At 37.9% G+C, this 72,089-nt stretch overlaps 1 protein-coding gene and 2 pseudogenes across 1 annotated transcript; 2 read left to right on the top strand and 1 right to left on the bottom strand.

The window, feature by feature from the left end:
* Positions 1 to 16,473: 16,473 nt before the first annotated feature.
* LOC118854726 lies at positions 16,474 to 17,792 on the bottom strand (annotated as a pseudogene).
* A 5,283-nt stretch (positions 17,793 to 23,075) lies between these two features.
* Positions 23,076 to 24,539, top strand: LOC118855541 (annotated as a pseudogene).
* A 12,577-nt stretch (positions 24,540 to 37,116) lies between these two features.
* On the top strand, positions 37,117 to 55,491 carry LOC118853918 (serine/threonine-protein phosphatase 2A catalytic subunit beta isoform-like). The gene is made up of 3 exons (XM_036764162.1): positions 37,117 to 38,204; positions 41,429 to 41,512; positions 55,363 to 55,491. Exons 1-2 carry the CDS (start codon positions 37,272 to 37,274, stop codon positions 41,471 to 41,473), a joined length of 978 nt encoding a protein of 325 aa, XP_036620057.1. The 5' UTR covers positions 37,117 to 37,271; the 3' UTR covers positions 41,474 to 41,512; positions 55,363 to 55,491.
* The last annotated feature ends 16,598 nt before the right edge of the window (positions 55,492 to 72,089 follow it).

Here is a 72,089-nt window from a genome sequence, read left to right on the forward strand (position 1 = left end):
TGAATCGCTAATAATTAGACAAATGTAAATAAAAACAACTTTGGGGCACTACCTCACACCCACTGGATTAGTTATATAATAGAAAATGAAAATGACAAATATTGGAGGGGATGTGAGGTATTAGGGACATATGTGCATGGTTGATGAAACTATGAATTAGTTCATTCATTCTGAAAAGTCATTTGGGACCATGGTCCAAAAGCGTTTAAACTGTGCATATCTTTTGACCTAGCAAAACTACTCCTAGACCTCTACCACAAAGAGATAAAAGAAAAAGTAAAAAGACCAATATGTACAAAGATATTTATATCAGGTCTTTTTTGTGGTGGTAAAGAATTGGAAACTGAGGGAATATCCATTAATTAAAGAATGTCTGAACAAATAGGGTATCTGGTTGTGATAGAATACTATTATGCTTTAGGAAATGATGGAGATGGTTTCAGAAAAATCTGACACTGACACAAAATAAAGAACAGGACAACAATCTCCACAATAGAAAGGAGAGAATCTGAAACCGAAAATAAAATTGAATTTTAAAAAATGAAAGGTTCAAGAGAGATGAGACAAATCAGAAAATGATGGATATAGAAAATAAAATGTGTCTATAAAACTTTTCAAAATAAATTAAATGAAGTCTAGAGGCACCTTTAAAAGAAGGGAAAAAAAGGAAAGAAATGTCACCAATTGTTTGATATACAGACTAGTAAGTGGGAAGAAACAGGAAGTAGTACTTGAAAATTTTAATTCAAGCCATTCCTTATAACAAAGATGAGAGAGAGAAGGGGTGAGGGGGGCAGAAGAGAGAGAGAGAGAGAAACAGTTAAGCAAAACCAATCAACACATCAGTTGTGCCTGACCGTATGTCCAATATCCCACCCCAAATGTCTTCCCATTTCTGAAAAGAGGACATGGAAGTATATTTTTTCAACTATTCTCTGAAGCCAACCCTGATCATTATAAAGATGGTGTTTAGCTTTTGTTCTTGTTTTTGTTTATGCTGTTACAGTCACCATGTATATTGCTTTACAGATCTTACATATGTTACTCTGCATCAGTTGATGTAGGTCTTAGTCTGTTTCTATGCAATCTTATTTTTGGTGATTTCTTACTATGTTCATCTTCTACAATGTGTTAAGTCATTCTCCGACTGATGGGCATTTATTTGGTTTCCAGTTCTTTGCTAAAATATAAACGGTTCTTATAAAATGTATATGTAACTGATGTAGTCCAAATAGAGCTGCCCCTGGCTCCAATATTCTAATTTCATTACAACCCACTGTACCTACCTAGCCCTCCCCCGCCAATGTCCTAACTTCTTCATATATGCCTCACTGCTCACTAGAACAACAGGTGTGTCCCTGAACTCTTAGTCGCCGTAGAAACATCAGGTGTGACCATATGATGGGAGCCCAGCTGCTGCCTCTACCTAGCTACTGCCCACAGACTCATTCCCACATATTTGAACAGGTGTGTTCTTGTATTCAATCACAATCATATCATCCATCTAGCCCCAGATAGGACCACAATACCTAACTATCTGTCTTGACCAGACAGAACCACAATAGCTAGCCAATTGGAGGGCAACATGAGCAGAATGTTAAACCATGGAACCATAGATAGGGATCCCTCCTCCATTACCTACTCCCTTAAGAAATTCCTCCTGTATTTTTAATATTAATCATATTTCCATATTCTATGTAAATTCTGATTGTGTAATCAGCATCTTTACCCGATAAAAATTCATTTGGCTTTCTCTGAAGTTGCTGATTCTTCTTGCAACTTAGAATGCTTCATGAAAGGTGTCAATTTCAATAAATGCCTATACTTGGATTAGAGGTGGTCTGACTGAATTTTCCGAGACAGTTCCACCACAACACATCATGAAACAGAAACAGTTTTTGGCCCTGGGTGGGCAGAGTTTAAACCTCAACGTAATCATGGGCTCAAAGTCTCTGGGAAAATTCCATGTATTGTTACTGTGTAATTGGAATTTGTTGGCAAAATATGTAATATTCACTTGTAGTCAGGGGCAGCGTGGTAGTGCAGTGTCAAATGAGCTGGAGAAGGAAATGGAAAACCATTCCAGTATTTTTGCCTAGAATACCCAAAATGAGGTCACAAAGAGTTGGACATGACTGAAACAACTGAACAGCAGACATATTCCATGTCTCACTACCATACAGTAACGATAGTAGACTACTAGTATTAAAAAGATGATCCTTAACTTCCAGTAAGTGGAATCAATGCGGCAGAATAGAGAAAGCACTGAGTTGAGCTCTTCCAACATTACTCTATAAACAACTTTAAAATAATGGCTCAGATTGAATTCTAGTGTGACAGAGTCAACAAAGCATCAGAGTGAAACATTCTTCTAGCCCAAGACACTTATGACATCAAAAATAGAGATCTGTGACACAGGCATGGAGTCTGACCTGGAGGCCATATGTATGAACACTGAGGAGAGACTAGATGGTGGGAACAGAAGCAGCAGCAGCTTTGGGAGCTTTCAAGACAAGGAAGGGGTCCTGGCAGCTGGTCAGAAAGACAAAATGGGCGACTCCTGTGCTAGAAATGGATGCAGAACTAGATGCTATAGGATATTGGTCTATGCCCAGTTTCTGCCATACTGCTTTCCAGTTTTCCCAATTTTTTTTACCAAATGACAAATTCTTACACAAAAATCTCAAGTTAACTTGTCAAATACAATAACAGAAATGATTTTTAAGAGCAAATAAGTTATTTTGACTATTATAAATACCCAAATTAACTATAAAGCACACATAAAGAAAGATGCTATTGGCATCCAGAGAAAGAACTGATAAATGTTTGTATAGAATAATTTTACATATCTATCTATCTATCTATCTATCTATCTATCTATCTATCTATATCTATCTATCTGTGTGTCTAATGATAGCCATATCTAGGGAGAGGGGTGGAGAAGGAAGAAAAAAAATTTACATGATAACTTCATTATATACTTAATAGGAAAAACAAGTTGTACATAATAGATTTGTAGTTTCACTTGCAATCATCCTTTTTATTATACTATAATATGGAGATGTTTGTTTTATTCCATAAATTAAAAATAAAACAAATTTTAAAAAAAGAACTGGAAGTAGTTTGGCAACCCCATTGCCTATACTCATTTCTGGGTCATAGTTCAAGGATGGAGAGGAGCACATTTGGTCAAGAGAGAATGAGAAGAGCAGTATCACTTTGGGTCACAAGAAACAGTATCACTTCCGGTTCTAAGAGAGCATGGGTTCCAAGGAGGCAGTATCAATTGTAATCCCAAAGGATTAGGGGCCCTTCTTGGATAAGGATCAGAGTGCACACTAGGACAGCAGTGACCAAACTTCTCCCTAGATCACACCACACTGGAGGCACTGAAAACTTCCAACTCCCCAGAACTAGCTCTGCAAACATCAGTGCAAAAAAGCCTAAAGCTTGACATAGTGCCTCTCTAACCCTTCCCCTTATCCCACAGGAATAGAGCACAACTTTAACATAAAGTTAAAAATCAAGAAATATCATGGAAAGATGAGCAAACAACACCAAAAAAACAAACCTGATCATAAAAAGCTACTATGGTGACAGGGCTGATCAAGACACAAACTCAGAAGAAGACAATGAAGTCAAAAAACAGCTACAAACAGCCACAAAGAAAAATGCGTTTTGGGCACAAGCCTAACAAGAATTCCTGAAAGAGCTAAAAATAATTTTCAAAATCAAATAAAAGTGACAAAGGGAAAATTGAGCAAAGAAATGAAAGTACAGGAATAAATTATGAAAAGAAAATTAACAACTTGGTAAAGGAGGCATAACAAATACTGAAGAAAACATTACATTTGAAACAGAATAGGCCCAATCGAAAATGAGGAACAAAAAGTAACTGATGAAAATGACTTCTTAAAAAGCAGAATGGAACTAATGGAAAAAGATGTACAAAAGCCCACTAAAGAAGATAATCTCTTAAAAATTAGAATGGGCAACTGGAAAATAATAACTCCATGAGCCATTAAGAGACAATAAAACAAAGTCAAAAGAATAAAAAGATAATAGATGAAAAAGTGAAATATTGCATCAGAAAAGCAATTAACCTGAGAAACAGATCAGAGAGAGATAATTTAAAAATTTATTAGACTATGTGAAAGATGTGATCAAAGAAAGAACCTACACAGCACATTTCAAGGAATTATCAAGAAAAGCTGCCTTAATATCCTAGAACTGGAGGATAAAATAGAAATTGAAAGAATGCACCAATCACCAGCTAAAAGAGATTCAAAAATGAAAACTAACAGAAATATTATAGCCAGATTCTAGAGCTCACAGTTCAGAAAGAAAATACTTCAAGAAACCAGGAACAAAAACATTTAAATAACATGGAGCCACAGTCAGGATCACACAAATTTAGCAGCTACCATAAAAATATTTACAGCAGATCTTTTTGTGGTGGCAAAGAATTGGAAATAAAGGGTTTACCCATCAATTTGGGATTGGCTGAACAAGTTGTGATATATGATTGCAAAAGAAATACTATTGAACTATAATAAATGACAAATAGGAATTTTTTTAAAAATTGGGAAGAATTCTATGAATATACGCAAAGTGAAATGAGCAGAACCAGGAGAACATCATACATATTAACTGCAATATTGTAAGGATAATTAACTGTGAAAGACATAGTTACTCAGATCAAGACAATAATCTCAGACAATTCCAAAGGATCCATGATGAAAAATGCTATGCACCTTTAGTGAGAGAACTGATGAACCCTGAATGCAGAATGATGCATATTTTTTTAAACTTTATTTTTCTCCCTTTTCAGTCCACTTTCTTTTTCAATATGGCTAATAAGGGAATATGTTTTTACATTAGTTCACACATATAATTATATCAAATTGTCTTTTCAAGGAGGGGTGAGGAGCATGAGGGGCAGAGAGAATTTGGAACTCAAAATTTTTTAAAAAATGAATGTTAGACTGTTTCTACATATAATTGGAAAATAATGAAATAAGCAAAAATATATTTTAAAAATGAGCTTTTGTTTCTGAAAGAACTTTGAGGTGATTAAGAAGCTTTTACCTATCCTAAAGGTAATACAACCCTCTCCTGTCAGATTCAGGTTTACCTCATTATCTGTCTGTACTATCATTGCCAAATATTTCTTCAAAGGGAGCTAAATGGCTCAGTAGATAGAGCACTTAGTCCTGCTGTCAGGCACATCTGAGTTCAAATCTGACCTCAGACACTTACTGGTTGTGTTACTCTCTGTAAGTCAGTTAACTTCTGTCTGCCTGAGTTTCCTCAATTGTTAAATGGCTATAATAAAAGTACCTATCTCATGGTGTTGTTGTGAGTATCAAATGAGATATTTCCAAATTGCTTAGCATAGTAAGCACTTAATAAATGCTCATTTCTTTCCTTCCCCTAATTTTCCTCTTATATTGAGGATTCTTAGTTCCTTCAACAAATTTGCATTTCAAAAACTTCAAAAGTTCCTACATCATGAACTTCAGGGCCTTTATCACTTTGGTTGTTTTCCTACGAATAGGATTCAGCCTATCAATGTCTTTCCTAAAATGTGGGATCCATAACACGATATTCCAAATATAATATGGCCAGGAAAGAGCACAACAGAGTTATCATATCCTTCCACTGATACAGACCAAGGAAAAATTAACTTTATTGGTTGCCATATTTCATTGTTGTGTTGATTCAAAATGAATTTGCATTGCAACAGCTAAAAAATGAACAGCTTGCGTACTACATGGTTGTCACTAAAAATTAATTGGAAAAAGGTTTCTAGTGCATTCTGTGGATCAATGGACAGTTCAAGCATAGGGAAGGAAAAGAGACTGAGTGTGACTTGTGATGTGTTCATGCCCCGAAATGTACAAATATATTACTTTCCCATTGCCCTTCTTTATATTTGCTTAGAAGAAAGATGGAAAGACAGAGCTGGGTTGCTCCCAGAACTACATGAGAAAGTGATCTGACTGTTTGGGGGTTAGGCCTCCATCCAAAGAGGAGAGTCGCTCCGCTTTCTAATTCAAAATAAAGAATAGGGTGAATTGAACATAACACATCATATGGTTTCAATCACGTTTTAGTAATTAAGGAGACACAATTTCTTTCAGAGCTCTAGTATCTCTTAATTGAACAATAGCTGCATAAGCATTTAAAATAATATTTTCTGCCATACATCCACAACATTTCCCTTTAGTGCCACAAATTATACTTCCCTACAAGTCTATAGTTCTAGGTATTATTGTTTCTGGAACAAACAATAATAGACAATGAGGAAAATATATATTTTCCATGAATATTAGAGGAAACGTGCTGCTTTGAACATAAGTGGCTTTTCTTTCTTGTACCATTACCTAGATGCAAAATGAAATTGTATCCATTACCACAGAAATCCCAGTCTTTACTAAATGTACCGCATGTAAAAGAATATTTTACATATTGAGCTTTAGAAAAACCTTTCCTTTCTGTATAGAAGCTGCTGGTTTAGCTACCAAAAAAATTTCTGAACTGAATGGTTTTTTTCTGTCAAGATTTTAAAGAACCGGAACTGTGATGATGTGTGTACATTGCTCAAAGCTCACCAACCAACTAAGCCCCTCATGGGAAACTGCAATATGGGAATTGAGGCTGATGAGGGCTTCTATGAACAAGGAATTGAGTTCCCCTTTGCTTGTTCTAAATCAGCATGAGAGACTTAAGTTTCAAACATATAGCATGGACCTAATATTAAGTGAAGGCATGCCTCCTTAGAGGCAGAAGGAAGACGGGACACAAAACATTTCTATGAATACTTAAGTAATTTCAAAGCAAGGTATATTCCTAGTTTTATGGGGAGGTGAATTCAGGTTATCTGGTCCTGTTTTACCTGGGGCTGTTTGATAGGTGTCAGGGTATTTTTAATCCTGTTGTTGCTTTCAAGTACGCAGAAGAGGGTTTGCCCCATCACTGTCATGATGTAGTAAAAAGTATGCTAGATTTAAGTCAGAATACCCAAGTTCAAGTATCAGTTCTGCTGGCTGGGTGATCTTGAGGAAATCAGTAACCTTCTGTCCGTTTCCTCATTTATAAAATGAGTGCTAGAGAAACTCTAAATTCATTCTCAGGTCAAACATTCTATGATACTTTTCAAGGGAATGTCACTTAAGCTGGAGTCCAAAAGGGCAGGTGATTTTGCTCGTGCCTTACAAAACTGAAAAGGATCTATGGTTGTTGTATAAAAATTACTTATAAGACACTGGGTCTAGTTCAAGAGTTCCCATATTGATATACATGAAGCTTGTCAAGGGGTTATGGGGAATATTTGGTAACTACTGGAATATCTCACAACTAGAGTAATGTGAGAAAAAAGTTATGTTTTTATTATTTTGATCAATTATCTTCATTATTTATGTATTATTGCCAAATAGTATTTTCTTTATGAAATATAATATCTTTATTTTTGTCTCATGTGCTGCTGCTATGCATTTATTAAGCACTTGTTGTGTAACAGGCACTGTGCTAAACACTGGAGATAGAAAGAATGGAAAAAGACTGTTCCTGGTTTCAAGGAGCTCACAGTCTAAGGAAGAAGCAATATGCAAACAACTATGCTTATGCACAAATGTATTTATATGATAAACTGAGGATGATGAAGAGAGTGAAGGCCTGAGTGTTACAAGAAAGGCTACGAGAAGAATATGGGATCTTAGCTGGTACTTGAAGGAAGGCAGGGAAGCAAGAAAGCGGAGTTGAGTAGGGAGAAAATTCCAAGTATGGGAGACACTCAGTGAAAATGATCAGAAGAGAGAGATGGAGTGTCTTGTGTGAAGAATACGGGATCCCTAGTTTATGGAGTTTATGGGAGGGAGAGAGGTGTAAGAAAACTAGAAAGGTAGGAAGTAGTGAGGTTATGAAAGCTTTGAATGCCAAAAAGAGGATTTTATATTTGACTTGGGAGATCACACGGACCCACTGGAGATTTTTGTTTATCTGTTGGTTTTTAATAGGGTGGGGTGGTGTTGCCATTATCAGAGACATGTTTTAGGGAAATTAGTTTGATAGCTAAATGGAAGAGAAACTGGAGTGGGCAGAGACTTGGGGTGAAAAGCCCAATAGCCCAGGCATGAGGTGATGAGGGTCTACACCAGGCTGGTAGCAGTGTCAGAGAAGAGAAGAGAGCATATGCAAGAGATCTGGGGAAGGTGAAATTGGTGAGAGATTGGTTATGGGGTATGAGAGTGGGGAGTCCAGGATGACACCTAATTTACAAGCCTTTGTGATCGGGAGTATGGTAGCATCCTCTATGATAATGGAGAAATTTGGAGGAGTGGAAGGTTTGGGAGGTTTGGGGTGGGGGGCAGATACTGAGTTCAGTTTTGGACAATGTTGAATTTTAGATGTTAATGGAACATCCAGTTTCAAATTTCCAGTAGTCCGTTGGAGACCTTTTTTCTTGAAATCCAAAGGGAGTGTGTGACAAGAAAAGGTTGGAAATTCCTGGTCTAAAAGGAAGGAACAGTGGCCTTGGTACTAAATGACCCAACTTTCAGGCCTTATTTCACTTCTTATAAGCTATGAGATTATGGGCAAATCATTCAGTCTTTCTGCAAGTGATTCAAGTTATCTAAGCCTCAGTTTTTCAACTGTAAAATGGAAAATATATCTCAAAGAGACTTTTAAAAATCCTACTTCATAAACCAAAAAGTGCTATTTTTTTTTAAAAAAGACTTGTCTGACTGTTTTCCAGACACTCATTGAAGAGGTTGCTAGAAGAAGTTTTAAACATCTAAGGATAAATTAAATTGCTAGGATTCTCGATACATGCAGCTTACTTTTCTGAGCAAGGCTTTTCAAATAAAAATCCAAGCTGTTTTCAATTTCCAAAGGGAAGAAAGTTCTGGTGCTAGAATAAATAAAAAAGGTTCATGTTTTAGGGCAAGATTAAATCTACGTGAGAAGAATGAAAAAAAAAGGGGTAATGGCACTGGAGATGTTCAACCAAAGCTAAGTTCTAAGGTTAAGTCTTTGATGGGAACGGTAACTAATGTTTAGCGCAAATGAGCTATCAATGAGCTGAAGTTTTAAATTAAAAATCTCTAATAGCTTCTGCAAGAAAATCTTGGGAAAAATTGCACAGACCATCATCATTTACATAGGAATGAAACCTCCAGGCTTCCTCTACTCTATATTTTATTCCTTCTCATCAGTTTGAATGCAAAGAATGACGACACAGGGTACTGACCCCAGGGAAACTGTGCTAGAAAGGACAAAATTTGTTCATTTTAATAATATTTCTACAATCTATTTATTGCACATGATGCAACATGTCAACGCACCATTAAATATATGTCTTTCCTATCTTTATAATAAGTCTGAATGTGTGTTAAAGGAATAGTTACAAAGGTTTTTTTTTTCCTTTCAAATTATTCCAATTCTTAGGTTGTATTATAACATTGATACAACTATACATTGACAATTTTATTTTTCAACTGACTTTTAACATAAAGATGAATTATAATGTTTCTTAAGCAAATTGCTCCATATGTTTAGAGAATGTACTATTTCTTTTCCTTCACAAGAAGGTGAGAGAGGAGAACAGGATGAGGCAATGGGGCTGGAAGAATTCCAAACCAAGTCAAATACTTTTTTCCTGACCTGGATTGTAATTAATGGACACATTGCAGCATTAGCTTAGAATAGCCTGAACTTGCATAGCCAAACTGATATTCTCCAAAGCATATTGGTGCCTGCAGGCTGCAATCTGCCTGTAGGTGTTTATCTGAAAAAAACCCTATTGAAAGTGAATGGAAATCAAGGTGTTTTCCCAGCAGTAAGAATTAACCTTCAGAAGCCTTGTAGATAGTAGTACCTATACCAAAACATATGCAATGGCATATGGGAAGCCCACCTCTAAGTCTATGCCAACATCAATAAAATAGGCTTGGCAGTTTACCCGAAGAATTACATTTACCAGAAACAAATTTGAAAATAGTGACTCAAATGATAATTTAACAGTAAGCTGTCTTTAAAACACGGTAGACACTCAACAAATATTTATGAGATAGGATGGAAAGAGATTGGGGAAGGGGATAAGATGGAAGGGAAGTGAAAATGGAAGGAAATACATATTTAGATGGTGCCTACTAAGTGCCAGGCACTGTGCTAACTGCTAAGAGATGGAGGTGAGAATAGAGTAGGGGAATGGGGGAAAGGGTTGAACTAGAAAGCTGCTAAGGTCCCTTCCAAGCTTCAGATTCTGTGATGAGAACAGAGGGAGAAAGATGGAGAAGAAAAGAAAAGGAAAGGAAGGAAGGAACAGAGAAGGAAGAAAGGATGAGCAAACGGATTACTGAGCTTTATATTTTGTCATATATTTTATATGACCAGTTCTTTCATCTAGAAGTCTTGACTTTTAGTGTAGACGTGTATTTTGATCAGGGTAATAAAAATTATTTTAATATAAACTAAGTCATCTCCTTAACATCTTCTGAACAAACTGATGTATCAGTTGTAAGTCTTTCTCAGAAGTGTATTACTGATAGAAATAGAGCCCAAAAGACTTGCTTAAGGGATAGAGTGAACCAGATAAACCTATACAAGAGTGTTTAAGTCCAAGGATAGCTTAGTGGAAGTTGTGCAGAATCTTTCCTGTTCTAATTTTAACCTCTGAGGTCACTGGACAAGATGAAGTTTCTTCTAGCTCTAATTCTTGGAACCTATGGTCCTCTTGGTAAAAATGCAGAAATAGTCCAAGTACCCCTAAAAGGAGGACAAACTGGTCTGGTGACAGGAGGGTTTCTATAAGATAATAAGAAAAAGAATTAAACCTACAGTCAACTTCCCTCTTTGCAGTAAATGAAATTCAGTTTTATCATACTATTGCCATCTTTGTTGCTGTCGCACTCCCAACCTTCTCAATTATTTTAGTATTGTGTTTAATATTCTCTACCAGTTCTTCACTCCTTCCCTGCCATCATGCTCAGCAACTTCAATATTCAGACTTGCCACATAATTTCTCAAAGACCTCCTCTCCAAGTCTGTTGTTGTTGCTGCTGTTGCTGTCCAGTTGTTTTTTCAGTCTCATTTGACTCTTCATGACCCCATTTAGGGTTTTCTTGGCAAAGATACTGAAGCACTTTGTCATTTCCTTCTACAGAACATTTTACATAGGAGGAAACTGAGGCAAAGAAGGTTCAGTGACTTGCCCAGGATCACTCAGCAAGTATTTGTGGCCAGATATTAACTCAGGAAGATGAGTCTTCCTGATCCTAGGCCCAGCACTCTATCAACTATGCCACCCGGCTGCTCCATCTCCAAGTACAATTTGCTATGTGGAAAAAATGGCTTTCAGTGCTGGGGACACAGAAACAAAAATCAGAGCCATGTGCCACTCTCAAGGAGCTTACTTGGTTACAACTTTGTAACTCATTTTCACCTGACTTACATTACTCCAATTCCAAAGATACCAGCATTTTTCCATAGGAAGTCATGGAAATGACTTCACCCACTACAAATTCATATTATTTAAGCTCAACTGATTCCCTGTTACTAATCAATATTTCTTTTACTTGATTCTTCTTGACTCCTTAGCTCATTCCCCATAGGAACTCTTTCAAAACTTTTTATACAAAACTTTAAGATTCCATTCTTTTCTCACCTCTTATCCTTCTATGTTTCACACTCCTTCTATACCTTTAATTTGCCCTTATCATGTCTTCTGATCTATTGATCCATACACATGCTCCTATCACACTTTCTGGTTACTTACCTCTGTACCCAGCTGCCATTTTTAATATTTCTTTGCTGTCCCCTTTGGTTTGCTCTCATTCCTGTCTTTATTCTTCATTTAAGCCTCTATTTTCAATTTATCTATTCCTGTTGTGCTCTGCTGGGGAAAAATCCTAAAATGGAGCTGATTTCATTCCCTACTTTATTATTATTATTGTTGTAATTGTTTTGATCATCATTGTCCCATTTCAATAGTTAAATATTATTAACAGTTTAAGAGGATGATGATGATAGCTAGTATTTACATAGAACTTTGAGGTTTACAAAATACATTACATGTGTTAACTCATTCATGTTACATAATGTCAGCAGGGCCCTTGCTATTACCTGACAATACCACTCTTTCGACTCAGTAACTATTCTAAACCTCCCTGCCCTATTTTTGGCCCCAACCAAACTGATTCCAATTTTTACAACACTGAGACCATCTGATTTTAAATTCCCAGTTTCCCTACTCCTATCTTTGAAGCTCTCCAGCATCAGCACGCACTCTCTTTTTATTCCATTGGGTCACAAGAGAGGCATTGCTACTCATGGAATCACAAAGTTGGTGTCCACTGGTGTCCCATTCTTTCCTATCAACCCCATGACTTTGCTCCAGCAGTCATCTTTTCTTTCTCTCATGCATTTTCAATCCTCTCTCTCCACTACTTCTTTTCCAACTACTGAAAAATATTGGTTTCCCTGATCCTAAATACCTTGTTCCTTTAGCTTCTTCTATCCCATGACTCCATTCCTGAACTGCTAAACTTCTTGGAAAATATGTATACATAAAATGCCTAAATTACACTTCCGCATTACTCATGCACTAATAAATTCTTTCATGTGACTTTCAGATACCACCTTGCTAATAAACATACTTCCTCAAAAGTCACCAAAGATCTCCATATTGCCAAATGCAATGACCTTTTTATCAGTCTTCCTCCTTAATCTTCCTGGAGCATATGGCGGCATCAAACACCCACTCTATACACTAATCTCTCTTTTCTTGACTTAGGAGACATCTTGTCCTACTCTCTCTTTAATTACTTCTGTTCTATCTCCTACACTTCTTATGCTTCCTCTCCACCCCCTTAATGTGATTATTTTCTCAAAAATCTATCTAGGCTGGCTTTCTTTTTTTCTCTACTTTCTTTATTTTACCATTCCTAACTTATCTCATTCACTCCAAATCTTTAATAACTGCATCCTTCCAAATCATTTCCAAATTTAACTTTTCTAGCTCTTCTGAGGTTAAGGCACATTTACAACTTCATTCAGAATATCTTTGCTCTATGAGCAAAGCAGAATTGAGACAGCTCAAAGGAAACGCAGGATGCGCAGATTTAGAACATCCACCACAAATGTTCACATAGACTATTTGTGCCTGACCTGTGGTAGAGCATTCTGAGCTCATATTGGTCTAATCAGTCACAGTTGGACACACTGAAACTTGACTCTAGCACAGTGATGTCATTTTGGTCCTCTTCAAGAGCAAAGGACAAGAACAACCAACCAACCAACCAACCAGCTAACACAGATGTATAATCAACAGCACAAACCCTCCCTTTCCTAGTTGAATTTAGAAAGCCAAATTCTGCTTCCATCATGAAGTTTCACTCTCCCAATGCCAATGGAAATAAAGGAAGGGAGAAGAAATTTTTCTTTTAGACCTCACATAAAATTTTTCTCTGCAACTCTTTAATGTATGCATCATATAATATTATAACTATGTGTTAACATTTTGTCCTCAATAGGCTACACTATATATAAAAGCAGGGCTCATGTCTTATCCAAATTCAATAAGTCTCCCACCACCTTGCACAGTCCTCTCCACATGGTAATTATATTGATTGAATGAATAAAGGAGAATTAAGCTCCACTTACTTTCTTATTGCTTCAGGAAACTAAGATTATAAATCACAGATAGATTTGTCAACCTGCATGAGAGAAGGAATTTCTACAAAAGGAGTTCCCCTACACTGATGAAATCACAGGCTCAAATACCATCTACCTTTCAAAAGGAAGATATCCTTGATATAAAGATATACACTATCAAAATGAAGCAATATGAATCTAGCTTATGAATGCTGCAACCCCATTCAAAATTATTTATATATTGTATATTTGGCAAAGACTAAACCTATTAAATTAGAATCTTTTCATTTAATTGCCGTATTTAAGGTTATATTTTACAGACTCTTCACAAAGCTTTAAAAAGACGTGACTTACTGTGGAAGAAACCGAAGAGCTTCCCTTGAGTAAAAACAAACTGTCAACTGTCATTGGAGGATTACAAATAGTAGTCATGCTTAAGATTAAACATAAAAGTATAAATCTTGGATATAGACTTTTTCCCAGTGTTACAAGGCACAAGCAAAAGAAAAGAGATGGAAAAATAGCCTACAGGAAACCATTCTTTTTTTCTTCTCTGCTATGTAATGACAGTACTCTGTCATAAAATGATATTACTATGAAAAAGTGGTACCATTTTTTGTAATACTAAAGTCCATCCATTGATAATTTTTATGTCTTTTACCTGAAGCCATATTTGCTTTAACAGAGTACAATAAAATAGCAACAATTTGAATAATGGGAAAGGCCACCCTGAACAGTGAGGAGTCTGAATTCTAGGATTTTCTTTTTTTTTTAAAGAAATGTAGTAATAGTTAAAAACCAAATGAAAAGCTGATGAAATTTCATAAAAATCAGAAAGATGTAAAGCAAGATAACCTTAAGATACTATCTTATATCTACAAAAATGACTAAAAATAGAATGGAAATAGGAAATAATATTGTTGGGGCTACATGAAAATAGTCACATAAATACATGGTTGGTGGCATGGTACAGTTGGTGAAAACTTTAGATGGCAGTCTGGCAGCCTACAATTAGTCACAAAACTAATCATGCCTTCTGCTAGTGATTTCACTGCCACTACTTAGGGGAGAATACAGACAGTTATGGACTATAAGCTAGCACCTATAAAGTTACTGGACTATACATGGTCATGTTACGATCCTTAATCTCCTAAGCTGTAAAATGACTGGACACTTTGATTTCATTAGTATTAGGAACAGAAAAATGAGAAAACCCTTACTACCAATTCAGGTGGGCCCCTTTTCTTCAACTTGCAATGTCAGAGATTTCCCTAGTACATTGAGAGCTAAGTAACTTTCTTAAAGTTGCATAATACATCAGATGAAAAACTTGAACAAGGCCTTTCTAGCTTGAAGATCTGCTCTCCTCTCTGTCTTACACCTATTGCCACACTGTCTCTAAGTAGTAAATGGGAAATGATGTCACTTGGAACTGACCTATCAGACTTTTTTTGCTTAGCAAATAGAATAAAGCAATAGTGCCTCTGAGATCTTAACATACGATTTAAATTATCAAATACTGACATGGTTCTGTGATCCCACAGATTTTGAAGTTTCTTCCAATGATGATGCTAACCTATCTGTGATTACCCATATTATGTGAATACTATCCATATTCTTCCAAAAATTCACCATCAGGGCAAAAATCACCCAAAAGTCCCAATTCCAACACATGGGAGGCCTTGCTTGATTTCTTTTGACATGGAGAGGGCAGAAGTAGAGAATTCTGAATTTTCACCTGCCATCCTGTATTCCCAGGTCATCTTCTCATCATATAATTCCTTGATGATATCCCTTATTCCCATTTTTCCCCCAGGTTTCTTTTTTGGTCACATGTTGCAGCCTGTTCTCACCATCCATGCACCTCTACTTTGTGTAAAGTTTATCTTTAGTTCTTTGTCAGTGTTATTCCACATGTTCATATAGAAACACCAATAAAATATGAGTATTGATAGGTCTTTGTTTTCATGGGAAGCTTAATCAGTAAAAGAGTGTTCCCAGTTACTTAAAGCAACCTAATCTGCTCCCTTTCTCCTTTTAAACTCTAAGCCCAGTTTATTCTGCACTAATATGATATTTACTGCTATATATTTGTAGCTTTGTATCATCTCTATATCTACCTTCTTATCTATCACATCCATCCATCTATCTATGCATAAGTTCTACAGGGTGTCTGTTCAAGTGCATGTTAAAATCCAGGCAACAGACATTTTTTATCCACTTGGTATTTCTTCCACAGATGGACAGACCCAATTCCTTTGTGTAGGTATAGATCTCTTCCAAGACTTTTGTGATATCCTTGAGCTCGATGCAATTGGCATAATGTTATCCACAAACAGGAGCATCTGGAAGACTTTACCATCCACAGGGCATGACTCTTCCTTTGATGATTTTTGCATGGAAACTCCTCCATTTCAGGAGTTCTCATGCCCTTGGAAAGCTTATATCTATGTTTCATGCCTCATTTGATGTTTTTTTTGTGGGTTACTAAATACTTTTATTCTGCACATAGGAGCCACTAAGCATTTGGCCTGTGGGCTCATTGGGGCTGCAACACAAGGACATGGCTCCACACATCAACACCAGTGTTGGGGGTGAGAACAGGTGATTTTAATCCAGTCACAAAATGATAAGGGTCTTCCAACAGATAGCCAGATGATCAAGTGGTCTCTGGGGTGTAAGACAGTTCTAATGAAGCAGTGAGAATATCACATAAAGGTGAAAGGAAGAGGGAAGTTAAGCAGCAGAGGCCTCTGCCCCCAAAACAAAACTGGTCTAGTACTTGGTGCTGCCCATTCTTAGGACAGGAGCAAACTTCTAAAGAGGTGAATGGCACTTGTGGGCTCTTAGGCCTCCTGACCACAGAACTGACTTGTTGCTGAAGTTCCTTCCAGTAAATTTAGCCTTGCTGCTGAGAACCTGGTTATACTTGGCCAGATGCACAGATTGGCAGGGGGCAACAGTCTTGATCTGCCCAGTGCAGAGGCCTACCACCAGGTCTGCAATGAAGGTATCTTCAGTCTCCCCAGAAAAATGGGAAACCATTACTCCCTGCCCATTGGAATGGGCCAGCTTGCATGCCTGCAGAGATTCAGTCACAGAGCTAATCTGGTTCACTTCGAGTAGGAGGCAGTTGCAGGCTTTCTAGTTCACAGTCTTTCCAATGCACTTGTGATTGCTCACTGTGAGATCATCCCCTACTGCCTCGATGCCAGCAGTAGCAGTAAAATTCTTCCAAGCTTCCCAATCATCCTGGTCAAAGGGATCTTCAATGAACACCACTGGATAGTCCTCGATGAAGCCCTTGTAGAGTTCCCCAAGGTCAGAAGAGGAGATGTATCTGCTGGAATCATCAGGAGACTTGAAGTCCAAGTCATATTTCCCAGATTGGAAAAAATTCTAAGACAGCAACATCCGTGCCAATTATGACCTTATCAGTATAGTGAGCCTTACCAAGAGCATTCTTTAGCAGGTCCAGAGCTTCTTTATTCTCCAGGATGTTAGAAGCAAAGGCACCCTCATCCTTATGTTGGTGGTGTACTGTCCATATTTCTGCTTAATCAAGCTCTTCAGGTTGTGGTAGATCTTAGCTTCAATGCACATGGCCTCCTTAAAGTTTGCTGCTCCAACAGGGAGGATCATGAACTCCTGAATGGCCAGCTTGTTACCAGTATGGGAGCCACCACTGATCACACTGAAGGCTGGAACTAGCAGGATGATTTCATCATTGCCTGCAAGGTCAGCAATATGGCGGTACAGGCAGACACCTTTCTCAGCAGCTCCAGCCTTACAAATAGCCAGAGACACTTCCAATATGGCATGTGCACCAAATTTAGATTTATTCTCAGTGCCGTCCATCTCTATTATCAATTTGTAGATCTTCTCCTACTCCACAACATTCAGTTTCTTGCTAACCAAGGTCAGGGCAATAGTTTTATTAATGTACTTAATTGCTTTTGAGACACCTTTCCCCATGTAGCGGGTCTTAGCATTGTCTCAGAGCTCCAGGGCTTCCTAGAAGCCCCAGTGGGCACAGCAGCTCAGAATTTACCTTTTTCAGTGTAGAGATCAACTTCGACAGTGGGGTTTCCAGGAGAGGCGAAGATCTCTCGTGCCTGGATCTTGTAAACAGACATGTTAAGTTTTTGGATGGGGCTTCCTCTGCTGGGCTCAGAGAACAGAGGCCAAGGGGTCTACCAACACCGAGAGGGAGCATTAAGTGCTCATCTGATGTTTATTAACAGAGGGACATTATTATCTGGAATCCTGAATGAGTCTGATGTATGGATAAGAAAAAAATCTGGATGTAAAAGATTTTTAATACCCTGTTTTCTTCTACTTAATCAAAAGTTTTGCCCCATAATTAAAATCAGCAAGCATAATTGGATAAAATATCAATATCAATTATTATTATTGTGGAATAGTGGTCATTTGCTAAAACAGTGTTTGAGGTTGGCTCTTTAGCAGTTTTATGTGGCATCGAATAAGACAGAAACAAATGGATTGGCCGAGAAAGAAAGGCTGGCTTCTAGATACGACCTGAAGAGATTCTGGTCTAGGACGGGAACTATGGAAATGGAAGAAAGGGACTAAAAATGACAAACCATGTGTACCTGTGAGTATAGTGGTTGGGGGGAGAAAGGAACTTGGTAGGATATTGTACTTTCTTATCTGCTGAGAGAAAAGGAGACAGGAGTTGAAAATCACTCTAATCTACAGGGCTGGGGAGAAAAGGAATGGGGCTTCTGCTGTTAACACAGGAAAGCAGGTCAGAAATGCCTATTCTGAAAGGAAAATAAGAAGGTCCAGCTAACGAATTTCAGATGGAGAATGGATATTCAACTGTCATTATGTCAATACGACTCCTGGCAAATAACGAAATATTCAAAGAATGAAAAAATCACTGGCAATAATACTCTATGGAAACCATTTGGGTATTTATTTACAAGTTTTATTTTCTCAGCAGAATATAACCTTTTTGAGGGCAAGGATTATTTTTCATTTTGTCTTGTTCTCATAGGATCTAGCACAGCGTCTTGCATAACAAATCACATTACAATTAGATTTGATAGCTATCTCCACACTGAGAAGGAATAAATTCCCTAAGGCAATAAGTAGTAAGGTACAAAGAATCCGAGACTGAACTTAGTGTGAAGAAAGATGGGGACAAAGAAAGAACCAGAAAGAAATCATTGATGGCCTTAGCAAAAGTTGGTCTAGTGGAGTTCATCACAGCCACAGTTGATTAACTCAAGCTTTTGCCTACAAAGAAAGATTTTGTAGCATACTATTGCAGGTGATTTGCCCTTTCATTCTTTGCCAGAAATCAATGTCATTGCAGTTCCAGCTATTATGAGTCATCCTATAGGGAAAGGGCCAGAAGTACAAAAACGGAATATACAAAACTAGATTCTAAGTGTTAAAGCATACCTCTCCATTACTCTGGGTTCTAACTCAATGTTAAATCATTCTGACAACACGTGTTAGGGAAAAAGCAAAATCTTAGTATATCATTTAGTTTCACAATCTCTACTCAAGAACTCTGACTGACCTGCAACACTAGGAAATCGAGAATGATGCTCAAATAGAGCTGCTGTGTTACTTATGAATAAAAACCACCCATTCATAGACAGGACATGATCATAAAAAAGACAAATGTGATAAAACTGTGAGGATACATGTACTCATCATTAAAAATAATATTCTGGGATGCTTAATATTATGCAAATTACTTGTCTTGATTCCTTCTTCAAAAACAACCACCATAATCAGAGCTTTAGCCAGGTATTTTTATGCCCTGGGCAAGGAGCACAAAGCAGGCCCAAGGCAATCAACCCACAACTGAGTTTGGATGCCTGGCATGATGCTGCAACACATGAAAGAAGCAAGGCTGGGGAGTCAAAGTAGTTCACTCAAACCCATCATCTGGTAACTACCCATTTTAATTAAAAATTATTGCTAACTAATTGCTAAGTGCTCTTGTTACTTTCTAGGTTGCTGTAGGACTGCAGGTGTTATCTATGGGCTCTAAATTTGACATCCTCAGTCAAAGTCTCAGAACCTCATTATACTTAGGGATCTGACTATAATTCTATTTTATTCATTTCCATTTCTGACACGGTAGAGCTTCTCAGATCATTTTACCAGGGGAAAGGGTGATACCAAGGTGACACCCTGAAAAGAATATTGGTTTTGGAATCAGAGGACCTAGATTCCAAATGATGGCTCCTCTGCCACTCACCTTGTCACTTAATCTCCATGGACATTAATTTCTTCATGTATAAAATGAAGGGTTTGAACTAAATGATGTCTATGTCCATATTTAGCTTGAAATTTTTGATCAAGGTATAAATCTTATTTTTAGACTCGATGCTGTGAGTTCATCTAAGCCAACTTGACTTTTAATTGGGAGTTCTCATTAACATTTAAAAAAACATATATATATATATATATATATATATATATATATATATATATATATATATATATATATATACCCCTGAGACTTAGGAAGACAGAAAATCATAAATACTTAGAAAAAATAAAAATAGTGCCTGACGCAAATTGGTAGCTCCCATTCATATGAAAAAACAATGAACTACACAGACAGAATTGGGAACCTAAAGCTCTGATTTGTCCGCATAGCCATAATGATGGCACTTCCTGTTCATAATTAAGATGCCCGTGGAGGCAATTTATTTTTTCGGGATACTAATGCATCATCCCATTTTTAGGGCAGTTACAGGCTAAATGGTAGGCACCCTTGCCTTTTTCTCTGTTATTAGCAGGTAGAGGGCAATATTGTTACAAAGGAAGTTGTAAAGAATAAACTCTTAGAGAAACTTTATAGATTAACTGAAATCTTCCTTCTGATGTCAGCTTTAATTAGCTTAAGCTACTTGGCTGGGATGCCACCCTAGAAGCACAAATTAATAGGATTTATTTAAAATGAGGCTGTTCCTGTCCTGTTTCCAGTTTCAAATTTATAAACCTCAAAAAGACTATAGGGAATTTGGGGATCTGAGTCACATTCACTATCCATTGATTAAAAAAAGAAGAAAGAAACTTACCTAGAAATGACAGGAGAAAAAAAATTTTCCACTCAAGTCTGTTTCATAGCACAGATTTAGGACAGATGCACACCTGATGCCAGTCATTCTGTCAAAGAAAGACCAGCAGTGATCAAGTTGGGAACAGGGTTTTCCATGCTTTTCAGTCCTTTTGTCCTTGGCAGATATTGAGAAATGATGATTCTCTCAAATAATGCAAAAGGGAGCGTAAGGCGAAGAAACCTTAACATACTCCGTTTATTTTAAAAAATGTAAGGGAATTCATTTATGCGACCTTTGATTTTTATTTCTGCATAGGGTATAGCACCCAACTATTACTCCAATCAATAGATGCCCTTATACTACCTGTTCCCTCAAAAGTATTATTTTATATTACTTCCCAAATTGTTTTCAGTTAACAAATCATTGTCTTGTGAAGGAGAGCCAGTTGTTCCCACAGGGGTAAAATGACTTTTCACCTTCTTAAGAGGAGGCAAAAGAAAGGAACTCAGAAAATGTCAGGGAGCTCTACAAACATGAATTTGGCATCTGACCTATAAAGGCAAGGTCTGCAGTTCAGTCAAAACAATAACTTGTGATCATAATGTGCTCAATTTATTGTGTTAAAATTAAAATAATCTCCCCACCAAAAGAATGTATGTTAAAATATTTGACACATCAACAGATTTTTTTAGAAGGTTGCATGGCCTTGAGTTTTATAGTCCCTTAAAATTTCTCACTCTCTTACATGACCTCGGAACTCTGAAAAAATGTGTCTTATGTGTCTTTCCTTGGGCAGATTTTTTTGTAATGTTAATATCTTTTATGTTTTAATCCAAAAAGCCATTAATTTTAAACAACCAATAAATATTTATTAAATACCCGCAATATATGATAAGTCCTGGAGTTACAAAATTAAAAGAAATAACTTCCACCCTCAAGAGGCTTATGTTTTAGGGGCAAACAACAAATTCATATATGTAAATACAAAGTGATTTGGGTACAGATATTGCTAACCGCCAGGAATCTTAAAGACCTCCCATAAGACCCAGCATTTAAGCTCGATTGTAAAGGGAGCCAGGGATTTTCAGAGGTAGAAGTGAGAAATGAATGAATTTCAGGTTTAAGGTCCAGCTTGGGCAAAGTTAAGTAGATGAGAAATAGATTATCTGGATGACTGTACACGAGGAATGTTAAAAAAAAAGTTTTGCTGGAAAGAGACTACATGAAGGAAATTCATGTGTAATAATCCTGGAAAGGCAGACTGAAGCCAGATTGTGAAAGGCTCCAAACACTAAATAGAAAAGTTTCTAATTCATCCTATAGATTTTTTTGATTCTAAGCCACATACTCTTTCTACTGTATAGTAAGATGAATGATAATAGCTCATATTTAGGTAGTTCTTAAGGTTTACAAAGCATTTTACATATATTTTCTTATTTGATCCTCCTCACATCCCTGTAGGAAGGTGCTATTAATAGTCCCAATTTATAAATTGGGAAAATGAGGCTTAAAGGGAATAAATGATTTGCTGGGTCACAAAACTAGTAAGCGGCAGGACTCAAACTCATGTTTTCTACTCTGGTCTGGTGCTCTGTCTACTACACCTCCTAGCTGCCATTTCCATAGAAGTTTTGCCCATTTATACTCATTACAATATTTTTAAAAAAGGGGAAAAAAGTTTAATCCTTTTAAATTCAGTTGAAAATAGCCATTAAACGCATAACATATGCAAGAAACTATGTTAGGTGCTTCTGGGGAAGCAAACTAAAAATGAAGCACTGCCTGAGTCAAGAACTGCCATTTAATTCAAGAAAATACAGTTTATATCACTGGGCTCTGTAATGGACTTAAGTGTCAACCCTTGGCAATCTCTTGGCCCCTACCCTGTTTTGACTATTAGTTTCTAACACAACCCCTGCAAAGGTTAATCCCTGAACCTCTTTTCTGACCAGCATTTTCTAACTGCCCCCAAGAAGACACCTATATACCTCAGTAGTTTCTAAATGCCCCTGTTCCTGGACAGGGATATCACAAAGACATCTCAGCAACATTCCCTCCTGCAGTTTGGTTATTATACGTATTCCAGCTATACTCCCTCTCCTTCTGGTTCCCATGACTAAACCTTATAAGAATCCCTTATCTCCTCCCTCCCCAAACATCCTGTATAAGTAATATGGTGTGTTGTTCTTGATTGTAATTCTACCCTGAATAAATGTTTCACTATATTTACTGATCACCTAGTTGGTCTGAGTTTTTATCCAGGTACACATAGGTAATCTTGAATATTTGAAAGTTACGTTCACTCCTCCCACCACCACCTCCACCACCATGCTGCCCAGGATTTCCTGTATTCAGAGGTCTTACAACATGGTGGACATTGATAACAAATCAACTGATCTTGAACAACAAGACATGGAAGATGTTTAAGAAGAAACTGGTGAAGATGCAAACAGCAAAAATTGTCAGGGACTGTTCAGATGATGCAGATCCTTTACAATTTTAATTCTTTTGAACGTTTGACCCATTTGTATGAGTTTATTGGTCTATTGTTGCTATGGCCTAATCTTAGTATGTCTTGCAGTATATTCTTGCTTTTTAAAAAGAATTTTTTTTTTTTGCAGAAGATTGGATGGTTTATTGGGAACATCTATTGGACACACTGAAAGACTGCCAAAAGTAGTTAAGTGATGTGTGAGTGCCCTCAAAAACGTTCAGGTGAAATGTGCACAGATAGGAGCTAAGTTTTATGAGGAAGTTCATACTCTTGAAAGAAAGCATGCTATTCTTTACCAACTACTTTTTGATAAAAGGAGTGAAATCATTAATGCAATTTATGAACCTACAAAGGAAGAATGTGAATGGAAACAGATGATGATGAAGAGATTTAAGAAGTGAAGTTGAAAACTAAGCTTGAAGAGGAGAAAAAGATGAAGAAAAAGAAGATGGACACTAAAGAAAGTTCTGAATGTCGGGCCAACTTTTTTTAATGTTAATTTGCTCAGTGCTGTGGTTTAGGAACATTATGAATTTATTCCGAAGCACTTGAAAGATAATAAAGTGAAGTTTTCGGATGCTGGCCAACCTATGAAATTTACATTAGAATTTCTCTTTGAACTCGATGAATATTTCACAGATGAGGTGTTGTTAAAGACAAATTGTATGAGTTCAGAACAGGGGTGGTGAGGCCACAAGCCTTATAGGTCCTTGGATGCAGCCTTTTGACTGGGTCCAAGTTTTACAGAACAAATCCTTTTATTAAGGGGATTTGTTCTGTGAAGGTTGGATTCATTCAAAGGGCCACACTTGAGGACTTACAGGGCCACATACTGCCATGCGGCCACAGGTTCTCCACCCTGGGTCAGAGCTAGATGATTCTGATTGCTTCAACTTCGATGGACCAGAAATTACGAGTTGCATGGGGTGTCAGGTAGATTGAAAAGAGAGGAAAAATGTCACTTTGAAAACTAGTAAGAAGAAACAGAAATACACGGGACATTGAGATCATTTAAACTGTGATAAAAAGAGTTTCCAATGACTCTTTCTTCAACATTTTCTTTTCCTGAAGTTCCTGAGAGTGGAGACCTTGATGATGATATGGAAGCTATCCTTGCTGCAGACTCCAAAATTGGTCACTTTTTATGTGAGTGTATATTCCCAAGATCAGTATTATACTCCACAGGAGAATCTACTGAAAATGATGATGATGACAATTATGATGAAGAAGGTGAAGAGGATGATGATGAGAAAGGAAAAGAAGAAACTGATGAGGAAAATGATCCAGAATATGATCCAAAGAAACATCCAAACCTAGCTGAGTGCAAGCAGCAGTGAGCAGTACATGCTGTGGCCTTAAAGATTACTATACTCTCACCCTAAACAAAACTAGTAGTTACTTACAGTCTTATATTCTGTATTTTCTTGGTAGACTCAAGTAAACAGTTTTTGTTGAAAAAGGGAAAAAATGAACATTTAAAAGCCAGTTCATCCCATAGGTTCATTTTACCTAGCATTTTAGGAGTATAATTACTGCTGGATACGTAGAATCTAGTGAATCCCCAAACATGTCCATTGCTACATATTTTGGTTCTTGTGAAGTCTTTTGTCATACACCTATTGCATTGTAGCTGCAAAAATTATCTGAACTGCTTATTGATATCAATATTGATTTAGAGAAAAAGAAATCCTTCTAAAGAATCAACCAAAGTATTTTTTTCAGCCCAGCAGTTGAACGGGTTTAAGTGTGCTTGCACTAGCTGAGTTTTCATTACTTTGTTAGAGAAATGAAGTGTCTTTTATTAACTAGGAGACAAAGCATTTTGATTTGAGAATAGACTAATATATGATTAAAAATTTCCCATAAGACCACATTTAATGTTCTTAACTGTTTGTTTATGGATTTTTAAATTAAAATGTGATATAATGATCTACAAAGAAACTTAGTCATCTTATTAAGGTTATTGTTTACCACTGGGGTATGCATAAAACCTAGTATTTTCAGAAGTTAGCATCATCCTATATTTGTGGAACTCTGTACATTCAAACTGAAAGCGTCTTTCCTTTTCTTCATGGCACTGTGGTTCGCCTTCACTGAAAATGATCAATTAAACCACCATTTATAAGCCAATTTCAAGTTTGTTTGTTTGGGTGTTTTTGCTGCAATTTTCAAATAAATTACCAAGCAGAGTGTTAGTTCACAGCATAATGTCTTTATTTGATCCATTTGGAAGTCTGCATTGATAGTCAGAACTAAGGGACATTATTTGGAAGAAGGGACCAGATTTTTTTTTAAAAAGCAATCCTGCATCTGCGAGTGTGAATAGACCAGAGAACAGAATTAAATAACATAATAACCCTTTAAAGATTATTGTTGGTAAAGTTAAATATATTATGATTTGGGGGTTGAAATTGGAGAATTCTATTTATTTACACATACTGCTATCTTCCCATGTATTTAAACGTGTAGTATTGTTTATTTACCTCACTCATAGGAGTATTGAGGCTTATGAAGTTACATTATATAAAAATTGTTCTTGGTCAATAAAAAGTAAGAAATTTGAGGAAGGAAGGAAGGAAGGAAGGAAGGAAGGAAGAAAGAAAGAAAGGAAGGAAGGAAGGAAGGAAGGAAGGAAGGAAGGAAGGACAGAAGAGGGAAGGAAGGAAGGACGAAAGGAAGGAAGGACAGAAGAGGGAAGGAAGAAAGGAAGAAAGGAAGGAAAGAAGGAAGGAAGAAAGGAAGAAAGGAAGGAAAGAAGGAAGGAAGAAAGGAAGGAAGGAAGGAAGGAAGGAAGGAAGGAAGGAAGGAAGGACAGAAGAGGGAAGGAAAGAAGGAAGGACAGAAGAGGGAAGGAAGGAAGGAAGGAAAGAAGAAAGAAAGGAAGGAAGAGAGGAAGAAAGGAAAGAAGGAAGGAAGGACAGAAGAGGGAAGTAAGGAAGGAAGGAAGGAAGGAAGAAAGGAACAAAGGAAGGAAGGAAGGACAGGAGGAAAGAAGGAAGGAAGGAAGGAAGAAAGGAAGGAAGGAAGGAAGAAAGGAAGGACAGAAGAGGGAAGGAAGGAAGGAAGGAAGGAAGGAAGGAAGGAAGGAAGGAAGAAAGGAAGGACAGAAGAGGGAAGGAAGGAAGGAAGGAAGGAAGGAAGGAAGGAAGGAAGGAAGAAAGGAAGGAAGGAAGGAAGGAAGGAAGGAAGAGAAGGAAGGAAGGAAGAGAAGGAAGGAAGGAAGGAAGGAAGGAAGGAAGGAAGGAAGGAAGGAAGGAAGGAAGATAGGAAGATAGGAAAATGGGTGGGTAGAAAAGCTCTGAGTATGGACCTGGCAATAGAGCATATGGCTATTCTCCAAGGACTACTATAACTAAGTTCAAAGAGTATCATAACAGGGCTGGCCACAGCGTCATGAATTTTTCAGAAGTAGTGACTTTCCAAGAATATTTCAATCACACTTGGTGGAAAGACTGGATACAATTGTAAGGTCTTACAGGTATTGAAGTCAGTGGGGAGGGTGTGTGGTACCTATGTTTTGTGACGCCTAGTACAATCTAAAAATAGCCCTTCTTGCTGCAACAAGGAGAAGAAAATCTGTTTCTTACATTCGATTAAAAAAAAAAAAGATTGCATGCCCCAGGGCCAAAACTAAGATAGTAGGTTTCTGTTCTCTTTATGACTTCCCACTACAACCAACACGGGCTGTCTCAGAGTGCTTTTCTCAAAGGCGAAAAAAAGCTTTCTGTAGTTCTGTTGTACTTGATAAAGGTGCCTATGTTTGAAAAATGTGCACAAAATCATTCAGTCAGGTAATTGCATCGGTCTTTTCTACACTTTCTGTTCTGTGTTTTAAAGCTGCAGGAGCCAAGTTTGCTCTCTTGCCTCTCAGGTAGTACTTGTTAAAGCAATTAGATTGTGAACTCCTTAGAACAGGAAATAAGTCCCATCTCTCTTAGTTTACATGCTGTGCTTTATGCATAATTAGAGATTTATGTTGTGAGTACTCCTAGTATTCTTCAAAGGCCAACTCAGGTTCCACCTGCTGCACGGGGCACTCCTTTCTTATCTCACCTTTTCTTGGGATTAGCACACTCTCCTACTATAGGACTTTTTCACACTTTTTGAATCATTGGCCCCTTTAGCAGAAACATGTGGATCCCTTCCCAGAAGACTGTCTAAGTGCATAAAATAAAGTCAGTAAGATTTAAAAGGAAATCAATTATGGCAAAATACAGGTATCAACATTTTTTTTAAATTCGTGCATGCCAGGTTAAGAATCGCTGAATTAGAAATCACTTTGCATACAGTTTGTGTATATTTATCTGTACACATCCTATCTCCTCCCCTACAGAGTGCAAGGGCCATGAGGGCAAGGGCTATTTCTCTGTAGTCCTACCACTAGCACAGAAACTTGTATGTCATATGTGTTTAATAAACGTCTCTTGTGATTTAAACTTCCAGGAGCCAAGATGGTGGAGCAAGCAGTAAGTCACTCTCACCCTCCCTTGCTGACCTTGAAAAACCCAGAGCATATTGCTCTGGAAAAATCCTGGAATAGTGGGGCCAACAGAAAGATGGGGTACAGCAGTCTTTTGGCTTGGCAGGGTAGGGGGATTAATGGAAAAGGTCCCTCTTGCTGTGGCTGAAAGAGACCAGTGCAGGACAGGAGGCATTCCAGCAAGCCAGCAGCAAGCCCCACTTTGGCAAACTAGCAGGAAATCCTGAGCCCTAGGGTGGAGGAGCAGGCAAGCACCTAAGACAAGGCACACACCAGCCACCACCAACTCCAGCTTAGCACCATGTAAACTACCAGACCACTACCACATCCAACTGCCATCACCCGAGGCCCCAGCAAAAAAAAAAAAAAAAACAGTAGCCAGGCCTCTCGCCCCCAGCACAAGAAGTTTGGGACAGTGCCCCCTGGACCTCAGAAGCAGAGATCAAATTTAAAAGCCAGTAAAAAGGCAAATAACATGAGCAAGAAGAATCAAAGAGAAACAAGGACCACAGAGAAATATCTAGGTGACAGGGAAGATTAAAACACAAATTCAGGAGAGGGCCATATGGTCAAATACCCACATCTGAAACCTCAAAGGGGAATATGAACTGGTCTCAAGCCCAAAAAGTCTTCTTGGAAGAACTCAAGAGGTATTTTAAAAGTCAAATAAGAGAGGTAGAAGAAAAACTGAACAATTCCTTTAAAAATAAGATTGACAAAATGGAAAAAAAGTACACTGAAGAAAACAACTCCGTAAAAATTAGAATTGACCAAATGGAAAAGGAGGTATAAAAGCTTACTGAAGAAAACAATTCATTAAAAATTAGAATTAGGCAAGCGGAAGCTAACATCTCTATAAGACATTAAGAATCAGTCAAACAAAACTGAATGAATTTAAAAATATAAGAAAGTATAAAATGCCTGATCAGAAAAACAACTGACCTGGAAATACATTCAGAAGAGATAATTTAAGAATTATTGTTGTACCTGAGAATCATGTTGAAAAAAAGAGTCTGGACAACATCTTTCAAGAAATCCACAAGAAAAACTTTCTTGAGATCCTAGAACCAGAGGGTAAAATAGTCATCAAAAGAATCCACCAATCACCTCCTGAAAGAGATCACAAATTGAAAACATCAAGGAATATAACAGCCAAATTCCAGAATTATCAGATCAAGAAGAAAATGCTGCAGGTGGCTAGAAAGAAACAATTCAAATATCGTGGAACCACAGTCAGGATTACATAAGACCTTGTAGCTTCTATATCAAAAGACTGGAAGGCTTGAAATATAATATTCCCTAAGGCAAATGAGCTTGGATTACAACCAAGGATCAACTACCCAGTGAAACTGAGCATAATCTTGCAGGGGAGATGGACATTCAATGAAGTAGGGTACTTTCAGACTTTCCTGATGAAAAGATAAGAGCTCAACAGAAAATTTTATCTTCAAATACAAGACTCAAGAGGGGCATAGGAAACAGAAAAGAGGAAAAAAACATGTTATTCAATAAGGACAAACTGTTTACATCCCTACACAGGAAGGTGATACAACTCTTGAGAACTGTATCTTTATTACATCATATGTAAGGGAAATACATAGACAGAGGGGGTCGGTTTAAGTTGATTTTCATGTGATGATAAAAAAAACCTAACTAAGCACGGAAAAAAGATTGTAATGGGAGAAGAAAAAAGGAAAGGGCAGAAAAGAGTAAATGACATTACATGAAGAGGCAGAAAGACATATTACAGTACAGGGAAAGAAGGGAGGGTGATGAGGATTGTTTGAACTTTACTCTTATCAGATTTGGTTCAAGGAGAAAAACAACATAGGTATAGAAATCTAACTTTTCCTATAGGCAGCTAAAGGGGAGAGGAGAAAGAAAAGGGAGGGAGGGATTTAAGGGAGGGAAGAAGTAGTAAGGGCAAAGGGAAAGGAAAGGGAGGGGGGCTGATAGAATGGAGGGAAGATTGAGGGAGGAGGTGGTCAAAAGCAAAACTCTAGTGAGGAGGGAAAGGTAGAAAGGAGGGAAAAAAAGCATAAATGGGCAAGGGGATAGGATGGAAAGACAAAGCTAGTAATCATAACTATGAATGTGAATGGGATGAGCTCTCCCATAAACCAGAAGCAGATAGCAGAATGGGTTAAATATCATAATCCTACAATATTTTGTTTATGAGAAACACATTTGAAACAGGGATACACACAGGGTAAAGGTAAAAGGCTAGAGTACAATATGTTATGCGTCAGCTGAAATAAAAAAAAAAGCAAGGGTAGCAATCCTGATCTCTGACAAAACAAAAGCAAAAAAACAGATCTAATCAAAAGGAATAAGGAAGGAACCTATATCCTACTAAAAGGCACCATAGACAATGAAGTAATATCATTACTAAATATATATGAACCAAGTGGTATAGCATCCAAATTCTTAGAGGAGAAGTTAAGGGAGTTACAGGAAGAAATAGACAGCAAAACTATACTAGTGGGGGACCTCCACCTCCACCTTACTGAATAATCTAATCACAGCTATCTAATCACAAAATAAACAAGAAAGAAGTTAAGGAGGTGAATAGAATTTTAGAAAAGTTAGATATGGTAGACCTCTGGAGAAAATCGAATGAGTACAGAAAGGAATATAACTTTTTCTCAGCAGCATATGGCACCTACACAAAATTTGACCATGTACTAGGATATGAAAGCTTCACAATCCAATGTGGAAAGGCAGAAATAGCCAATGCATCCTTTTCAGATCATGATGCAATAAAAATTATATATAAAAAGGGCCAGAGAAAGATAGATTAAAAATCAACTGGAAACTAAATAATCTAATCCATGAGTGGGTCAAACAACAAATCATAGAAACAATCAATAACTTCGTCAAAGAGAATGACAATAACGAGACAACATACCAAAACTTGTGGGATACGACAAAAGCAGTTCTTAGGGGAAATGTGATATCTCTAAATGCTTACAAGAATAAAATAGAGAAAGAGGAGATCAATGAATGAATCTGTCTATGTACTTCCTTTGATAGGATTCAATAAAGATACGGTTCTCAAGAGTTGTAACTATCACCTTCCTATGTAGGGATGTAAACAGTTTGTCCTTATTGAATAACATGTTTTCTTTTGCTTTGTTTTCCCTTTCCTGCTTCCTATGCCTCTCTTGAGTCTTGTATTTGAAGATCAAATTTTCCATTGAGCTCTGGTCTTTTCATCAGGAAAGTCTAGAAATATCCTATTTCATTGAATGTCAATCTCCTCCCTGAAAGATTATACTCAATTTTGCTGAGTAGTTGATCCTTGATTGTAATCCAAGCTCCTTTGCCTTCCAATATCAAAGCTGGAAAAAGAGCAAATTAACCCCCCCAAAAAAAATCAGATTAGAAATACTGAAAACCAAAGGAGAGATTAATAAAATTGAAATTAAGAAAACTATTGAACTAATAAACAATACTAGGAGCTGTTTTATGAAAAAAAAACAATAAAAGAGATAAACTTGGTTAATTTGATTAAATAAACAAGAAAACCAAATTACCAGTATCAAAAATGAAAAGCGTGAACTCACCATCGATGAAGAGGAAATTAAAACAATATTTAGAAACTATTTTGCCCAACTATATGCCCATAAATTTAACAGTGTTAGTGAAATGGATGAATATTTATAAAAATAAAAATTTCCAAGGTTAACAGAAAAGAAAGTAAAATACTTAAATAACCCCATCTCAGAAAAAGAAACTGAACAAACAATCAATGAACTTCCTAGGTAAAAATCTCCAGGGCCAGATGTATTTGCAAATGAATTCTATCAAACGTTTAAAGAAAAAAAAAAAGATCCAATTCTATATAGACTATTTGGGAAAACAGGCAAAGAAGAAGTTGTAACAAATTCTTTTTATGATACGAATGTGGTACTTATACCTAAACCGGGAAGAGTCAAACAGAGAGAGAAAATTATAGACCAATTTCCCAAATGAATATAGATGCAAAAATGTTAAATAAAATATTAGCAAAAAGATTACAGCAACTTATCACGAGAATAATACACTATGACCAGGTACAATTTATTCCAGGAATGTAGGGATGGCTCAATATTAGGGAAACTACCAGCATAATTAATCCTATCAACAAGAAAACTAACAGAAACCATATGACTATCTCGATAGAGACAGAAAAATGTTCTTGACAAAATACAACACCCATTCCTATCAAAAAATACTAGAGAGCATAGGAATAAATGGAGCCTTCCTTAAAATGATAAGTAACATCTACATAAAACCATCAGCAAGTATTATATGTAATGGAGATAAGCTAGAAACATTTCCAATAAGATCAGGAATGGAACAAATATATCCATTATCACCCCTGTTATTCAATATGGTACTAGAGATGTTAGCTTTAGCAATAAGAAAAGAAAAAGAAATTGAAGGAATTAGAATAGGCAGAGAAGACACGAAGTTATTACTTTTTGCAGATGATATGATGATGTACTTAGAGAATCCTAGAGAATCAAGTTAAAAAAAACTACTTGATATAATAAACAACTTTAGCAAAGTTGCAGGACATAAAATAAACCCACATAAATCTTCTCCATTCCTATATATTACTAACAAAGCCAACAGCAAGAGATAGAAAGAAAAATTCCATCTAAAGTTACTGTAGACATTGTAAAGTATTTGGGAGTTTATCTGCCAAAACAAACCCAGGAAATATAAGAACACAATTACCAAATGTATTTCACACAAAAACAGCGGATCTAAATAATTGAAAAAACACGAATTGCTTATCAATAGGCTGAGCAAATATAATAAAAATGACAATTCTACCTAAATTCATTTACTCATGTAGTGCCATACCAATCAAACTAGCAAAAATTTATTTTACAGAGCTAGAAAAAAATTACAAAATTCATCTAGAAGAACAAAAGATACTGAATATCAAGGGAATTAATAAAAATAAATGCTAGGAAAGGTGGCTTAGCCATACCAGATCTTAAATTGTATTATAAAGCAGCCATCCTCAAAACTACTTGGTACTGGGTAAGAAATAGAGTGGTGGATCAGTGGAGTAGGTTGGGTACACAAGACACAGTTGTCAATGACTACAGTATTTTACGGTTTGACAAACCCAAAGACTCCAGCTTCTTGTATAAGAACTCGCTATTCCACAACAACTACTGGGAAAACTGGAAAAAAAGTATGGCAGAAACTGGGCATAGACCAATATCTTACACCAAATACCAAAATAAAGTAAAAATGGGTACATGATTTAGATATAAAGGCTGATACTATAAACAAACTGGGAGAGCAAGGAATAGTTTAGTTGTCAGATTTATGGAGAAGGGAAGAATTTATGACTAAACATTAGATAGAGAACATTATAAAATTCAAAATGGATAATTCTGATTATATTAAATTGAAAAGTTTTTGTACAAAGACAATGCAACCAAGATTAGTAGGGAAATAGAAAACTGGGAAAGCTTTTTTGCAATGAGTGTCTCTGATAAAGGCCTCATTTCTAAAATATGTAGAGAACTGAGTCAAATTTATAAGAATACAATTCATTCCTCAATTGATAAATGGTCAAAGGATATGAACAGGCAGTTTGCAGAGGTAGAAATTAAAGATACCTATAGCCACATGGAAAAAATGCTCTAAATTGCTATTGATTAGAGAAATGAAAATTAAAACAACTCCAAGGTACCATATCACACCTGTAACATTGGTTAATATGACAAAACTGGAAAATTATAAATGCTGGAGATGTGAGAAAATTGGGATACTGATGCATTGTTGGTGGAGTTGTGAACTGATCCAACCATTTTGGAGAGCAATTTGGAACTATGCCTAAAGGCCTATAAAAATTTGCCTACCCTTTGACCCACTTCTAGGGCTGTATCCCAACAAGATCATACAAATGGGAAAAGGACCCACATGTGCAATATTTTAGCAACTCTTTTTTTTTGATGGCAAAGAATTAGAAATTGAGGGGATGCCCATCAACTGAGGAATGGCTGAACAAGCTGTGGTTTATGAATGTAATGGAATACTACTGTTCTATAAGAAATGAAGAGCAGGCAGACTTCAGAAAAACCTGGAAAGACTTATATGAACTCATGCTGAGTGAAGGTAGCGGAACCAGGAGACCACCGTACACAATTATATACACATTGTGTGATGACTAACTTTGACAGACTTGGCTCTTCTCAGAAACACAAGGTTTTAAGACAGCTCCAAAAGGCTCATGATAGAAAATGCTATCCACATCCAGGGAAAGAACTAGAGTCTGAATGCAAATCGAAAGCATTCTATTTGCTCTCTCTCCCTTTTGTTTTGTTTTGTTTTGTCTTTCTCATAATTCATTCCATTGGGTATAGTTTTTCTTTACAACATGACTAATGTGATAATATGTTTAATATGAATGTATATGTAGAGCCTCTATCAGATTTCATGCTACCTTGGATGGAGGGAAAGGGAGGGAGGGAGAGAAAATTTAAAACTCAAAAGCTTGTGAAACTGGATGTTCTAAACTAAAAATAAATAAATTAAAATAAAAATATCTCTTGTAATGGTATGACTCTTTGAATTTAAATGTTTGTTGATGTAATGTTATTTTCTCAATTGTTATTGTTGTTCAGTTGTGTCCTACTCTTTGTGACCGCATTTGGTGGGGGGAGTCTTCTTGTTAAAGATACTGTGGTGCTTTGCCATTTCCTTCTTCAGCAAATTTTACAGAGAAAAAACTGAGGCAAACAGAGTTAAGTGACTTGTCCAGGGTTATTCAGCTAGTGTCTGAGGCCACATTTGAACTCAGGGAGAGGACTCTTCATGGTTCTTGGCCTGGTACTCAATCCATTGTACCACCTAGCAGCTCCTCCTCCTCCTCCTCCTCCTTCTCTTTCTCTTCCTTTCTTCCCTGTCTATCCTTCTTTTCAACCACTCTCCCCTTATAAAGTAGTATATGTACGTACTAGATAGACATCTTAGAAACATCTAGGTAGCACAGTGCACTCTGGAGGCCACAGACTGGACAATAGATCCCTGCCCTCCTAGCACAGTGTGAATATGAATAGTAAATAGTAACTGTTTCTCTTTTGGCCAGGATCTTCCCCTCCCATGTTGATTTTTTTTTTTGAGTTTTGATTGAAGGGCCCATCCCTTGATTAACTTCTTAAAGAGGCCTATTCACTGAATGGGCTTTGCCTCACTCAAAGTGAGAACCTGGAAAGACTTTATCCTAAAAGGGCTAGGGTCTCCCATTGCATCCTGGGCCATCTCCAGTCATCCTGGTGAACATCAGGCCACTGGACCCAAACGTCTCTGGAGGAGAAAGTGAGGCTGGTGACCTTGCACTGCACTCCCTCACTCATATCAAAGTCAACCGCAAGTCATGTCATGATTTCCTTGATGTCATGGTCCTCTTCGAGAACAAAGCCACAACAACACAAGGTGGCACACTGGATCTAGAGTCAGGAAGACCTGAGATCAAATATGACCTTGAAGAATAGCTGTGTGACCTTGGGCAAGTTAGTTAACCTCTGTTAGCCTCAGTTTCCCCAACCATAAAATGGAGGTAATAATAATGACTACCTCGCAGGGTTGTTGTGAGAACCAAATGAGTTATCTGTAAAGTACTGAGCACAATGCTTGGCATTTAGTAGGCACTATGTAAGTTGCTATGTGCTATTATTTTGATTAGCCTTAGGGCCAGAGAGATCTGAATTCAAGTCCTATCTATGACACACATGGGCTGGGTGACCTTGGGAAAGTCACTAAACATTTCAATGCATGCGGACAAATCCCTAAAACTATAAAAAGCAGAATAAATACAGAACTGAGGTGTTAGAGTTGAATTTCCTCATTTGGGAGTTCCCTACATCGATAAAATCACATCACTTCTCTATTCCTATTGTTGTAGATAAAGTCTTGAGACACTAAATGCCTGTATATTTTCCTAGGTAGAGGATAAAAATTTTGCATAAAGATTGCTTCAATCAAGTATTAGTAGTCTAGTTGGCATATGTGTAAGGTCTTCCTTATCAGAATTAAAATATTTATAAACAAGTATAAAAGGACAATTTGAGTTTACAAAAAAATTGCAAGTGCTTATAAGTACTTATAAATAACTTAAGAAATATTGTTTCATAAAAAAACTTTTTTTTCATTTTCAGACAGATAAAAAGATAGAAGAAAAAATATAACATTCTATGGTAAACATACGGGGATTTATTATACAATTCTAAACTCAGTTTCAGTCTTGACATTTATTGTTTCAGCAAAGCCAAATGTAAAATGTAGGCAAATCCCTCCTGAACTTTAGCACTGACAATGTTAAACTGTCAGCAAGGAACGTGAATGAGGTATTTCCATAGTGCAAAAGACCTGCTACCCCACTGAAGCTGATAACTTCCTTCAGTGGTGGAGCTTTCAACCTATCTATTCCTGACATGCCCTCCTACACATTCCACAAAGGAGATCCCCACAGCATGGTGGCCGGCGTCTTTCTTTTGGAGCAGCAGTTCTCAAACTTTTGGGTCTCCAGGATCCCTTGACACTCTTAAAAATTACTGAGGAGCCTTTTTATACTGCAGAGGTATTCTGTTTATGTGGATTTTATCTATCAGTATTTACTATATTAGAAATCACATAGATTTTTTTAAAAATATTTATTAATTCATTTAAATATAAAATTAAGCCACATGTTAACCAAAATAATTTCGTTTTCATGAAGACGATATTGTCCAAAACAAAAACAGTAAGAAGAATGGCGTTGCCCTTTTGGAGGATGGGTCTCGTGAATTTTGAGGTAACATGTTCCTCTAAGATAAAAGTGACCTCTAAAATAAAGGAAACGCAGCTATGGGGTTTGTACTTTACTTGCCTCCCTATTAGTTATGACAAGATCAACAAAAATGATTAAAGTTTAAAGCAAGACTGCACCATATTAGACATTTCCTGCCAACACAGGGAATTCCAAGACTAACCACAAAAAAAAAACAAAACGCATTTCCCACAGGAATGAACCTGCCCTTTAGCAATACCTGCATGACCCCAAGACATGACCACTTCCCACAGAAACCACTTATTGACTGTTACTCTAAGGGAACCTAAAAGCAATCAAAAACCCAATCTGCACGAAAACATCATCTGCCCAGGAACTTACGGTGTGGTGTCAAAGAGTTGCCTTGGGGTGCCAGGTGGGACATGAACATAGATCTCCTGTACGCTGAAGCATTCTGCCTATCTGTTATTCCAAGCTGCCTCCCTTGCACATAGTAGACACTTAATAATTTTTCGTTGTTTTGTTATTGAATGAAAGAACAAAAGAATGAATTCTCCCTTTCCTCCCGCCCAGCCCAGCCAGAAGCCTTTGCCAGACACTTCCGGAGCTCGAGGGCTGAGGAGGAGGGGCTTAGAGGCACGCGGATAGAGGGTGGTTGGCCTCAGTCCCCTTCCCTCCCCACAAGGGAGGGGCAGGACTGGTTTGAGCCAGCCAGGTGGGACTGGACAGGAAGTGAGAACAGGCTGCCGAGACTGGAGGGGAGAGGTGGTTGGGCGAGCAGGGACTTCAAACTCCTCCGTGGAGGAGAAGATGTCCATCACAGAGCTGAACCAATGGATAAAACAGCTGAACAACTGTAAACTCCTCGACGAGAACCGAGTGCAGACTCTATGCGAGAAGGCTAAGGAAATCCTCGTGAAAGAGTCAAACGTTCAGGAGATCTCTTGTCCCATCACTGTCTGCGGCGATGTCCATGGCCAATTTCAGGATCTTTTGCAAATCTTTACAATTGGTGGGGAAATACCAGACAAAAACTATCTGTTTTTGGGTGACTATGTTGACAGAGGCTTGTACTCAGTGGAGACTATGACTTTCCTTATATCTTTAAAAGTACAATATCCAAAGTACATTACGCTGTTGAGAGGAAACCACGAGAGCCGAGATATTACTCAAGTTTATGGTTTCTATGATGAATGCGAAAAGAAGTATGGAAATGCCAATGTCTGGAAATATTTTACAGACCTATTTGATTATCTCCCCCTTACAGCTTTAGTTGACGGACAGATATTTTGCGTCCATGGAGGTCTGTCTCCTTCCATAGATACCCTGGATCATATAAGAGCTTTGGATCGCTTTAAAGAAATCACCTTGAGTGGACCAATCTGTGATCTGTTGTGGTCCGATCCAGATGATTTTGAGGGATGGGGGCCCTCTCCAAGGGGAGCTGGCTACACATTTGGACCAGACATTACTGAAATATTTAGCTGGACCAACGGCCTTTCATTGATTACTCGGGGTCACCAACTTGTCCAGGACGGTTACTTCTGGCATCACAATGAAAAGATGGTGACCATTTTCAGTGCACCCAATTATTGTAACCGTTTTGGGAACCGGGGTGCTATCATGGAACTGGATGATCCTATAAAGTACTCCTTTCTACAGTTTGACCAAGCACCTCAAGGAAAGTGTGCTGCCATCTCACTTCTACCTTTTTCGTATAGACAGCCTTGGGCAAAACCCAGGGTAAATATTAAGCAGTATTGGAATAATCTTTTTAAAAAGCAAACATAATTTTGTTCTGTGTGTTGAAATGTGTCAGAATAAAACCCCATCCAGGGACAAAATGAGCCACATTGATAATAATGAGCAGTGAGCTAAATTTGAGGATGAAATAACAGCAGAACATTATCTGAAATCAGTTCAACAGTTTGCCTGCTATACATAGTTTGTGTGGTAACTTTTCTTTTTCTTTAGGACTGATCAAACAGAAAAGGTTACCAATACGTTCGGTTTTGGGTTTTTTTTTCACTTATATGATTTTAGTTGTAAAATTTGGCTCGAATCATATTAATACTCTCTTTTATAAAAATGTAGAAATTAACTAAAGAAAATAAAATTTTTAACGGACCGACTTCAGATGGGTGGGAATATGATGCAGTGATGTGTCAGGGAACTCTGTCAGCACCAAAACAAAACAAAAACGCTATCCAAGGAGGAAAAGTATATGAAGGGCATTGTGTTTTTGTTTTGTTTTGTTTTGTTTTTCCCTAGGAGATACTGAGTCAAAGGTGGCAACCCTGGAAATAAGCAAACAGAAAAAAAAATACTTTAAAAGTATTTTAAAAGTACTTTTTTTAACCATAACTTCAGAAAATAACATGTTTATTATTACATCAATACCTTTTTGGCACTCCCATTTCAATGGTGTGGGTAACCCTATGAAGGTCCTTTATCCATGCATGTCTAGTTGTATGGTTATTATCTACACTTTCTTTTAAGTCATCCTCCAGGAATTCAACCAACATTCTGGGGGCCTTATTTTAAATCTTTGTCTCTCTTTTTTCCCCCAGTCAATCAATAAACATTTAAGAGCCTACTGGTTGCCAGGCTCTATGCTAAGGGGATACAGAAAGAGGCAAAAGACCTCAATGAGCTTACAATTTAATGGGGGAGGCAACATGCAAACAAATATATACAAAGCAAGCTATATACAAGATTAGTAGGAAATAATTAACAAAGGGAAGGCACTGGAGTTAAGAGAAATTGGGGAAGCCTTCCTGTAGAGAAGGCTGTCCTGTAAAGAAGGTGGCAGATACTTTTGGAAATAACAGGCTGTCCAAGTGTGGGGGTGGGCGGGTGAGGGGGGGAAGTACTATCAGCAACAGGTAGTCTTTTTATTACATTATTTTTTATATGTTTTAAAAGAAAAAAAAGAATACTTTGAATTTTTCCTCTTCTTTTAAGCAACTATACCTCTACCAGAGATAAACTATTTTCCCAACTGCAATGGTTTTAAAAATAGTTTGAAAATGTCTTGTTTTATTACCATCTTGTTCTCGGTAAAAAAAATTCTGAAAATTTTCCACTTTATACTGGAGTTCTGTTAAAAATGCAAGTTATGAACTCTATGAAGTAAGCATTTTTCTTTGACCTGGAAAGTTTTTTCGTTTTTTTTTCCCCCCTAGAGAGGTGTAATTCTTATTAGGTACTTTTTTTTTAACTGAACTTAGGGATACTTTTCTTAAAATGCCCTTTTCTATTTGTGATAAAGAGTTCTCATTTCCCTAGCCCACCAAAGAATGTAAGAAGGTATATGGTATTGATTAATTTCCTTTCCTAATTTCAAGTCCAGTACTTTACCATTCCACCTACCTGCTTACACTTAAAAACATTGTTCATAAAAGTTTATGGATCAGTGTTACTGTGACATGCAAGTGGTTATGAGCAATAGGTCTGCTTATGATAATGTTTCCAGTACAGTTTATTTACCGAATTCTAAATTATATTTTCCATTCTATATTCATGATTGTTATCATTCATCTCATTTTCATATTTTTTTCTGGAGTTCAGCTAGGAACAACTTAATGACAAAGTCTCTATCCTGCTATTATTCCTTTATATTTAATGTTCTGCAGGTTATTATGCAGATAGATGACTTCATTTTATAATTGAATCAGAGTATTGAATGAAAGCTTGTGTTACTATATTATTACATTATGATTATTTTATATTAATATAATTATATTAATAAGTATTATATATAAATTATTATTATTATACAAGTAAGGCAATACTTCTAGTCTTTGCTTCGTCTAGTGGACCCAGTCCTAGACAAGATGCTAGCTTTGGCAGTGTCTGATTAGTATTGAAGCTTTGATCATTGAAGGGGTGGCTTCAGGTGTTCCTGATGCTAGGAAGTGGGCGGAGGATTTTTAGCAGAGCTCAGGAAGCCAAGAAGGAGATTAAGCCTGAGAATACTGAGGAGTCAAAGAAGCATTCTACCACACATATGTGAAACTAAAAGAAGTTTCCTTTTCCGTTTGGGGAGATTCAAAAATCTTAACTAATCATTAACAAAATACTCTTTCTCCTCCTCTGCCTTGTTAATTATATTTATTGTCATACCAATATAACCTGAATATGCTATTTAAAACAGGTTCTTTCCACTTCTTGTTCAGTCACTGCAGTCAGGTCTGACTCTTTGTGACCCCATTTGGGGTTTTCTTGGCAAAGATCCTAGAATGGTTTTCCATTTTCTTCTCCAGCTTATTTTACAGATGAGGAAACTGAGGCAGAGTTAAGTGACTTATACAGGGTTACACAGCTCATAAGTATCAGAAGCCACATTTTAACTCAGGAAGATGAATCTTCCTGACCCCAGGCCTGATACTCTATCCACTGAGCCACCTCGCTGCCCTATAAATTGGTTACATTTATACTCTAATAAAAGCTCTGAATCCCCAATCCTTTTGCATTACTTTCTTATAACCAGCCTATAATTAATAACATGATATCACAGAGGGGTTGTGAAAAATGACAATTTACATATAATAGAGTTGCAGGATAAAATCAAGAAATGCATTCATAGCAAACACTGTAAATTCCAATTTCTCAGAAAAAACTCACCTCTCACATTTCTATCCCCAAGGGCCTTGCTTCCCACTCTCTCATGCTGCCTTATTGGCATAATACTCTTAAGTATTAATTAACTGATACTCATAAGTATCCTAACTAATATTTAATCTTTAAGATTTTTCAATATCTTCTTCTGGAACAGAAGGGTGAATTCTACCCAAGGTATTACTTCACCAAATCTTGCGTTGCTGATATAGGGGAAAATGCTTGAAAACCAGAGCAGAAGGTGACATGACACAGGTATAAGGCTAGGAATCCATTAACTTTGCAACCATTTCCTTCTCCTAACTTCTATTTCTTCCTCCTTTTCTTCCTTCTCTTCCTCAATCTAGAGATATCTTCATGCTGTATGTTTACATGTATCCTTCTGGGAGTAGTCAGAGTCTCTGAAGTCCCAAAGCCTTGGTGGACCTCTGGTGAGAACACCTTACATTTATCATTCCTATTATAATTAATATTAAAAATTCACATTTTAATGTGAATCACATAATTTGAGAGTTGGAAGGACAGTATTAGGCATTTTGTCTGTTTAGTCATTTTTTCAGTTGTATCTGACTAATACCCCATTCAAGGTTTTCTTGGCAAAGATTCTGGTGTGGTTTGCCATTTCCTTCCCCAGCTAATTTTACAAATGAGGAAATTGAGGCAAACAGGGTTAAGTGACTTGCCCAGGGTTACACAGCTAGTAAATGTTTGAGGTCATATTTGAACTCAGGTCCTTCTGACTCCAGGCCCAGCACTCTGTCTACTACACCACCTAGCAGCCTTGATGGCCTTCTAGTCCAAATCATATCCAAAAAGAATCCCCACCATAATAACCAGAAAATGGTCATGCAGCCCTTACTGAATATCTCCAAACTGGAGGGGCATGGGATGGGGGTGGGAAACTCATTGCCTATAAAGGCAGCCCATTCCACTTTTAAAGACTTTGTTCGGAAGTTGTTTGTATATTCATTTGTTAGGTTTTTTTTTAATGGCCTTTAATTTTTATAAATCAAGTTACCCACAACAATCAGAGAAGTTATAGCATAATCTTGTATGATAATCCTGTGCAGGTGATTTTAGAAGAAAATGGGTCTGAGTGACTTGTCCATGGTCACACACCTAGAGGTTTCTCTGGGAGTTAAAACCATGATCCTGAGATCTTATGATCAAAGTCAGAACTGAGATTCAAACATATCTCAGAACAAAACTTCAACAGACTTTCAGAATAATTGGGAAGTGCCCATTTATGTCCAAGCAGTTGCAATTCTTATACATTTTACTTCAAATTATAATTTATTTGATGTTAACAATTGGCCATAGGTGAAATTTGATTGTGTTGAGTTATTCTTCCTATTGTATATTCATGCATATGTTTATGGAAAAAAGTTAAATCACATTAATGAAAGACTGACTATCTCAGTATCAATTATAACTTAAGGTACATAAATCACAGGTTTAAGGTCTCTAAAGATTATTATAAATCTATAGAGTGCATTCCTAGCTAATTAACTCCTTTTCAATAATGTGTTATGAGGGCATCAGCAATAAGACTCTGGGAATGTGTGAATATACAAAGAGAGAGACCCTGAATTTGAGGGAAGAAAACACCCGCAATAGTCACTAGTAAGTGAGTCTTAGCAGAGAGATAAAAGGCAGGCAAGAGGGAATTGAAAAAAAAAAAAGCTATCAGGAATGAAATTGAATGAAAAGAGTGCACCTTTGGAATCATGTGCTAGGACTTAGATCATATTGCAGCTACTTTATATAATTTTACTACTGTTCATTGTACAAGCATCTAATAAGTAGGGTAGATATCACCGCCAAAAGCAAGAGGTGTACATTGTAATTCAGGATTGTTCACTGATGACTCATTGACCTTAGAAAATCCCTTTCATTTCTCTGAGTTGACTCGCTTGATCCTTTCAAGTAGATGTTTGTCAATATTTAACAAAATCAGTTTACATTGATTAACCCATCAGTGGATTATCTTAGTAATTAATGTTTTTTCACTTTTCCTTCTTTGCTTTCTTCCTTCCTCTGTTTTTACCATTTTCTTTCCATTACTGCAAGAGCAGACCAAATATTATTGTGTTCAATATGTTCATTATATTGTTGTTGTTGTGTTTGTCCTTCATTTTCGAAGAAGACCATGGCATCAGGGAAATGATGACATGCCTTGTAGTTGACTTTGATTTGAGTGAGGGAGGGCTGGGCAAGGTCACCAGCATCACTTTCTCCTGTGGTCCAGTGGCCTGATATTCACCAGGATGACTGGAGATGGCCCAGGATGCAATGGGAGACCCTGATCATTTTAGGCTAAGGCCTTTTCAAGTACTCACTTAGAGTGAGATAATGCCCATTCAGTGAATAGGCCTCTTGTGAGTAGACTGAGCTGCCTGAATAGGGACTAAACTAGTTGGGTAACTCAGCTAATCCTCTCCCATCTCCCATCTCCGGTCTCCCATCTCCCATCTCCCATCTCCCATGTCCCGTCTCCCTCCTATGTGATATCATTTTCAATTTTTTTTAAAGACTGCTGTGTTCCTTGTCTCATCAGTACAATCTTGGTATTTTTTTTCCAATGAGACCTTTTTTTCTAGGAGAAAAACTGGGGCAAATATTATTTGTAATGGGGATAAACTATAAGATTTTCCAATATGATCAGGAGTGAAGGAAGGATATCCATTATCACCATTATTATTCAATATCATGCTAGAAATGCTATCTCAATAAGCCAAGAAAAAAGAAATTCAATGAGTAAGAATAGGCAATGGGGAAACAAAACTATCACTTTTGCTGATGATACAATTTACTTAGAAAACCGTAGAGAATCAACAACAACAAAAAAACCTAGTTGAAAGAGTAAACAACATTAGCCAAGTTTCAAGATATAAAAAAAAATCCACATAAATCATGAACATTTTCTACATAGCACCAATAAAAGAAAACAGGAAGGAAGAGATAGAGAAATTCCATTTAAAGTAACTGCAGACTAGGTAAAATACTTGGGAGTCTACCTGCTGAGACACACAGAGACACATACGGGAACTATATGGAAGCACAAAGCACCCTTCATTCAAAATAAAAACAGAACCCAAATAATTGGAGAAATATTAATTGTTCATCAGTAGGCTGATCCAACATAATAAAAATGACAATACTACCTAAATTAATTCACTTAGTTCCACATCAAACTACTAAGAATTATTTTAAAGAGCTAGAAAAAAATAATAAAAACTTATCTGGAGGAACAAAAAGTCAAGAATATTAAGAAAAATCACTTTAAAAAATGAAAAGGAAAGGGGCCTAGTCATACCAGATTTCAAACTATATGACAAAGCAGTAATCATAAAAATAATTTGGTGCTGGATAAGCAAGGGAGGGCTTGATTAATGAGATTCTTTTTACACATTATACAGAAGTAAATAGAGTAACTGATAAAATCAAAGATGCCATCTACTGGGGCAAGAACTCACTATTTGACAAAAATTACTGGGAAAACTGGAAAACTGTCAGACAGAAGCTAGATGTAGATCATGTGACTACACCACATATTCATATCAACTGAAAATTTGAATATAATTTAAATGTAAAAGATATAAGAAAATTAGGGATGTATGGGAAGAAATACCTGTTATATCTATGGATGGGGGAGAGCTCATGGCCAAAAAAGAGATAGAGAGGATCTTGGGAAATAAAATAAGTAATTTTGATTACATAAAATTAAAAAGGTTTTGCACAAACAAAACCAATGCAGCCAAAATAAGAAGAAAGTCAGAAGAGTAGGAGGAAAAATTAGATTGAGTTTCTCTTATAAAGACCACATTTCTCAAATATGTAGAGAATTAAGCCAAATTTATATTTTTAAAAGGAGTCACTCCTCATTTAACAGATGGTCAAAAGATATGAACAGGCAGTTTTCAGAAGAACTCAATAGTCACATCCCTTTTGAATAGTCAAAATCCCTATTAGAGAAATGCAAATTAAAACAACACTGCAGTACTACCTCATGCCCATCAGATTGACTAAGTGAAAGAAAATGACAAATTCTGAAAGGGATGTGGGAAAATAGATACACTAATGTACTCTTATTAGAGCAGTGAACTAGTTCAATGATTCTGGAGAACAATTTGGAACTATGCTCAAAGGGCTATAAAACTGGGCATAACCTTTCATCCAACAATACCACTACTAGGTTTGTACCCCAAAGAGATCAATGAAAAATGAAAAGAAGCCACATGTACAAAAATATTTATAATAGCTGTTTTTATTGTAGCAAAGAATGAGAAATTGAGGGATGCCCATCAATTGAGGAGTGGCTGAATAAGGTATGGTATATTAATGTGATGGAATATTATAATATTGTGCTACAAGAAATGAGGAAGGGAATGGTTTCAGACAAACTTGGGGAGACTTATATGAACTAATAGTAAGTGAAGTGTGAAGAATCAGGAGAAGATGTGCACAGTAATAGCAATAATATAACAATAATCAACTACGAATGATGTAGTACTTCTCACCAATACAATAACCAACCAAAACTCCAAATGGCTCTTGATGAAAAATGCTATCTCTAGATACAGAACTGGTGGACTCAAATTACATATTAAAGGATTTCTTTCTTTTCTTTTTTTTTCTTACTTTTTTTTGCCCAGAGCACAAGTAATACAAAAGTGTATTTTGAAATACTTTGTAAGTATAATGAACATAATATTTCTTGCTGTGACAACAATGCTACTTACAGCTACTGTGGCCATGTAAGGCCAATAACACCAGCACACACAGGAGAGCTGCTAGCGCAGGTTCCTTAATCTAAGGAAATCAACTTTAAGGGGCTTACAATCTCACTTTAATCAAACATGCATATATCATTCACTTAACTCAGAGGAAAAAGTCAGCACCCTGAATTTCAGAGAAAACACAAACAGAAATTACAAGCAGAAATCGTATAAACAGAGCAAATGTCACAAATCAGAAAGGCTTCTAGCTGTCTGACTAAGACAATACATACATAGTTACCAGAGAGAGAGAAACACCAACATATGGGTTTTCAAAGCTGGAGGGGCTCATTAATGGCTACCCAGAGTTTCATCTGACCAAATCACAGGAACAGTCTTCCAGTGAGTGAGCCCCCAAAGCAAAATGCTAACCTCAGAGTATATCTTCAGGGCCAGCCCACAGAGGGAGTCACAACCATATGACTCAAACTCATATGACTTAGGCTTTCTTGTGACTTAAGCAGGACATCAAAAACTCTTGATTTATCAAAGACTCTTGATTCAAACAAGGGCAAGTGTCAATCAAAGTCACTTGATTACCTTAGTGCTGAGAAGAACTAGAACTCCAAAAGAAAAAAGAGCAAATGGCAAAACTTACTTTTTTGCCATTACACTTGCCTCCTCAATGAATAGAGGAGAGGTAGAGGGAAGGAGAGAATTTGGAATTGAAAATAAAAATAAAATTTAAAAATTAAGGGAAAAAATAAAGAACTGTTTGGTATATGCATCAGCTGACAGTTCATGGAATTTGGATAGAACCTGCCTGGTTGTGTGATTTCTATCCTATATTACACCTAATCATCCATTTTCCCCCATGTATATTTGGAGGGTTTTATACGACAAAGGTAGGGTGTAGGGTGTGTTCAGGGAAGACTATTATCTCAGGTGTGGGGGCTCCAAGACCTTTTCAGGGCTGCTTTCTACCTTTGGTGTTCACTTAATCCACCTAACTCTCTCCTGTGACTCCAAGAAGCTGTAGCATGAACAGCGGCCACACCCTGTGTAATAGAAAGTAAAGTGGGACTTTTGCTGTTTTTTCTTTTGGAGTACTTCTCAGCACTAAGGCAATCAAGTACCTTTGATTGAGCCTTGCCTTTGTTTGAATTAAGAGTCTTTGAGTGAATCAAGAGACATTGATTGGAAACAGTAAATATACTCTCAGGTTAGCATTTTTCTTGGGGCTCACTCATTGGAAGAGTGTTCATGTTATTTGGCCAGATGAGACTCTGGGTAGCCATTATGGTGCCCCCTGGCTTTGAAAACCAAGATGTTGGTGCTTCTCTGTCTCTGGTAACTATGTATGTATTGCTATGTACAGATAGTTAGAAACCCTGTCTGCTGATTTATGTTATTTACTGTTTATATAGTTTCTGCTTGTAATTTTTGTTCGTGTCTTCTCTGAAGTTCAGAGTGCTGACTTTTTCCCCTGAACTAAGTGAATGATATATGGATGTTTAAATAAAGTGAGATTGTAAACCACCTAAAGTTGCTTTCTTTAGAAAAGTAGATCAAAGAACCTGTGCTAGCAGCCCCCTTGTGTGCTGTTGTTATTGGCCTTACACCTCCACAGCAGCTGCAAGCAGCGTTGTTGTTACACCCTGGTAAACCCTTTCATCAGATGGGCTAAACCAGTTAAGGATAGCTGAGGGGTCTCAAATCCATTGGTGAGTTTTGGGGTGTCAAGTAAAGACTTCCCCTGGTGGAATGAGCAGTTGAGAACAATTTGTTCCAAGAGCCATGAAGGCAGCTGAAGCTGTGGAGATCTTAGAGCTCAGTTAGACATTGAAGATACCAAGGTCATCCACTACACTTCGAGCCATCACCAGTCATTTTGACTCTGTTCTGCCACTAAACTGTGATGACTCTGGAAGAGAAACTGAGGCTGATGACTTTATGCAACTCATCAGAGAAGGTGCAAAACAGAATTGAAGCAACTCAAAAGAAATGAGATGCGCAAATTGAGAGAATCCACCCCGAAATGCTCACATAGACTATTTGTGCCTGAGCTGTGGTAGAGCACTCTGAGCTCCTATTAGTCTGATCAACCACAGTTGGACTTACTGTAACTTGACTCTAACATGGTGATGTCATTTTGGTCTCCTTCAAGAATGAAGGATGACAACCAATGACAAAGGAAAACTAAGAGTTATTATTTACTTCTTGGTAAAAAAAAAAGTAAGGCAAAATGGTGAAAAAGTGATTCAAAATTAAAATTTATTGTTTTGTTGAAAGCCATTCCAATTTGAAAAGGAACACTATCCAAAGCTGGCTTCTTCTTCTTCTCCTTCTTCTTCTTTCTTCTTCTATTGAGTTTAGTCGAGTATTTCTTATTGTATGAACCTTCATCTTCTCCCCTATTCCATACATTTGAAAGTGATCAATAGGCATCTCACAATTGCTCTGCTATTCTAGTGGTAAAACCTTGGCAGGAAGATTTTTTTTCTGATATTTGTTTCTAGTAGAAGGATTGGTTTTTTTCCATTTTCAGAATTTTTCTGTCCTCTAGTCGTTTACATAATAATTAAGGCTTTTACCCTTGTTATGGGCTTCCAAAACTTTCTGGAACTATGGAACACTAACTGGCTTTTGTCTCATTCAATTCAACTTTTTTTGAAAAGTATTTATTCAGCACCTGTTGTGTGCAAAGCGTTAGGCTGGAAATATGAGGTCAAAAAGGAAGAAGTCTCATACTTCGAGAAGCTTCATTCACCTTGTCACCATTATGTGGGTACAGGCTACACAGAGATATTACAAATTACACACAGAAGAATTAATGCAAAGTGCAAACAAAGTCATTTTAGAGAGCAACAATGATTTCGGGGTGGGGGAGCAGCATAAGTTGACAACAGCACTGAGCATTTAAGAGAGTTGGGGATTCCAAGAGATGGAGTTGGAGAAGAAAAACAGTTCTGGCATGAACAGTCTATCTGGGCAAAAGAATGGAAACTAGGTAATGATATTAGGTGGTCATTGCTTTGACATTTCAGTGGAATTATATTATGTGATGTGGGTACTCCTTCAAATGGTGCAGACTGTGTCTCATCTGTTGTAGATTTTGTCGATGCCCTCCAGTCACTCCTCTCCTGGGCATCTACCTAATATGCTGTCTTATTCTAAGACTCTTAAAACGTGACTTCCAATGGGAACCCATGGAATTTCAGTCTTCCTCATTGTCCCCCTTTCCTTTCCATCATGCATCTCTTTGATGATATCTTTATGGATGCTTCTTGTGTGTAGTTCCTCACTGGAAATGTCCTGCAGTCTGTTCTCTCTATTCCCCCCATGTATCTCTCAATTGCTTTTTGTGTGACTTGGAATTTAGGTTCTTTGGAGATGATGATATTCCATGACAGCGTCACACAATATAAGCTGAAGATTTATTTTGTTGTTGTCATTGTTTAGGAGAAGAGAAGATTCCAGTCATGCACTTTTATTGGCACAGAAAAGTCAGAGTAATTAAAGCCTGTTATGTTTGAAAATTAGAGTAAACTGAAAGACAATGATCTGAGCATGATAAATTTATTAGTTAGACTAGCAGTAAACAGTAAATGGCTCAATGGTCTCTCTCAATGACCAAAATCTTGAGTGAGGGCTGAAAGGTGAAACCCAGATGTGTCTTCCTTCTAATTGGCTTGACAGGACATCTTTTGGACCTCCTTTGCGAAGGTAAGACAATCCTGATTGGTAGAACTTTTAATGAGGAAGCAGATCAAAAGTCACCTCAGCTCCTCCCAATCACTTCCTCATTGAGAGATGAATGACAAGATTAGTCTACAGACACGGATACAGTCTGCAATGGCTTTGATAGAATCACCCTAAATTTGGGTTCTGGATTGTGGTTTGTAGGTGAGGTTACAAAGGCACTTTCTTTTGAGTTAAATGCATGTTGGGTGAGGTTACACAGGTGAACAGTACCAGAGTGGAGATACAAATTAAAACAATAAAACTGAGACTCAAACAACTGAAGACTACCCAGTAAATGACAAAGGTTATTACTAGACAAAAGCTTGACTTTAGGCAAGTTTCTCCAGAAAGTAGGTGAAGGGTGAAGTAAGGAGTTTAGACTCGCTGGGCATGGAGGAGCATGTATTATGAAGGCAGGATTTATGATTTCAAAGAGAATCATATATATGTCTGAAAGGTTCAGAACCACAGGATATAAGGAATTCTCTAGGTAGAAGGCAGAAGAATTAAAGCATGTATTTAAGCTCCAAAGTAACAGACCCATGAACCAGCATCCCCATTTTGATATTTTGATCAAAAGCTTCCAGGCCCAATAATTCCGCCTCACAAGAGTAACCAGGAGGCCACAGACAAGCATGATGGTATAAAGCAAAATCACATACATGCTTCCCCTCTACGGTAAGATTACCCACTGTCCTCAAGTCCTTGCTCAGCACTCCTCAGTCCACACGTGGGTCAGCTCTGCTACTGGCAGCTTCTGCCTCAGCTTCGGCTGTAGCTGTCTCTGGCTCCAACGGAAAAGGATCTTCAAGCCATCTTGTCTCCTCTTATAGAGTTCTGACATCATCAAGCGTCACCTGAATGACCACAGCCCAGGCTCTGGTGATTGGTTCTTGAGTTGGCCCCTCCCCTTAGGACCCTGGGATGTTCACATCCACGTAGATTAGATTAACACCCAATAGGGCATGGCTCTGGAGTTAACACCTCCCCTTAGCAGCCCCATGAATCGTCACAAAGAGGCAGACTTAAACCCACATGGTCTAAAAGCCTCTGCTGTCCCAGACATATAAACCAAGCCCTCCCTGAAGTTAGCCCTACCTTGGGCCCCAAGGGCCCAGCACCTAGTAAGGCTTAATGAAATAAACTGAGTTACTCAAAGAAAACAAAGGCCATTTTGCCTACCAACATAGAGCATTAAACCTATGCCAGTCTGACTATTTCTTAAAAATAGAATTAAAATCAATTTTATAAATCTCTTTATCAATGCAAATTGCTGACTCATTTCTAATTTATATTTCCCTACCTCCTATTGTCCCTATTATTGCAGAAGGTACCATCAGTTTCCCAGTCCCTCAAGATCCCAAGTTACAGGTCATCTTCAACTCTTCACTATTTCTCATATCCCATGTCAAATCTGTTGCCAAGATCTGTCAACAGCACCTTTGCAACATCTCTTCCACAAGCTTCCTTTTCTCCTTTGGCCCTCATCACCTGTACTATTGCAAGAGCCTGGTGAGGTGTCTGCCTGCCTCAAATCTTTCCCTACTCCAATCCGTTCTCTTCTTTTAGATTACTATCTGATCCACTGATCAAATACCAGGTGGTTTTTGTTTTGTTTTGTTTTGCTTTTGTGGAGAGGGGAAGGCAGGGCAATTGGGGTTAAGTGACTTGCCCAAGGTCACACAGCTAGTAAGTGTGTCAAGTGTCTGAGGCCAAATTTGAACTCAGGTCCTCCTGACTCCAGAACTGGTGCTTTACTCACTGAGCCATCTAGCTGTCCCATACCAAGTGGTTTTAATGGCTGTTGCTTTATATTACGATTTGAGATCTACTACTTCTAGGCTTTTGTCATTTATTCTTTTTTTCATTATTCCCCTTGAGATTCTTAATTTTTTCCCTTCCAGATAATTTTTTTTATTTAGGTTATCTATATCTAGAAGAAGAGAATCTATGTGGTATAGTACAGTCAGGAAGACCTGAGTCCAAGACCTCTTTCTAACACATACTGGTTGTGTGACCCTGGGTAAGTCACTCAAACTCTCAGTATTCTAAATCACTCTCTCAGGGCATAAATTGCAAAGAAGGTACAGACCTGTATCGATACAGGGAGTTTCTGGGAATGAGTAATACTAAAGAAATCACAGATCCCTATCATATACAATAACCCCTTAATAGTTTGATTGGTATTCATTCCATCCAGCCACCAAAATGATTTTCATAAGGCGTGGGTCTAACAACATCATCACCTTACTCCATAAGCTTTGGTGGATCACATAGGAAATGCTCTGTTTGGCATTCAGTGTCTTTCACAGCCTATCTTTCCTGTCTTTATACACCTTACTCCCCTTCCTCCCCTTGACTAACTCTTCTATCAATGACACTGGCCTCCTGGCCATTTCACAAACAAGTCTTCCTTACTCCAGGCCAGGTAGTCTATCTACTGAACCATCTAGCTGCCCTCTTGCTCAATTATACATAATTGTTATAGGAACAGGCTTCTACTTGGGAGAAGAGGTGGTAGGTAATGGGTTAGAAGTTAATGATGGATATGAAAAAAAGAGAAATTATTTTAAAAATTAAAAACAATATTTGGCCTAGCACTTTTGAAAAATGCCTATTTTCTAAAAACATGATTCTGCTTCTATAGAGATAAATTAATAGAGCCATAGAGATCCCTAATTAATATGAATATGGGTTTATTTTAAATATAAAATATTAGATTAATTGATGTCTAATGACAAATTGTTACAAATCAATTTTAAAATTAATCTTAAATTATTAAATCACAGTGTTTTATAAAACACTCATACATTTTGAACTCTTCATTACAAAGTTTCTTGTAGGAGGATAACTGAATTTCACTTGCCATTATGGTTTTATAAATATGTATAGTAGTGGGCAGAGATGTAGATTCCCAAACAACCATGGACAAATGAATCATTATAGCCCATCTAATAAATAAAAGGGCTCTAACTGTGTTTAGGTCTTTAGTAAAGGTGACTCATTCCTGCTAGTGCATCTTAAAAGCTTTGATCCTTGAAAGTCAAGGTCCTTATTAGTGACCTGAATAATAATCTGCAAAAAGTTTTCAGATTGGTCAGCTGTCTAAGGTTTGAGGACTTAGAATCATGAATTGTAAAGCAACATTTAAGGTTATCTATCCTACCTCCTAATTTTGCTGGGGTTTAAAGTTGGAAGTTGAGACTGAAAAAAGAAGTTGAGACTAAGATTGTATAACTTGTATCTATGGGATGAAGGATTAAATTCACATCTTCCCCAAACTAATTCAATGTTATTTTAGACACTGTGCCTATGGTTCACCTAATTCTGTTTTCTTTCCTTTGTATCAGTTCATACAAGCCTTACTATGCACCTCTAAAGTTTTTATATTCATTACACAACTATATTCTCTCAGTACAATAATATTCCATTATATTCATATATTTCAATTTCTTTACCTTTCTCCCTCCAGTTAACGAGTTCCCATTCTCCATCTTTATTTTGTACCACAAAAAAAGTGCTGCTATGTGGATTTTGGTATTTTTGGAGTATTTTCCCCTGTTTTTTACTTCTTTGGGGTATATTAACATAAGTTGTTGATGAGACCTGAGTTTTCAATTCAGATCCCTAGAAAATTGACTATTGTGTCAAAGAGGTATATTTTGTGCACAAAATATACATGGAAATGGAAAAAACAATAATGTGGCATCCCTATCAAAGACCTTTTATAAAGCAAACATGGAGTAAAGAGTAAAGGAAACATGAAGGTTTTTTCTCAGATTTCTCATACACAGGGATGCATATACTTAGAGGGATGTGCGCTCTTTGTTTGGTCATTTTTCAGTCATGTCTGACTCTACATTGACTCCATCTGGGGTTTGGGGGTTTTCTTGGCAAAGGTAATTGGAGCAGTTTGTCATTTTCTTGTCTAGTTCATTTCAAAGATGAGTAAGCTGAGGCAAACTGGGTTAAGTGACTTGCCCAGGGTCATACAGCTATTGAGTGCCTTAGGCCTGATTTGAACTCAGGAAGGTAAGTCTTTCTGATTCCAAGCCCAAGGCTCTATCTACTTCACTACCTAGCTGTCCCACTTAAACTTTCAATTCAAAGTACTCAAATTCACTCAGTCAATTGATAACATTATCTGATAATGGTATGTCTTCCAAATTATTCCCAAGTATATCATTAAGAAAGGTGCAAATGGAAGAAGGAAAAAGTCCAAAATTCATATATCCTTAATGATTAAAGCATGATGTTGTGATAAGAATGCTGGATTGGAAAGTAAAGCTTCTGGTTTTCAGTTTTCAATTCCAGCTTTAACATTTCTTCTTGTACAATCTCTGCCAACCTCTCCAATGTTCTACCAATGCCCAGGCTACCTGATTTCTAATAACCTTTCTTTGAATATAGATGTTGTTTGTCTCCCCCATTAGATCAAAATCTTGACATCAAGGGCTGTCTTTTTCCTCCTTTTCTATGCTCAACAGTTAGCACAGTGCCTGGCATTTAATAAGTATTTATTGACTTATTGTTTATCGATAGGTAGTATGACATAGGGGTATACTGAGCCAGACTTAGAAAGAGAAGACTTAGGTTCAAATGCTGCCTTTGACACATATTGTACATGTGACCATGGTGACTCTCTAAGACTATAAATTGCAGAATAGCTGCTGATTTTAATTAGTAGAGAAGGTTCCTATTAACAATTTTATCACAGGTCAGGGCCAAAGGAAAAAAATATAAAATGCAATCTTAGGTAAATATGGGAAAGTCAGTATCTTGTATCGTCTGATAGAGGACTGGAGTCAGGAAGAATTGAGTTCAAATTCCACCTTTGACACATGCTAGCTTTGTGATGGGCTGTTTAAGGAGATGGGTTACAGAGGATTAGCAACTCTCTAATAGTAGATGGAGTTCCCTCATTGAGATTTCCTTACATTGATAAATTCATAGGTCTGAAAAATAATAATGAAAAATAAATATAGACTTTTATTAAAACTGCCTAATTCTTACAATTATCCTTGAAAACAAAAGGAAATAATGAAAAAGACAACAGGTTTTATCCCAAGAGGTTGGTGGAAGAAGAAAGATATAGCAGGGTTGGTAGGTGAAAAGGTAGCTGAGACAGAGATAGTGCTATTGGTCTCTGATTGGAAAAGAGATAAAAGACAGGAAATGGGACCTATTCTGAAGGGATTTACTCAGCTACATTTTCTGTCTCCCTCCCCCCTTCATCTCCCCAATAAATATGCTATGAAAATAAAGTAATTGGAATGCATTTGGGCATTTGTTTATTGATGTGCCCAATTTTTTTAAAAAAATTATTTTCTGAGAGTGTGTCTGCTATAGTTAAGAGAGCAGTAGACTCATGGGGCAGCAATATTTGGGGTTAAATCCTGCCTCTTGAAATTGCCAGTTGTGTTTCTATGGGCAAATCACTGAAGCTCCCTGGGCATGTTACAACTCTCCTATAGTCAATCCTGTTTATTAAATACTAGAGTAAAAATTCTTTTATATCTTTTTTTTTTTGGTTTGTTTTTCTTCTTTTGATCTTAGATGCTGGCTTCTTTAGCAGGTCATCCATTACCATGTGTATTGGTGAAGGGAGGTATTTCCTATACTGGAATTTCTACTTTGTTTTACTTTAAAAAATTATATAAGAAAAATGTTATCAGCTTTAGTAAAATTTGAACTTGCGTATAATGCTACACTTCTGAAAAGTAGTTACGACTTACCATTGCACTAATAAATAACATCTCTAATAGACTCAAGGAAAACATGACCATAAAGCAAGTATGTGTTTTTCTTTTATTCCACAGCTACAGTTTTTGCAGTACTGGTGATATCTGGAATGCGGTAAAATAGCAATTGACAAACACCAAGGAAGAATTACATTATTACAAATGCCGGAGCATTTGTTAATAAAACATTTTATTTCATTCTATTTGAAATTATGTTATTACTTATTAAAACCAATACTGAAATCTTCTATTTGGGTACATTTCTTAGCTATTGTTCATATTTATTAAATATGGCCACTTCAATAAAAAGAACCATTATAATGATCTGAGCATCATTAGGAGTTAAATATGTGGAAGCTAGTGATGTGTACCATTGACAGATCTCATCATTTTCCAGTAACTAAAGGCATCATACTTAGTGCTACCAAAAATACACATCGAATAAAAAATATCAAGACAAAGAAAATTTAAATGTAGGAAATTACTAATGTCAATTCTATATGCATATCTCCTTCAATGGAAATGTGGGTTATAAGCTAGAGAGTTCCATGTCACTCCATTCCTCAAGACCTTTCCATGTGTCCCTATTATCTACAGGATGGATTACAAACTCCTTGGCTCAGCATTAATAAAATCCTAGACATGCTTCCAGCCTAATCTTAGATTTAAATGGACCACTCTACACAAAGCAATTTTTATGCAATGCAGATTTAACTGAGAGCTTGGGGAAAGAAGGGAGGGAGGGTAGGAGGTAGGAAGGGAGCCTCGTGCAGTGGAGGGAGGGGACCTGCATACCCTCCAAGGACAAGTGTTGAGGCTGGGCAAAGAGAAGCCTGAGCCTAGAGTTGGGGCCAGCTGTTTGGGGACCTGGCCAGAGCCCAGAGGAAGAACACCTTGAGGGGAAGGAAGGGAGTAGAGAAAAAGGACAGAGTCAGGAAAGGATCAGAGCTGCTCAGGGGTGGGGACAGACACTGGGTACCAGAGGGTGGACTGAGGAAATATGGAAGGGTGGGGCCAGATCCTCAGGAAGAGTGGACTCAGCAGGGAAATATCTTCTCTCCAGGCAACAGAGGTCTCAAGCCAAGACCCCATTCTGTGGGTTCTTCTGCTTTTACTTGAAAGGTTTTTGTCTTTGTTTGAAGCTGGGTGGGATGGGGTGGAGGAGTAATAGCCTCTCAATACAATGAAGAATGAACTATACCTGGTGATTGACTGTATAGCTCTAGCTTACCACATCATAAACCAACAGCAGCAGCAGCAGCAGCAGCAGCAGCCTTTAGCAGTACCTAAGATCTTAACTATACTAATAATATTTGTGTGAAGGATCCGATAATCTCTCATGTCAGATTTTACTGAACTACAGTTACTTTCTGTTGCATTTTGCCAAAGGCAATCTACTTACACAAACCCAAAGACTTTAACTTTTCATTACTGAGTTTCCCTGACCTCAGAAACCAAAATTGAAGCTCTGTTCCCCCTATTGTCTTCTGGCCACTGAGCTCACCTGACTGGGATTTAAAGATCTATCATGGTTCAATCTTCCTATCACCCTTGACATTGGCACCATATTATGGGTGCCAGTCCTAGTATCTTCTTTTATTTCTTTCTACTCTTGGCTTTACAAACTCTCTTTATTACATTGAAGTTGGTGGTCATAGAGGGTAATTCAGAAGGACATAGTGGGCTCACACTACAACATAAAACAAAGAAGGAATCTCAAAGGAAAGGTCAACTAAAGGACAACTAAAAAAGATTTATTACTGAAAATAAATGACCTGGTAATGTAAGATGAGAAAAACCTAACCGAGTAACAGCCTTTGTGTGCCACTGATTTTCACTTGATGCCAAGAAGGCCCCAGCATTTTAAATCAACCTCATTTGATAAAACTATGAGAGGACAGGTTAGACAGGAATGGGTGAATTATAAATCTACATCAGAGCCACATTGATCTATGGCAGAGCCTCCTAACCTGGGGTCTATGAACTTGTTCTTTTAATATTTTGATACCTATATTTTCATAACTATATTGATAACTATATTATTTAATATTTGATAACTAAATCAACTATAATTGTTTCATTTATAATTTTATATACTTTTTTAAGGCATTTAAAACCATGATTTTGAGAAGGGATCCATAGGTTTCACCAGACTGCCATGGTTGCCCATGACACAAAGAAGTTTAAGGACCATTGGAATATTGTACTACTGAAGTATTTACAAGTAATGAGAATATATCAAAAAATAATAGTCATATAATTTAATTAGAAGTATTTAGAAACATATCTATCCAGTTTAGTGAAGAGTGGCAACTAAACTTTCTAACTTAATCCTTTACAAACATGTCTCAGACCTAGCATGGGTCATGTCCCTCATAGGGCTGAAAACCCCATGTGAGGGAGTCTCTTCCTCCCTAATGGCACTTTAAAAAAATCGAGGTTCTCCTCCCAGATGTGAGGAATTTGCTCATCAGAGCTTCCTTGAAGGAATTCATTGGACCATGTTTTAAAATATCAGACTTATCCACACCTTCCAAAGTAGACTTTTTCACTAAAGTCACAGAAAAGTTTTATGTTTGCAAAGCCACAAGTAAAAGAGTTTCTATGATCCCACAGAGACTGTGGCTAGGGTGTTTAGATGAAGGTGATGAGAAATTGCTTCTGCCAAGAACTGCAGACAGAGAAATTCTGCTTAACTGCCTCCCAGCAGTGTACCTTGGGAGAGGGCAAAGGAAGCTATTGGGTTAGCCTCACTTTCTTTCCCCTTGTTTAAATGCCTTGTAGCCATTGAGTTTGCTCGAATGGTACCAGTAATCGTATTTTTTATTACACATTGTTGTGTCTGGAGGAGAATTTACTGAGACAAAAGGTGATCCAAGGGAGGAAGAGAGAACTAGACATATTTGATTTTTCTGAAAGGAAAAAAAAAGAATTGAGCTCATGGTGCACGCGAATGGAACCTGAGTCCTTAGCTTAATGCAACGAAGATATGTTTGCCAAGCACTCCAACTGCCTAATCTAACAACATAAATAAGTTCAGTAATTTATATTATTTAAGGAATTGACAGAAAGAGCAGTATGACTTAAAAAAATTATCTCCACCATTAGAATATAAGCCTTTTGGGGAAGGGACTGATTCTGTCTTTCTTTGTATCTCCAGTGGTTAAGAACTTTGGAATTGATTGTTTGACATGGGAGACTCTGGTACAGGACCACCCAGCATGGCATGCCCACAGATCAGAAAGTGCTGTGCTCTATGAGCAAAGCAGAATTGAAATAACTCAAAAGAAATACAAAAAGCGCAAATTTAGAGAATCCACTGCAAAGGTTCACATGGACTATTTGTGTCCAACTTGTGGTAGAAAATTCAGAGCCCTTATTGATCTGATCAGTCACAGTCGGATGCACTGTAACTTGACTCTAACATAGTGATGTCATTTTGATTCTCTTCGAAAATGAAGGACAAGAACCAACCAATCTCCAGTGGTTAGCACCGTGTGGCATGCTTCATGCTAATATTCTCTGAACTAATCCAAGTTAATCTTAGTCATGAAATGGAGTGCTGGGCCTGCAGTCTGGAAGACCTGCTTTAAAAATTTGACCTCAGACACTTGCTAGCTATGTGACCCTAGGCAAGTCATTTAAGCTCCATTTACTTCAATCTCCTTAACTATAATATGAGGATAATAATAGCACCCATATCCCAGGGTTTTTTGAAGGAGCAAATGAGATATCTGCAAAGCACTTATCACAGTAATATTGCAGTAATTGCTTAATAAATATTTGTTCAGTTATGTGCTCAGTTATTTCTACTGGAAAAGATTCCTGGGTTTGTAGAAAAGGCACACTATGGAGAAAACCTAATCCAAGAATTCATTCACCCAAGAGGAAAGGTCCCAAGAGAACCAGAAAACTTCCCAAGCCATTCATTATTGAGACAGTTATCTTCTCTGAAGAGTTTTAAAAATGGAAAATTACAATGGAGCCCTCTCAGAACTATTGTTTTTTTCAAAAGTTGCCTCGGAAAAATGATTCAGAACACTTGAGGTTCATGTGATATCATAAGACATTTTTTGCCTGCAAAGTGGCTTTTTTAAAAATATTCAGCCTCAAATAAAATGGCACTGAATCAGGGAGAGATTTTGCTGTTCCCAGTCATTGTTAGTTACTGGTATGCACTAAATAATAACCATGCAGCACCCCTCCCTGGAAAATGCATTACAGGTATCTAACTGCTTCTCACAAAACTCCTGTGGGAAGAGACAAACATTAATTCCACTCTTTGGAAGATGAGACAGTGACATGTTAAGTTATAAGCTCAAGGACACGGTGAATTAGTAGCAAATATAACAGAATCATCCTCTCTGTATCCATACTGGTCTACAATTTTTCATAAATTGACTCAACTTCTAGTCAAGTGATATAATTTGGAAGATGCTGATGACTTCAGAGGCTGGTTTGTGTTTCTTAAAAGCAAAGGGTGGCAAAGTTACCTTGGCCAGAACCAGATCCAATCAAGTAGTATTGAGCCATAAATATTCATAACATCATAGCTGTAGAGGTGGAAAGGATCTTGAAAGCTCAAGCATTTTGTGTTCTTGTATCCAGTGTTTTTATGCTAATGTATGACCAGGATCTATAAATTTTTTTTCGAGCTAATGAAGAAAATATATTCATTAAAGTCTTCATCCACTTAGTAAACACGTATTACACACTTGCTATGTGCAGTCACCACGCCTTGGTACAATATAAACACCTTGAGATATAACACCTTAAGGTCTGGAAGGGAACTTACCAGGCAATGACACAATCTCCTCATTTTACAGATGAGGGAGCTTATTTTGTTTGTCCTCTGTTTTCGGAGAGGACGATGGCATCAAGGAAATGAGGACATGATTTGCAGTTGACTTTGAGCTGAGTGAGGGAGAGGCGTGCAAGGTCACCAGCCTCATTTTCTCCTCCAGAGCCATCTGGATCCAGTGACCAGATATTCATCAGGATGACTGGAGATGACCCAGGACGCAATGGGAGACCCTGGCCCTTTTGGGCTAAGGTCTTTGCAGGTTCTCAAGGCCCATTCAGTGAATAGGCCTCTTTAAAAAGTGAGTCAAGGGGTAGCTCCTCTAATTAGAAAAAAAGAAAAAAATTCAAACTGTGAAGGGAAGACCCTCAGAGTTGCTGTTCCAAAGAGAAACAGTTACCATTGACATTCACTCTAAGCCAGGAGGGCCCCAAATACAGCCATTAAGTGGGGCTTGGGGAGGGACCTATTCTGCTTCAATCTATGAGCTTCAGAGTGAACTGGGTTTAAGGTTTTGTGAAAGAGGAAAGAAAAAGGAAGGAAGGAAGGAAGGAAGGAAGGAAGGAAGGAAGGAAGGAAGGAAGGAAGGAAGGAAGGAAGGAAGGAAAGAAGGAAGGAAGGAAGGAAGGAAGGAAGGAAGGAAGGAAGGAAGGAAGGAAGGAAGGAAGGAAGGAAGGAAGGAAAGAGAGAAAGAGAGAGGAGAGGGAGAGGGAGAGGGAGAGGGAGAGGGAGAAGGAGAAGGAGAAGGAGAGGGAGAGGGAGAGGGAGATGGAGAGAGAGAGGGAGAGGGAGAGGACAAGCTGGGTTCCCCAACTAGCTGGGTCCCCATTCAGGCAGCTCAGTCTACTCACAGGTGGTATTTGTCCTCCGTTTTTGAAGAGGACCATGACATCAGGGAAATGACATAACTTGCAGTTGACTTTGATTTGAGTGACGGAGGGCTGTGCAAGGTCACCAGCCTCACTTTTTCCTCTAGAGCCATCTGGATACAGTGACTAGATATTCATCAGGATGACTGGAGATGACCCAAGATGCAATGGGAGACCCTGGCCCTTTTAGGCTAAGCCTTTTCATATACTCACTTGGAGTGAGGTAAGGCCCATTCAGTGAATAGGCCTCTTTAAGGAGTGAGTCAATGGACTGGCCCTTTAATTAGAAAAAAAGAAAAAAAAATCAAGCTGGGAGAGGAACTGGCTTAGAGTGAATGTCAAGATGAGGAAACTAAGGCTGAGGAGGTTAGTGCCCATAAGTGTCTGAGATGGGATTTGAACTCAAGTTTTCCTGATTCCAAGCTTATCAATCATCTATTCCACCATCTAGCTGCCTTCTGGGAAATGGATTTTTAAAAAATTTTATGTTCATTTTTTTATGCCTCTCATGGCAGATCATATACATTTAGAGCTGACAAGGGCTAGTGTACCCCTGTCTGAGTTCTTAGGGATCATTGAGTCCCACCTCTCATTTTATAGATGAGGAAATTGAGACTCAGAAAAATTAAATGGATTGCCCTGGATCAAAAAGCAATTGTCTTATGTAGGACCTGACAGTAAATGACACAGTCTATGTCCTCAATGGTCTTATATGCCTTGTTGTTCCTTTCATTAGTAAATTCATGCTTTGATTTCCTTTGATTGAATAACTTTACCAAAAATGTTTCCTATAAAAATCTTCTTGCATAGTTTTACAAAGCATATCTTCCTGAGTGTTGCTTCTCAGCCTAAGTGTATTGCAGCATATTCTCCACCAATTATTGCACCCCATCGCACCCCCTTTTGGATCTCTTGTCTACAAGTGACTAAAAGGTAGAACTTAATATAGAAATCTATCTGGGAATTTAATGAAAGTACCAGTAAGTTATTTTTGTATGAAAAGTACAGTTTGCAGCCTTTATAACACAGATCTTGTTTTATCCAGAAAATACCAGTAGATGATACAGACATCTTCATCTGAATAATAAACATCACAAATTTCAGTGAGGTAAACACACATTCTTATTTGTTAGAGATCACAGGCACTCAGAATCTTTAGCAGGACTGGCAGTATACAGAGCTGATATTCACATATTCATGGCATCAAAGATTTAGAGTGGAAGGGACCTGAGAAGTCATGAAATCTGGCTGGACTTCATTTTACAGAGTAGGACATTGATAATCAACATAGTGAAGCAAATTTTCCAGGGTCAACATCTAGCAAGAGTCTAAAGTAGGAGCTGAGCAGAAGTCTTCCCGACTTGGGGTCCAGTGCTCCATCCACTACCCTCAGTAACAGAGTGCATAGCACCACTAATAATGGCTTTCATTGATTTTGCATGACTAAGTCAAGAAGGCTGGAGAATTGATCTGAAGTCAGGAAAGCAACAACTTCTGCCAATAAGCCTGACCAGATAACCAATCCTCTCTGTCTAGGAGGCTGCTTGGAACCAAGCTATGAGGTAGACCTGAGCTATATTTCAGAACTAATGTTACTAAACTTACCCATTTGCCTATGATGTTGTGAAGAGAACGATTAAGAGAGACAGGGGAAACCTCTCTCTGGCAGAGCAGAATAACTTGGTGAATGGGGGTAGGAGACATTTGAGATAATGTAGAGAAAGTTCTTAGGGAACTTTTAGGTGCCCTTGCTCTCTCTCTCTCTCTCTGTCTCTCTGTCTCTCTCTGTCTCTCTGCCTCTCTCCCTCTCTGTCTCTCTCTCTCTCTGTCTCTCTCTCTCTCTCTCTCTCTCTCTCTCAGAACATCAGTTGTTTCATGGGTTTCCCCAAATATCTGTGTCTGTGATCCTCCCTGTTTTAGGCATCCCTGAGGTCAGTTTCACATCTCGACTGGCATGGCAAACTGCTAGAGGCCTAAGCATGGCAAATGGCAAAGGAACTGGAAAGTCATGACTAACAGGTATGCCTTTGAACCTTGTTTCTGTTCTTTTAGGAAAATGTATGTCAGTGATAATAAGAGTTCACAAAACCCTGATATATAGTTCCTTAAGCACCCGTGGAAAAATATTCCCAAAGGAACCTGAGAGGTATAGTGCAAGTAATATTATCTCCATTCTACAGAGGTTCCCTGCATCTGAGGTTCAGATAGTTTTGATGACTTGACCAATGTTCGATAAATAAGAAGTGTTAGATTCAGGAAAGGTCTTTTAGAGATTTTAATAAAGGACTTGTCAATTTTATTAGATTGCATTTAAGGTGAAGTTCTCAAAACAATGCATCCCCCTCTAAAGAAGGAAAAGATTACATACACATCTAAGAATTTTCCCTGTGTGCTTATCCATTCACAGGAGTAAGGTTAACCACATTTGCATAGGGGTTCAAAGACTAGGGGATTTGATGCCAGCCACAGTTGCATGTGAAAAGCAATAACTAGAAAAAGGAATGGATGTGTAGGGTGACACACTGTCAGTGAGGTCCCCTTATCCCCACTTATCCTCTTTTTTCTTGCCACCAGCCCCCTCCCCCCATTGTTTTGCTTTGTTGAAGCAGAGGATTTGGGGAGCAAAGCAGGTTTAATAGCTTTACTTCTACATAGCTTCTGTGACTGTTTCTTTGACTGGGGGAACCATTAAATTGGCTTGAACATACAAGATCCTCATAAGGAGTTAAAAAAGGTTGTAAAATTTACAAGGACTCTCTAACTCCAAATCAAAGAGAAGCTTGAGACTAAAATGTAGGTACTATTGCGAGAGGGAGGAAGCTGAAAAGACAGATTATTTTGATGGGTATCTCTTTAGGAGGCTAACTTCTCCGTGTTCTAAAGGAACTTTGGTTCTGCAAACTAGGATTTTGGGAGCCCATAGACCTTCCTCTCCTAGTGGAGAGAAAATCAGCTTTTGCCTGGTCCAGCGTCTATGTCATGCCTTTCTAAAAGAGTCAACATTTGGCCTCTGTAATCTAATCTAAAAGAGAAAAGAAATGACCTTTTTCTTCCTTTTATGGGGAAGATTTTAGCCCAGTAAGATAGTAGAGAGATAAGGGAAGCATTCATTACATGACACCCAGTAAACACTAGTGAAGATGCCATACCTAACAGAGAACCCTAGTTGTGGAGCAACTAGTAAGAGTAGGCCCAGTAGAGAGCAATTTCTATAAGGGAACAGGTGCGACAGAGAGGCATGTTACCATTACCAAAAGTCATAGGCACACTGCAGCTGTGGTGGTACCTGTAGTACTATTTCCAATATGTTGGTCCCCTCATAAAAAATTATCCAGGCTCGACCAGTTCATGTTTTTCTTGGAGGCTTTTGTTGTAGGCTCTATGACTTTGTTGTCTTCTTCTGGCTGTATGTTTTGGTTTTCTTTGTCACCAAAGAAAGAATCCAAAGTCTGAGACTGAATCTGGGTGTGCTTTCACTGCCTGGCCATATTCCCAACCAACTAACTTGACCCTTGAGTTTTTCAGTGGGGTATGACTGCTTGTAGACTAACGAGTTCTATGTTCCACGTTTGGGGGGGATGTGCCAGCTCTGTCACACCAGCACTACTCCTTCCCCAAGAACCCCCAACCCGGACTGGGCTTAGATCTTCAGCAGGCTGTTCACTCCTGCTTTGATCTGCCACTTAATTCCTCCCACCAGGTGGGCCTGGGGCCAGAAGCAGCAGCAACTGTAGCTGCCCCACCTCCGCTGCCCCCGGGGCTGGAAGCCGAACCGCGAACTCTTTCCACTCCCGCAGCTTTCCCCACTAACCTTCTCCGCAGTCTTTGGTGTTTGTGGGTTGAGGGGGTCTGGTAACTGCCGCAGCTCACATATTCAGGGCGCTAGGGGCCCCATCCACCTGACTCCAAGTTTGGTTGTTCCATGCCACTCAGGCTGGGCTGTGCTCCACTCCATTCCCAGCTCCCAGCTCCCAGCTCCGTGTGGAATAGACCTCACCCAGAAACCATCCAGGCTGTCCTGGGCTGGAGCCCTGCTTCCCTCTGCTGTTCTGTGGGTTCTGCCGTTCTAGAATTGGTTCAGAGCCATTTTTTATAGGTTTTTGGAGGGACTCGGTACGGAGCTCACTCTAGTCCCTGCTTACCAGCTGCCATCCTTTCCGGATTTCTTTAGTTGTTAGAGCTCCTAAAAATCCTTTTCTTTTTTTGCACCTACTTTGTATATATTTTGTGTTGATTTATCTGTGTATATGTTATTTCCCTTTGGAGAAGGGAAAAATGCTTTCATTTTTGTTTTGCACCAAATGGGTGCTTAATACATTCTTGTGAAGTGAATGAATGAAGTGGTAGAGCTGAGATTGGAACCTGTATCTTTTCATTCTAAATCTCAGGCTTTTCCTCCTCATACTGTACTGCCTTAATTGTGAATTTAAACAAGTAAAGTTGTGGTACAAATAAAAAAAAAAAACAAAAAAAAAAACAAAAAAAAAATTATCCAGGCTCAAGTACTACTCAAGATTTTTGTTAATGAACAACTCAACCAAAAAGACACCTGAGCTTCAGCTATCATCCTTCACTGAAATATCATGTCTTTTCCAAAAGAGAAGTAGGTTCTATCATCTCTATTTCAGATTAGACCTCAGACTAAGCTTTAGCTCTTTTAGAAAGGGGGGGCCACTCCCTTGACTGGACAGCGGAAGCATGATTTTGTCTTCATAATTAGAAAGAGGTCTATGGGCTCCCAAAGTCCTAGTCTCTAGCAGCCAAGTTCTTTTGGAACCCAGTGAAGCCACATTTGTAGATCTTTTGAATTCCTTTCCTCCCTAAGCCTGAAGTCAACTGTTACAGAATCCTTGTAGCTTCCATTAAATTCCTAATAGGATTCATTTAACCTACAGGCCCATTTCAAGGGTCTTTCCCTGCCCCCAATCACATAGGTAGTATGTGGAACCTTAACTACAAAGTCAATTATTCTTGAGATCTTCACTCCCCAAAATACCATGTAAAATGTCCAGTGTTTTTTCATATCTCATTATTCATCCTGGAGTCTTGTAGGGCAAAGTAAAGAAGCAGAGATCCCTGCAGCTGTGAAGACACCTTCTACTACACATTTATCCTTGCCCTCCTCCCAAATATAGATAAGTGCCATAATGTCCTTAGACAACTTACTATTAGGAATAGTTAAGAAACCCTTCCTTCTGACATTCTCTCATATCGGAAGATTATTATCACCTTTCATTGAAACTATATTAAATGGCACAGCTTGTTGCATAATGCCATATCCCTCTGCCTTTTTCTCTCTGATAATTTCATTTCAAAATAGAAGGAAAGGACTTTGGAGTCTGAATCATGTCCATTTTCCCAATATTTTAGTTTCATATTCTCATTTCTGGAGATTTTGATAAATTGTCAAGAAAAAGGTAACCTAGATATTTAAAATGTCTCCTTTCTTTAACATCTTCTCCATGTCCCCCATCTGTCCTAGCTTTTTTCACTGTGGATTTAGCTCTAGTGCTACCTCCAGTGGGCGCTAGGTGGCGCCATAGCGCACAGAGTACTGAGCCTTGAGTAAGTAAGACTCGTTTTCCCGAGTTCAAATCTGACTTCAGACACCTACTAGCTGTTTGACACAAAGCAAATCACTCAATCCTGTTTGCCTCAGTTTCCTCATCTGTAAAATGACCTGGAGAAGGAAATGGCAAACCCCTCCTGTATCTTTGCCAAAAAACACTAAAATGGGTTCATGAAGAATCAGATATGATTGAAACAACTGAACAACCACAACAAAAGCTGTCTCCAGCAGTCCATCATGGAGATGTTACAAAATAATCAGTCAGAACAGCAATGTGTAAAGTAGTAGGCCTTTAAGTAGTAGTGTGTTTAGTTCATAGAAGGGAAAACATCGAACATGAGACATCTAAGAGAAGGCACAAGGGGGTTAAAGGAAAGAGAAGTTCAGAGCAAACAAAGCATGTTTTCTAATTCTTCAGTTTTTCTTTTGGGGGCGGGGTTGGGGGATGGAGAATAGTAGCATGAAAGAAGAGTATTAATAAAGAAAGCTTTTGAGAGCAATTTAATATGGCTTTATGGAATTTTTCTTGGCCTCCAATTCTAAATGGATAGAAAAATCAAGACCAGAATCTCAAACAGAACAAGATAATTTGAAGCAGTGCATAAACTTATCCAGTCCATTCAAATTGACCACAAATGTTTCAAATCATTTATTTCAAGGCAAATTTATGAACACCTTATAGTAAAATCAGTTTCTGATCTATGTATCTATCTATCTATCTATTCATCTATCTAGAATACCTAAAAGACAGATTTGAAATAGATACTTCCAAAATACTATTGATCTACAAGATAAACAAACATTTAAAAAGGGGATGGTGGGAGGATATTCCTTAAAAAATGCAAAGAACTTAAGTGAAATGAAGTAACTATGTGTAACCCCTGTCCCAAGGCTCATTGGCTTGGGACTCTCTCCTTATTGGTAGAGATGAAGGCCCTGCCCTAAGTGAGGGGTGGGGTCAAGGTGATGAGAGAGTCTTCTACCAGCAAGAATCTAACCAGCTTCTAGCTTTGAGAGAAAAGATAAAGAAGAGGCCAACCCCACTTTAGTTTGCTGAAAGAAAAGATCCTGGGAAGACATGAAAAGAGCAAGTAGTCTCCACTATGTCTACATAAACAACTTGCTAGTCTAGAGACTTTGGAAAGTTTCTCCTAGGATAAGTTCCAGGACCCTCTTTCTTGGTTGAGCTGAGATACCTTACTCCCAATGGAAGTGCTCTTACATTTTGTATTTTCTGGTATACATTCTCCTATGTATATGTTCTCTAATGTCTGCTTTGCTAAGATTTGGATAAATGAGTTTCTTTGCTAGTCTCTGTGTGTGTTCATTGTGGAACCAGTATTAAGTGGGAAAGGGGTCAAGCCTTGGATATAGATCTTGGCGTCCCCTTTCCCCCCAAAATGACAAAGTGAACAAAAGTTGGATGGAATTAGATCATCTCCCCTAGATTAACAATATTTAAGGGAGCAAGCAGATAGATATCCTAGTCCAGTACAACTCTCTCTTGAAGGAGAGCAGATTGACTCCAGGCCCCAATCTCCTGGTTCTCCTCTTGGGAGGAATGATAGTGTCTCTTAAAGAAGGGTGGGAGAAGAAGAGGCTAGAGATGCCCGTTCTGCCTCCTTTTGAACCACATATAAGTAGAGGCCCTGCAACAGGTGGGCCTTCCTTTATGTGGGGTCTGCATTCCCTCATACCGCTATACATCAAAAAGTCCAGCAATGTATAGGCAGTCAAAGAATAGTTAAAAGTCATAGATAAATATGCTTTTATCATCAAGTAGAAGAAAACAGCAATTGTTATTTGAACAGACATTAGAGAATATTTTTTGATAACCAAATTCCTTCTTGAAAAGGGAATATTCCTTCAACTTGTACATTAAATAAAATAATTTATGTTCATGATTGGTGATGACTAGAGTTTGGGTAAAAAGGTCATTGGAAGATATTTATAATGAAATGTTCCTTGCTGCTATCCATACAAGAAAATACATATGGGCTCCTGATGGTTATTTTACAGCAGAATAGTTTTTTTTTCTAATTTGAGCTATTGAATAAAATAATTGTATCCCAAATTAAGGGAGAAAAAGGAGGGGGATTATTATTTTCTATTCCCACCATTTTCCCTCTAAGTCATCAATGATTTTCTAAATGAGGTGATTATTCCCTTTTGTGATGCATATTGTAAATCATCCATGCCTGCATGCCTGCTCATCCTATATAATTCCCATTTATGTCCTCCTGGAAATTCACACAGGGGATAAACCCAACATGCTGAGTTTTTTTATTTAAATTTAGAGAAATTTAATAGGTTTTGATGGAATTTTACTTGGCTTCTTGATCCAAGTGGATAGAAAGCTCCTTTCCCCAAATGCCAAAACAAAAAGAAAGAGAGAGAGAGAGAAAGGATTCAGCTTTTTCTCCATACTATAAAATGTCATAAACTTAAGAACTCTTATATCAAATATTGTTTAAAATTCCATTCTCATATTATTGAAAGACATTTGTTGAGCATCCCCTGTCAATCAAATATCTTGCCAATACAAATGTGATTTGGGGTGAAGAAAAGAACACTGACAAACATATCCTCACAGAAACACAGTCCTGGTTAAAATTTAGACATGACTAATGAGTGAGCTAGCTAGCCTCTGGCGTGTGACAGTCCAATAATTGAGTCCCTGAAAGGTAATGAATGTGAAATGACTCCAGAAGAGGGGTCTGGAGGGAAAAGTAAAGAAAAGAAAACAAGAAACTCTCTATAATTTAGTTCTCAAGTATTCCAGGAATGGTGTAGACCTGGTTAAGTGGTAGAAGAAGGTCAGAAGGTTGGATGAAATGAGGTGGCCTTTGAAAATACGAGGTTTTCAATAGAGGGAAAGAAAGAAAAGAAACACATATATCACTAGGGAAAGGGAGGGGGAAAACATGAATGATTAATGAGATTTTTTTGAGGTACCTCTTTCTCTTTAATTTTTAAATCACTGTGGATTTTGAAAACATCCTAGTCATATTAATTGTAAGCCTACCTGGTATTTTGAGTGCATCAGCATTCCCAAAAGTGTTTTTTCTTTGAAACTCATGTCATGCTTGGAAAAGAATCAGAGAATCAGTGGACTCTAAGACTAGCAAAGTCAAGTTTGGTTTGAAACTATGACCTTGTAAAATGATCAATTCAGTAAAACAACACCTTCTAACTTAATATGTATTGAGTCTCTCTCTCTCTCTCTCTCTCTCTCTCTCTCTCTCTCTCTCTCTCTCTCTCTCTCTCTCTCTCTCTCTCTCTTTCTCTCTTTTTCTCTCTCTCTGTCTCCCTCCCCTCCCTCCTGTCTCTCCTCCCCGCCCTCATCCCTTCTCTTCCCTCCCCCTCTTCTTCCCTCCCCCTTCTCTCCAGAACCTTTCTCTCCCACTGAGACAACAAGTGCCTAAATTCCATCACTTTACTATTGTAACTCTTTATAGGATAATTTGCTTAATGTAAAATTCAAACAAACACGCAAAACTTATAGTGCCATGGTCAAAATAGAACCATTTCTATTTGGTGCTTTTAATTTAACTTCAGCCTTTATTTTGTGGCACAGAGTGACCTGCCTGGAAGCATGCACCTACCAGCAAGTACCCTGAATACCACTGCTTGTCTTTAGAGAAAGGTTCCGGAAGTAGTGCCTCATGTAAAGGTAATAGACCATATCACAAAAATATGTATTTGTAGACTTTGAAAATTGACAGATATGCAAATTTTTGCGGTATTTAGATAGAAAGTTTTAAAAATGAATATTTTGACCCAGGCCATCTGGGTAAATCTTGTAAATGTGTACATAGATCATTTTTAAAATGCATATTTTGCATTTGTAATGATAGGTAGAAACATTTCCAGCAGGAAAAGTCTTCACAAGTACACAGTCTGCTTCCCTTAAGCACTACCAGCTTAATTTGCATTTAAGTTGCTTATGTGCAGTCTTGAGTATGAGCTCCTAAAACCTACAAAACATTGATGGATTGAAATTGGAAATAGCTTGAAAGAGATCACTGAGAGCCGCCTTTCTCTTGCTGCATGGTTCTTCCGGATGTTTGAGCTCATACCTGAGTCCCTCTCTAGCTCTGATGAAGAGAGGCAAATGTCTTCCAGATAATACACTATTCCCTCAGTGACAATGGTAGAGGGTATGCTCCTCATGAAATGATTACTTTTCCTTCAGATTAATCAAAAGCAAAGCCATAATAAAAGTGAGGTGACTAGAGCTTTGCCAAAGGGTACTTGATGTAGAGGAAGCTGAAAACACTTGTAGTCTTCCATTCTGATAGAAGCCAACAGCTCTTAGCCCTTAGCAAAAATAATTAGTTTAAATAGGAAGTTACCAGATGAATGAGTGGAATGAGCTCCTACCTATCCAGCTGAGCTGCCCAACAATGACTTTGTGCTACTGACCTGAGGTCTTTGTCTTTCCCCTGTAGAATGGTATCCTCCCCAAATAAGGATGTAAGTGTAAGTTTTACCCAAGAGAGCAAATGTTCCCAGTTTGAGTTCTTATTAAAACCAACTTCTGAAAGTTAAGGCATTAAAACAACAACACTTTATCTTCTGTGTCCTGCTATGGCCATAGTTTAGTTTCCATTTTTGAGGCTGTCACTTGTGAATTCCACAGACTCCTGCAAAAAAGCAAAAGCCCTACAATGAACATTCATCCTACAGTATTGTTAATAGCTGTTTCAAAGCAACTCCTTCCATCACTTTTAAACAAAACTGTCACTTTGCGAAATTAGATTATTAATTTCCACAAGGCATGAATCTCAACCTTTGTGGTATTTCCCCCCACACTATAATCACTAAGAAAAAGCTCATGAATACTTAATGACAAAGCAGACATTTGCATCATATAAATACCTTCCACCTCCTCCTCTGTATGCACTGGCTGTACCACCATCTGGCAGAGGATCCAGTTGACTGACACTGAAGCAATAAATTAATACAGTAAAAGATGCTACCAACAGTTTTAAGCCAATTAAAATGCTCTCTGCATGTTAACACGCTATGTCATGCTCCTGCCAAACAGCCAAGCACCAAAGCATAATGAACCATCCGTAGTTGAAGAAAAGTTTGTTGGAACACTGAGTGAGGTTCCTTGTGGGCTCCCATTGAGTAACAAAGCCTGACCACTGAAAGAAGTCTGGCGTGGCAGAGAGCTCAATTTGGAATCTCAGGACTGTCCCTCAGATCCGAGTTCTGCCATTGTATACTGTTGTTCAGTCGTGTTCCATTCTTCATGACTACATTTGGGTTTTCCTGGCAAAGACACTGGAGTGGTTTGCCATTTCCTTCCCCAGCTAATTTTTCAAGTGAGGAAACTGAGGCAATCAGGGTTAAGTGACTTGCCCATGATCACATGGCTGGAAAGTACCTGAGGCCAGATTTGAACTGCAGAAAATGAGTCTTCCTGACTCTAGGTCCCACACTCTATCCACTGGGTGACTTAGCTACCCCTGTCATGGTATAGCTGGGTGATATCAAGCAAGTAATTTACTTGCTCTAGATTTCACTTTCCTGATCTCTAAAATGAAGCTAACGGTGA

Source organism: Trichosurus vulpecula, chromosome 6, assembly GCF_011100635.1.
Source record: "Trichosurus vulpecula isolate mTriVul1 chromosome 6, mTriVul1.pri, whole genome shotgun sequence".
NCBI classification, from domain to species: domain Eukaryota; kingdom Metazoa; phylum Chordata; class Mammalia; order Diprotodontia; family Phalangeridae; genus Trichosurus; species Trichosurus vulpecula.

Excerpts from the sequence above, each read along its gene's own strand:
- LOC118853918 (XM_036764162.1), top strand. The coding sequence starts at position 37,272 with ATGTCCATCACAGAGCTGAACCAATGGATAAAACAGCTGAACAACTGT. Across the intron at positions 38,205-41,428 it reads AGCCTTGGGCAAAACCCAGG|AGATATCTTCATGCTGTATG; the intron begins GTAAATATTAAG and ends TCCTCAATCTAG.